The 72,089-nt window shown below is 45.6% G+C and overlaps 1 protein-coding gene across 1 annotated transcript; it reads right to left on the bottom strand.

The window, feature by feature from the left end:
- Window positions 1-25,292: 25,292 nt before the first annotated feature.
- On the bottom strand, window positions 25,293-63,327 carry WFIKKN1 (WAP, follistatin/kazal, immunoglobulin, kunitz and netrin domain containing 1). The gene is made up of 2 exons (XM_085632144.1): window positions 62,664-63,327; window positions 25,293-27,742 (listed from the first exon to the last, which is right to left on the bottom strand). The coding sequence occupies exons 1-2, from the start codon at window positions 62,844-62,846 to the stop codon at window positions 26,252-26,254; spliced, it is 1,674 nt and encodes a 557-aa protein (XP_085488270.1). The 5' UTR covers window positions 62,847-63,327; the 3' UTR covers window positions 25,293-26,251.
- Window positions 63,328-72,089: the final 8,762 nt, after the last annotated feature.

Here is a 72,089-nt window from a genome sequence, read left to right as displayed (position 1 = left end):
ATAGTATGATGTGGGGAGGGAACTGGCATTTCCTTTCAGACCTCTTTCTCAGATGATGAGTGTGTGTAGTAGGGTGTGGAGAGGAACTGGCCTGTCCACTCAGACCCCTCTCTTAGATGACACGTGTGTGTAGTAGGGTGCGGAGAGGGACTGGGCTCTCCTTACAGATGACCGATGTGCGTAGTAGGGTGTGTAGAGGGACTGGCCTGTCCGCTCAGACCCCTCTCTGTAATAATGGGTGTGCATAGTAGGGTGTGGGGAGAGACTGGGCACTCCTTTAACCCTCCTCTCTCAGATGATGGGTGTGAGTAGTAGGGAGCAGAGAGGAACTGGCCTGTCTGCTCAGACCTCTCTCTCGGATGGCAGGTGTGTGTAGTAGGGTGCTGAGAGGGGCTGAGCTCTCCTTTCAGGCCTCTCTCTCAAATAAGGGGTCTGCACAGCAGGGTGTGTAGAAGGGCTGCACTCTCTGTTGTGACCTCTCTCTGTAATGGTGGGTGTGCATAGTAGGTTTTGGGGAAAGACTGGGCTCTCCTTTCAGACCGCTCTCTCACAAGACAAGTGTGCGTAGTTTGGTGTGTGAAGGGGCTAGCCTCTGCTTTCAGAACCATATCTCAAATGATGGGTTACATACTAGGGTGTGTGGATGAGCCTTAACTATACTCACAACTCTTCCCAATCCAATGGGCATAAATAGTAGACTTTGATAAACACTGTCTCCGGTAAGACTCCTTCCTACAGTAACAAGTGGCATAGCAGAGTGTATTCAAACACCACTTCTTCCTACTTTTCATGATCCAGTGAGAGTCTGAATAGATTGTAATGTTTTGAAAATATGAATAAAGTATTTACTCATCAAAGTACTTATCTGTTACACACTTCGTCTCAAAAACAAGTACCACAATATGCATTCCTACTAATAGAGTGTATTGACAACTCATCTACTCTTTTTTACTATTCACAATCCAGCAAAAGTCATGCGGGATCATAAAAATTTGTTAAAAACAATATACAATTATTTTCTTCACAGTAGTTATCCCTCAGACATCTCCTCTCTAGACCTAGCTCGACATTATGCCTTTCTGTTGCCCATTTATATAGCTTGTTTACTTCATATCCACAACACCTCCAGATTTTCACAGTAAACAGTAATGGCGGCCATTTCATTTATAATATTCAGCCCATCAGACCGCTCGCTCTCCTGGGACTCGCGGGGATTTCTTTCTCCCACGAAAGCTTGAAGGCTCACTAGTGAAACAGGCCTCTCAACTGATCACAGAGCTCCATTTTTGGTTTTGCACTCTCGCAGGACTCTCGCGAGCCCACCTGCCAAAATATACAATTATATTTCTCCCTAAAATTCTCAAAAACTACTGAACGGACTTACACCAAATCACAAAAAGCACAATCTGCAGACCAAGAGCTAGGTTCCTGCCAAATTTGGTGTATCTCTCTTCAGCAGTTTTTGCTGTAGCTGTGCCTAAAGAAGTCTATGGAAAATGCATGAAGATTTTATATTTTGAGAGCCCCCTTTTTTTCTCGGACAGCCCTTGACAGATCACCCAGAAAGTTTCCAGGAAGGAGCTGAGGTGGATGAACTTCTTTTGGGAAAGTTTCAAGAAAATTCATCAAACTGAGCCAAAGTTTTTAGCAAACCAAAAAGACACTCCGTCCATGGAAAAGCAGACCTAACTATAACTTAGTGTTGACAGCCACTAGGTAATATACATATTCACAGAAAAAAACAAAGGTAATAGGGACATTATAGTTAGGCTCAGGTTTCACTCATACAAAACCAGTGAATTTCAGCAGTTATAGTTAGCTGAGCTAACTATAACTCGTGCCCCCGCAATGCACTGCTTATGACCTCACATATTACATCACTCGTGAAATGGTCAGTGACATCACTGATGACATCTCAAATTACATCACTGATGACATCATCCACAAAATCACTAATGCACCCACTCATACCCCGATAGAACCTTTCATACACCCACTCTCACACAGCAATTCACAAACCCATTTACAGACCCATACCAGTACTTACATACAACTCACTGATTCATAGATCTACACACACATCCACTCACTCACCCATATAACCACTCATACACCCACTCACTGGCATCCACTCATACAGCCATACAACCACTCACATACTGAGTCAGCCATCCATAGAGCTACTCACACACCTATTCACTCACCCATACAATCACACAGCCATTTGCTCACCCATACAGTTACACACACACACTTACTTACTTGATCATACAGATACTAACATCTACTCACTCACCTATACAGTCACTGACACAAGCGCACACTCACCCATACAGTCACTCTCACATTCACTCACTCACTCATACAGTCACTCATATACCCCATCACTAACAGATACTGCCTTTCATACACCCAGTTACTCACCTATATACCACTGACACATGCAATCACCCATACACATACTCATTCACACATACAGCTGCTCACACACATACACTCACTAACCCATACAGCCACTTACTCACCCACTCACTCATCCCATTAACCACCCACACAGACACCCATACAGGTACTCAGACAACCAATCAATCACTCATAAAGCCACTCACGTACCCACTCACACACCCATACAGCTACGTAGTCACTGACAGGCTGATACAAACATTCACACAACCAGTCACTCATACATACATTCACTGAGACACCTAGTCACTCACTTATACAATCAGTCACACACCCACTGACTCATCCATGCAGGCACTCATCCACCCACGGTTTCGCCAATACACCTCTGTATATATATTTAACACTCATAAACATTTTAAAATCACTCATAGTCACTGGATAATGTCATGAGTGATTTGACATGTCATCAATGATGTCATGAGTGATGTCACTGATCATGTCACGAATGATGAAATATGTGGGGTCGTAAGCAGTGCATTGCGGAGGTGCAAGTTATAGTTAGCTCAGTATATATATATATATATATATATATATATATATATATATATATATATATATATATATATATATATATATATTATCTACTGGCGGTCGCCAGTAGATAGTTATAGTTAGGACCGTGTTTCCATAGGAAATCTGCAACATTCTATTTGGAATAACTTTGGCGCCAGTTGACGAATCCTCACGAAATTTTCAAAATAGGTGAGGCGCTCCGCTCCACTCCTACCCTGAAAGTTTCGGGGGGATTCGTCAAGCGGGGGCTGAGAAAAAAGGGGGGTCCCCAAACGCATTTTCCCCATGCAATTTTCCATAGGGACCTTTAGTCCAAGGTACAGCCCGAACGGCTGAACAGAATTACTTGAAATTTGGCAAAGAGGTAGTCCTCAGGTCAGGCATATGCCTTTTGCATATATGGTGTCAATCTGTTCAGTAGTTCCTGAGAAAATCAAAAGTAACATCATATACATATCTGGGCGGAGCCTAACCACACATCTCATCGTGAGATCTGATTGGCTGTTAGTACTTCATCCAAGAAGTGTTGGCAGCCATCTTGGGACCAATATACATGATAGCACCTCATTAAAAAGCATTGCAGTTAATAGAAGGTTTTAAGACTTTAGTTACATTATAAATCATTTGTTGATGGTACCATACTCATTTTAGGAATTGTGGTGTGTTCTAAGGTGATTTTACCATGTGAAAATGCCTTCTGCTGTGATATCACGAACCATGTTTGAGAGAAAACTATTTTCTCATACTTTTCCCACAGAGGCAGGGGTGGGGGAATCATATCGCCCTACGCCCGAACCATGTTGTTTATATTGACGGGCAAGAAGATTTATTGTCTATTTATGTCTGAAGGACATGTAGACATTAATCACGTTTTAATCACGTTAAAACAACAGGCTGTGGGCACTCTGGGGCTCACAGCCAATCCGAAGCTTGCAGAGAGCCTTTGGCGGCATCTGATTGGCTAGCAGCCCATGACTGGGCTCTAGCCAGTGATTGGCTGGGGCAGTGAAACATCACTCAGCCTCTGCAAGCAGTAGTCCGTGGCCGCCACGAGGCTTGCAATAAGCATTCAGGTAAAATAAGTCGTTTTGCCCGCTTGAATTGTGTGATATTGTGATGGAGGTGCTGCGATTTTCTTTTATTTATATTTTTAGCAACCGTGCGTGGGTAGATTAATTAGTACAAAAGCCTAGGCCTGGCCCGCCTCGGCGCCTCAGATGAGGACGTCAAAAAAGCGTATTGCAAGCAGGCGCGCTGCGCTACCACCGCTTCATGGGGGAAACACCCATTACAACGAATTCAGATTCACGCGCTGCCATCGCAACGCGGGTTTAACATCTCGGGTCCGGAGCCTTCATACCGCAGATGGAAACAGATCTGCAGATTAATGCTTTCAAAAGAGACATCCGTTGGTGACTTGCAATTTATAACTTAAAGTCCTAATATATAATAGTGAACTATTAACTTTCAGCCCAGAACTGCATAAACACACCGACAAATATACATTACAAAATTGATTAATGTTGCAAAGAGGGTACATTTGGCGAAAAAAAACGATTCTTATTATTAAAGGAAGCTCCCAACTTTGCTGTTTCTGTCTCGACTCTGCGTTTGTGCTTCTCCACACCAAGCACTCTTAAACTACTGCCTACCAGTATGGGTGACATGTGACTCCTACACTTTCACTCCTTTGGCTTATGGGCAAAAAAACATTGTCGCACACGGCACAGCCAGCACTAAAAGCTTTCGAAGCACCTGCTGCAGCGTTTCTTTCCGCCGGCAATTACCAGGCCTCACAGAAATGTGTAGAAAACTCGTGTAATGAATTACCATCCTGGAAAGAGATCCGTGTTTTGTATAGTTGAGGTTGTGACCTCTGTGAAGTTAGTGCAGAGGGTTAATATGCCTGCTGCAAAGAACATGTACGAAGTCGATTACAGAGTGCATAGGATGGAAACAGATCTGCAGATTAATGCTTTCAAAAGAGACATCCGTTGGTGACTTGCAATTTATAACTTAAAGTCCTAATATAGAATAGTGAGCTATTAACTTTCAGCCCGGAACTGCGTAAACACACCGACAAATATACATTACAAAATTGATTAATGTTGCAAAGAGGGTACATTTGGAGAAAAAACGATTCTTATTATTAAAGGAAGCTCCCAACTTTGCTGTTTCTTTTTTTCTTTTTCGACTCTGCGTTTGTGCTTCTCCACACCAAGCACTCTTAAACTACTGCCTACCAGTATGGGTGACATGTGACTCCTACACTTTCACTCCTTTGGCTTATGGGCAAAAAAACATTGTCGCACACGGCGCAGCCAGCACTAAAAGCTTTCGAAGCACCTGCTGCAGTGTTTCTTTCCGCCGGCAATTACCAGGCCTCACAGAAATGTGTAGGAAACTTGTGTGATGAATTACCATCCTGGAAAGAGATCCGTGTTTTGTATAGTTGAGGTTGTGACCTCGGTGAAGTTAGTGCAGAGGGTTAATATGCCTGCTGCAAAGAACATGTACGAAGTCGATTACAGAGTGCATAGGATGGAAACAGATCTGCAGATTAATGCTTTCAAAAGAGACATCTGTTGGTGACTTGCAATTTATAACTTAAAGTCCTAATATAGAATAGTGAGCTATTAACTTTCAGCCCAGAACTGCATAAACACACCGACAAATATACATTACAAAATTGATTAATGTTGCAAAGAGGGTACATTTGGCGAAAAGATCCGTGTTTTGTATAGTTGAGGTTGTGACCTCGGTGAACTTAGTGCAGAGGGTTAATATACCTGCTGCAAAGAACATGTACGAAGTCGATTACAGAGTGCATAGGATGGGAACAGATCTGCAGATTAATGCTTTCAAAAGAGACATCCGTTGGTGACTTGCAATTTATAACAAAGTCCTAATATAGAATAGTGAGCTATTAACTTTCAGCCCATAACTGCGTAAACACACCGACAAATATACATTACACAATTGATTAATGTTGCAAAGAGGGTACATTTGGCGAAAAAACAATTCTTATTATTAAAGGAAGCTCCCAACTTTGCTGTTTCTTTTTCGATACAACTTACCGATTCGCAAGGAACGTAGGGCTCACGTCTGGCCAGCTGCAAAAGTGAGGGGGAAATGGCAGGAGGCACGCTGGCTGACACCTTTTATATCCCACCCATACGTTTTTTACAAGGGTGACGGTAAATTAGTACATTACGTATGGTTTGAAATGTACGTATTTTGTGGGAATAAATACACAGCCAAGGGTGACGGTAAATTAGTACATTACGTAGGATTTGAAATGTACGTATTTTGTGGGAATAAATACGCAGCCAAAAAAAATGGAAAAAAAGGGGAATAGAAATAAAAGAATTGCCGTCAGGGTTAAGGGGAGTTGGCGCAGGGGGGCAGGGACGCAATAATATCGCTTGACAAGTTTTCCTTTAGCATTATTATTGCACAGCATTCAATGGTTTACTGATTTTAATGAAGCAAAAATATATTAATGTTTCTCTGTCAGCCGGAGCCCTTAGGTTAAATGTAAAAAATATAAATTTGATACTTGTATAGCGTCTTAAGGCGCTTGTACGAATACCGCTGTGGAACCCATCCTGGCTTTCCCTGTGAGGCATCCACTCCTGGGCACCCTCAAGGTGGAGGCCAGGCATCCTTAGCGTTGTGGGGGCCGTTGTGGAGATTAAGCATGCTATTGCCCAGAGTTGCAGAGTGGGACTCCATGATTGGAATAGGCACCGAGGCGAGAATTATCAGGTCCGTGGAATTTTTTGAGCCCAAGACCCGCTGAGGCGGGGAATTGAACCCTGGTCCCGGGCTAGACCTCTGCCTCAGGGTCTGCCGCTCTAATCATTGAGCCACACTTCTTCTCAGGTTTGATGTGGAATGGGGGTAGGTGGGACAAGTGGATTTTACAGGACATGTAGATCTCAGTGGCATTTTGTCCCTTGGACAACTAGTTTATTTGGAAAATTCCACACCCCTGCAGAGGTTTGGAAGGTGATCTATAAGCTAAACTGAGAGCATATTTTCTGTAAATTCACATTATCTTTCTCAGTCATGTAAGAATGAAGTCTGACATTCTCAGTAAAACATGTACATCCAACAAGGGCAGAGACTGTCAGTTGATTCCTTTTGTTCTACTGCAGCTTCCCAGAGTGCTCTAAAGAACAACTAGAGCGCTAACAGTCTTACTTATGACAAAAGTATGGCACACCTGAAGCCATCTTGATTGGAATAAAGTGGTAACACTTAAAACATTTAATTTACAAAGGAACAAAGTGAGGGGGTTCATTTTGCCATATAAATTATGATTAGTGCTGCAGAAAGAAAAACTAGGGCACATTTTGACTTCTGAAATCCTCTTTTATTTCATAAAAACATTCTGACATGCAGACTGAAACATGCACTTTGAATACCAGCAGCAGACTTGCCTGGTGAGCAGTAGCTTTACTACAGTGATCTAATGAGCAACTAGAGTGCTAACATTCAGAATTTATGGAAAATGTGTGACACATCTGAATGCCTTCTTGATGGAATCAAAGTAAAAAACTGAAAGTATTTCCTACTGAGAAGACTGCAGTAAATGAGGAAATTAGGAAACTTCATAACAAATAAATCTCCCAAGATGGCCACCAGAGACAAAAGAGCCCAAATGTAGCCCAAATATCAGCCAGATGTAGCCCAAGTATAGCCCAATGACAGAATGTCCCAGAGTGTTCTTAAGAACAACTAGAGCGCTTACTGTCTTACTTATGACAAAAGTATGGCACACCTGAAGCCATCTTGATTGGTATAAACTGGTAACACTTAAAACATTTAATTTAAAAAGGAACACAATGAGGGGGTTCATTTTGCCATAGAAATTATGATTAGTGCTGAAGAAAGAAAAATTAGGGCACATTTTGAGTGACTTCTCAAATCCTCTTCTATTTCATTAAAAAATTCTGATATGCAGACTGAAACATGCACTTCTAATACTAGCAGCAGACTTCCGTGGTGAGCAGTAGCTTTACTACAGTGATCTAATGAGCAACTAGAGTGCTAACATTCAGAATTTATGGCAAATGTGTGACATATCTGAATACCTTCTTGATGGAATCAAAGTAAAACACTGAAAGCATTTTCTACTGAGGAGACTGCAGTAAATGAGGAAATTAGGAAACTTCATAACAAATAAATCTCCTAAAATGACCACCAGAGACAAAAGAGCCCAAATGTAGCCCAAATATCACCCAGATGTAGCCCAAATGTAGCCCAATGACAGAAGTGTGCAAAACACTTATTTTTTGTGTATTTGCAGTTTTATATAGTGCAGACTTGTCAGGTATTGGAGTGCTTTACATGAACATTGGTTACATCACACAAGATCAAATTCATTTTGGTTATAGACATGGGGAGATTAAGTGATTTGACCAGAATCACAGAATGTTGAGCTGAAGCAGAAACTCCAACCTGGTTCCCCAGTTGCAAAGTCTGCAGCTCTGGAAGTAACACCACACCCTCTCCCCTTGGATGCAACATTTAATCAAGTGGTCAACTGGATAAAAAAACTAAGATTACAAATAATTTAAAAGTTCTTTGTCGCTATTTGAAAACTCAGAAAATATGTCCTCATTTTAGTTTTTTAGAGCACTAACCATAATTTTGATGCAAATAAGACCCTCTCATATATGTAATTTCTAAAGGAAATGCTCTAGGCATTACAGTTTTGATTACATAAAGATGACGTCAGGCATTCCACACTTTTGTAATAAATATAGAATGTTAGCAATCTAGTTGTTCATTGGGATACTGTTGAGAGGCAAAGGCCAGGGGCACGGACTCTGAAAATTGAAGGCAGGTAGGAGAGTGCAGAGGCAACAATTTGACCACACTAGGCAGGCAGGAAGGGCAGTGGCAGCACAACAGACTATGGAGGGCAGTGGAAAGGGGGGCAGGGGCAACAAACCAACAATACAGGACTGGCAAGAGAGGCTGTGGCAGTATAATAGACCATTGTGGGCAGAAGGAAGAGGCAGTGGTCATACAACCATACATGCCAACAGACCCATTTCAGCCTGGAAACGTCCAACGTTTTTAAGCTCAAATGGGCTTTACTTGATCTGTTTCCTGTCTACAATCTTCTCTTTTTCAATGTAACTCAAAGGGGAAAATCAATACCTCAGTTTTATTTCAAAATCTCCCTCTTACCAAGTTCAAAATGTTCGCAAGTATGGTACATTGGATCATGGTAGGCAGGAGGAATTGGGGTAGGGACATGGACTCGGATAACAGAGGACAGAAGGGACATTGAGAGGTGCACCAAACTGACCCTACAGGGCAGGCATCAGGGTTTGCAGCAGCACAATACACCAAACAGGGCATGCGGGACGGGAGTGCAGCACAACAATCCATAGAAAGCAACAGGGAGGGGACAGGACCATGCACATGGACAACAGACAACAGAGGGGAAAGAGGCAATGGTAGCTAGCTGACCATAATGGACAGACAGGAGAGAAAGCTGCAGCATAACAGACCATAAAGGGCAGGAGGGACGGATCAGGGGCATTACAATGGAACCGACAAGCCAGGAGGGAGGGAATAGGGGTCTGCACATGGAAACAGAGGGCTGGGGGCAAGGGGGCAGGGCAGGAGCAGCAAGATGACCATGGAGGTCAGGCAGGATGGGCACTAGAAACAAGACACACCATGGAGAGCAACAGTGAGACTATGATGGCATACACACAGACCATGGAGGGAAGGTGGAAGGGGGTCAGGAGCAGCTAGCTGACCACACAGGGAAGGTGGGAGGGGCCATGGCAGCACAGAAGACCATGCATGGCAAGCGGGAGGGTTAGTGGCAGCACAATGGCTATGATGGGCAAGAAGGAGGGTGCAGGGGCATGCACAAAGGACCATGGAGGATAGAAGGGAGGGTCAGGACCTGGGCACAGACAAGAGAGTTCAGGGGAAGGGGCCTCACAACAGACCGCGCGGGGCAGGCAGGAGGAGCAATTGCTGCACAACAGACCAGGGAGGGCAGAAGGGTGTGGCAGTAAAATGGACCATGGAGGACAGGAGGAAGGGGATAGGGGCATGGCATGTGGACAGGCAGGGTGGAGGTGGCAGGGACAGGTTACTGTCATCTGACAATGCTAGGCAGGTGGTAGGGGATTGGCAGCTCAACAGAACACTCAGAGTAGATAGGAGTGGCAGGTCCATGGAACATGGTGGTCAAAAAGGATGGAGCAGGGGCATGCACAAAGACATCGGAGGGCAGGGGGAAGGAGAATAGGGGCAGCAAGCACAGATCAGAGGCTAAGCAGGAGGTCAATGATGGGCCATAGAATTGGGCAATGGAGGGCAGGAAGAGTGGACTGCTACATCATGCCAAATGCAGAGCAGTGGCAGCACATCAGACCATGCATGGCAGGAGGGAGGAGGCTAGTCCATGGATTCAGACAACAGAGGATAGGGAGGAGGTGGATGGGGCAGCAAGCTAACTGTTCATAGAAGGTGGGTATTAGGAACTTTATTGTTTTTAAAATGTGTGTCTGTGCGAACTACTTAAAATATGAACAAGTATGCAGCATAATCTCACTTTTATTCAGGAAGAAGAGGACGTTTGGGACTGTGACTCTGGGCTCACTTGGCAGAAACATCCCCTGACCCTCCACCCCCATCGCAAAATGTAATGCCCGTGAAAAGGGTAGGTGGACGCAGTGTTATATAGAACATAGTCCTGAGAGCACGATTGAAAATGAAAACTAGATATAGTATATGGTATAAACTATGCACCAAAAAGTGTGATATAAGATGAACCGGGGCGTGAAATATAATATGCAATACATTGTGCGCAATGACAGATTAATTGGAGAGCGCAATATAGCACAGGCACTAGCGCTTGCTATGTGATATGCGCCGTGGAGTGTAATATGCACAGGGCAGTGTTGTGTAACCTAAGTAGTCTCTAAAGTTGTAATATAAAATATGTGCTGGGTAGTGTAACATTGCATATGCACTGTGACAAAGATATGGATCCCAGATTGTAATATGTATGGCATAGCGCTGTGCTTTATAACATAGGCATCGAGGAAGGCACGTTAGATGGGGCAATATAACCCGTGCGAAGGCAAGTGTGGCATGACATATTCACGGGGTGGTGTTACAGTGCACATGGGCTAAAGAGTGTCATAGCATACGCACTAGCTGGTGGAATACAACACAGAGGTGTGTGGCACTCGGCGGGCACTGGTGGGTGTAACACAGCATTGGGCTCAGCCAGGAGCACGCTGTGACTCTCAAGTGAGGTTTGTCTCCTTTCCAGAGAGTAAAATAAAAAGTATTACACATCCGGCGGTGGATGTGTGTTTTATTAACCGTGAGGGGGTTTCTTGCATAGTTTGGTCGAATTTTTGTCGAATCCCCTTTGAATGGCTTGGTGTGCATGTGTATTAAATGTGCCCGTCAATAGCTACCCATGTTTGTATAAATAAACGACAAGGGTGTCTACTTGGAGAGTACCCACCAGCGGGGGCGCCGGGATTAGGCACGGTAGGAAGTCAGACATGTCAGAGCTTCACTAGCGGTGTGAATACATTCTACGTGGATTCATTGTATGCATAGTCGCCTTTTAATGAATATCACGCAAATCGTCATGGTGATAGGTACATACGGTTTGTCCAGCATGTCCTAGGTGTTTCTATAAATATATTTTTAAAAAAACAAAAAAAATAAACAAAGGCCGGCCCCGGGGGATGGGGTCCCCGGGGCCATAAGTGGCCTAAGGAGGGGGGCAACACAGCCCCCATCCTAAAGAATAAAAAAATTTAAAAAAAGGCTATGACCTGGGGGTTGGGGTCCCCGGGGCCGATTAAGGCCTTGGGAGGGCCAAATTAATTTTTTTCAACAAAAAGAATTAGGGTGCAGGCCCTGGGGGATGGGGTCCCCAGGGCTAATAAATTAGAAAAAGAAAGGGGGCCACACAGCCCTCCTTCTTAAAAATAAATAAATAAAAGACCGGCATCGCGCCGGAGGCCATGCCCCCTCCTTGCAGCACTCTGCAAACGCGCCCCCTGGCCAGTTGTAAGTTGAGGAATTAATTTCCCTTCAATACTGAGGGTCCCTGAGGGCCAACTAGCCCAACAGGTATCTCCAGTATGCGCCAGGGAGCTGCGTTGCAGACAGGTGTTCTGTGGCCAAGCCCCTTTTTACACCTCCATGCAACGCAGCTCTGTGGCACTTACTGGAGGTACCTAGTGGGCTAGTTTGACCCTAGGGACCCTTAGGATTCAAGGGGACTTAATCTCTCAACTCAGAACGCCCACAGGCCCTGTGGCGCGTTTTTAAGTTGGGGAAATAATTCCCTTTCAATCCTGAGGGACCCTGGGGTTCAACTAGCCCACCAGGTGCTTCCAGTAAGCACCACTGCTCTGCGTTGCAGAGAGGTGGTGCAGGCCGTGCCACTTTTTACACCTCTCTGCAACGCAGCTCTGTGGCGCTTACTGGAGGTACCTAGTGGTCTAGTTGGACCCTAGGGATCCTCAGGATTCAAGGGGACTTAATCTCCCAACTTAAAACGGCTACAGGGCGTGTTTACACAGTGGGGAAGGGAGGGGACGGGGCATAAGGTGACGTGTTCAAACACGCCCTGTGGTGCGTTTTAAGAGGTAGCTTTAATCCCCTGCCCTATTATATACTAGGGGCTTACAGAGGAGGTCATGCTAATCACAGGGGGACCCCAACACATAGTGTGCCCTAGTGTATGTAGGTGTTTTCACTGTATTCTGAGTGTCTTTTAACATAGCACTGGCTCTAGGACTGGTTAGTCAGACTCAGTTACCACCAGTATCCGTCTGAAAAAGTTGAGGGTACAGGATGATTTTGCAACAAGGCTTGTTTCTGCTCTTCTGTTTGTTCTTTCTGCACGCTATACTTCTTCCTGCACTTTTCTTCGTCTTTGAGGACTTCTGTTGCTTCTTTCTGCATTTCTTTTTTTTCTTTCTGTGCGTTTTTCCTTCTTTCTTCACATGTCCTATCTCTGTAGGCATAGCTAGAAATTTGTATTTAAAAAACCTTTGAAATTCACTGAAAAAAACATAGGTTTCAGGCACGTTATAGCTAGGAATTAGCATTTAAAAAACCTTAGATATTCACTGAAAAAACCATAGGTTTCAGGGGCGTTATAGTTAGCTGGACTTTTCACTCGTACAAAACCATAGAAATTCCCCCGTTATAGTTAGTTCAGCTAACTATAACTCGCGCGCCCGCAATGCACTGTTGATGACGTCACATATTACATCACTCATGACATGGTCAGTGGCATCACTCATGACATGGTCAGTGACATCACTCATGACATCATCCTTGTGATAGAGTGGCAGACCTCCTCTCCCCCTAATATAACCTTTGATACACACATTCAAAAATAGAAATTAAAATTTTCAAAACAATGGACATACCAATACCAGTTACAACAACCTATTCAGTAATTGTAAGATCCACATCCACTCATTCACCAACAGTCCTATACAGTCACTCATACATGTACTCACTCATCATATGTACTCATACACCTATACATCCTGTTACACAACGCCACTCATCCATAAAGTTACTCACACACATAGTCACTCATGCTAATAAAGAATCAAACATCCGTTTACCTGCATATACAGTTATACACACACCACCACACTTACTTCTACAGAAACTTACACATACTTAGTCTTTTAAACAATCACTTATAGAAACACATACTTATTCATACAGGAACTCTTTCAATCTCTCACTCTCACATATACTCACTTATATACACCAATAGTCACATATAATAGTTTAAAACATATGTAGTTACTCATAGAGACACTATTGAGACAGTCATTCACTCACTAACACACCCATGCACACACTCATCCACCCATACAGTCCTGCACACATGCTGTCTTCAACACATACAAACAGTGAGTCACTCATTCATGCACCTATGCACTACGTAATACCCCCCACCGAACTATACAGACATCAGACACTTATACTGATACTCAAAAAAACAACTAATAACCTATATAGACACTCATGTAGCTACTCACCAACCCATGCAGCCACTTATATACAAAGTGAGAGACCGATACAGATATTTACATATTTAAACATTACTCACTAAGCCATGTATTCACTAAAATACACTTAATCAGTCAGTTATACAATCATTTTTTCAAAAACAAATCATCCATTTAGATACTTATATGCCCATTTATTCTTCCATCGACCTTGAGATATACATATATAAAACATATGTAATTTTCAGAAAAACACACATTCACTGGATGATGTCATCAGTGATGTCATCAGTGATGTCATTTGAGATGTCATCAGTGATGTCATGAGTGATGTCACTGACCATGTCATGAGTGATGTAATATGTGACGTCATCAGCAGTGCATTGCTGGCGCTCGAGTTATAGTTAGCTGAACTAACTATAACAGGGGAATTTCTATGGTTTTGTACGAGTGAAAAGTCCAGCTAACTATAACGCCCCTGAAACCTATGGTTTTTTCAGTGAATATATATATATATAATCTACTGGCGGTCGCCAGTAGATAGTTATAGTTAGGACCGTGTTTCCATAGGAAATCTCAAAATTCTATTTTGAATAACTTTGGCGCCGGTTGACGAATCTTCGCAAAATTTTCAAAACTAATGGGGCGCTCCGCTCAGCTCCTACCCTGAAAGTCTCGGGGGGATTCGTCAAGCGGGGGCCGAGAAAAAAGGGGGGTCCCAAAACGCGTTTTCCCCATGCATTTTCCCATAGGACCTTTAGTCGAAGGTACAGCCCGAATGGCTGAAGAGAATTACTTGAAATTTGGCAGAGAGGTAGTCCTCGGGTCAGGGAAGTGCCTTTTGCATATATGGAGTCAATCTGTTCAGTATTTCCAGAGAAAATTGCATTTAAAAGCACATACATATCTATAGCCGCGCAACGTGCGCGCACCGTGCGCGCATCCTAACGTGCGCAAGCGTAATTCTGATTGGTTGTTACATGTTAGTCAACGTTTGAATCGGTCGAAATCAGGAAGTGTAGGCCGCCATTTTATTTATTTTCAGTGCGAGAGTGGAAAAGGAAGGTGGCGAACGTGAAAAGGGGGCAGGGTAGAGAGTTCCTGACCCCCTAGCCTTTGTAAGGGGGTCCCTGAAGGACCCCAAAGGCAGAAAAAAACATTTAAATTGGTTTTTTTTTTTAAATCGCGGGGGTGCGCGCACGGTGAAAAACCATAAAAAAATATATATATTTTTAATACGTAGTTTATTGAAAAATAAATATATAAAAAAAATAAAAATACATACAAAACTTAGCATTTAAAAAACCATACAAATTCACTGAAAAAACCATAGGTTTTACACACGTTATAGTTAGGAATTAGCATTTAAAAAACCTTGCAAATTCACTTAAAAAACCATAGGTTTCACACATGTTATAGTTAGGTGGATATTTCACTCGTAAAATACCAATGAAACTCCCCCATTATAGTTACTTCAGATAACTATAACTCGCTCAACCACCACTCTATCACAAGGTTGATGTCATCAGTGATGTCAAGAGTGATGCCACTGACCATGTTATGAGTGATGTAATATGTGACGTCATGAGCAGAGGATTGCGGGCGCGCGAGTTATAGTTATCTGAAGTAACTATAACGGTGGTATTTCATTGGTTTTTTACGAGTGAAATATCCACCTAACTATAACATGTGTGAAACCTATGGTTTTTTAAGTGAATATATATATATATATATTATCTACTGGCGGTCGCCAGTAGATAGTCATAGTTAGGACCGTGTTTCCATAGGAAATCCGCAACATTCTATTTGGAATAACTTTGGCGCCGGTTGACGAATCCTCGCGAAATGTTCAAAATAGGTGGGGCGCTCCGCTCCGCTCCTACCCTGAAAGTCTCGGGGGGATTCGTCAAGCGGGGGCTGAGAAAAAAGGGGGGTCCCAAAACGCGTTTTCCCCATGCAATTTTCCATAGGGACCTTTAGTCCAAGGTACAGCCCGAACGGCTGAACAGAATTACTTGAAATTTGGCAGAGAGGTAGTCCTCAGGTCAGGGATGTGCCTTTTGCAGGTCTGGTGTCAATCTGCTCAGTAGTTCCTGAGAAAATCAAAAGTAAAATCATATATATATGTGGGCGGAGCCTAACCACACATCTCATCCTGAGATCTGATTGGCTGTCAGCACTTCATCCAAGAAGTGTTGGCAGCCATCTTGGGACCAATATACATGATAGCACCTCATTAAAAAGCATTGCAGTTAATAGAAGGTTTTAAGACTTTAGTTACATTATAAATCATTTGTTGATGGTAGGAATTGTGGTATGTTCTAAGGTGATTTCACCATGTGAAAAAGCCTTCTGCTGGGATATCATGATTGAGAGAAAAATATCTTCTCATGCTTTTCCAACAGAGGTTTGGAAGGTGATCTATAAGCTAAACTGAGAGCTTATTTTCTGTAAATTCACATTATCTTTCTCAGTCAAGTGAGAATGAAGTCTGACATTTTCAGTAAAACATGTACATCCAACAAGGGCAGAGACTGTCAGTTGATTCCTTTGTGTTCTACAGCAGCTTCCCAGAGTGTTCCAAAGAACAACTAGAGCGCTAACAGTCCTACTTATGATAAACGTATGGCACACCTGAAGCCATCTTGCTTGGATTAAAGTGGTAACTCTTAAAACATTTAATTTAAAAAGGAACAAAATGAGGGGGTTCATTTTTCCATAAAAAAGTATGAATAGTGCTGCAGAAAGAAAAATTAGGGCACATTTTGAGTGACTTCTCAAATCCTCTTCTATTTCATTAAAAAATTCTGACATGCAGACTGAAACATGCACTTCCAATACCAGCAGCAGTTTTCCCTGGTGAGCAGTAGCTTTACTACAGTGATCTAATGAACAAAAAGAGTGCTAACATTCTGAATTTATGGCAAATGTGTGACACATCTGAATGCCTTTGGAATCAAAGTAAAAAACTGAAAGTGTTTCCTACTGAGGAGACTGCAGTAAATGAGGAAATTAGGAAACTTCATAACAAATAAGTCTGCCAAGATGGCCACCAGAGACAAAAGAGCCCAAATGTAGCCCAAATATCACCCAGATGTAGCCCAAGTATAGCCCAATGACAGAATGTCCCAGAGTGTTCTTAAAAACAACTAGAGCGCTTACTGTCTTCATTATGACAAAAGTATGGCACACCTGAAGCCATCTTGATTGGAATAAACTGGTAACACTTAAAACATTTAATTTAAAAAGGAACACAATGAGGGGGTTCATGTTGCCATAGAAATTATGATTAATGCTGAAGAAAGAAAATGAGGGCACATTTTGAGTGACTTCTCAAATCCTCTTCTTCCATGGTGAACAGTAGTTTTACTACAGTGATCTAATGAGCAACTAGAGTGCTAACATTCAGAATTTATGGCAAATGTGTGACATATCTGAATACCTTCATGATGGAATCAAAGTAAAAAACTGAAAGCATTTCCTACTGAGGAGACTGCAGTACATGAGGAAATTAGGAAACTTCATAACAAATAAATCTCCCAAGATGGCCACCGGAGACAAAAGAGCCCAAATGTAGCCCAAAATCACCCAGATGTAGCCCAATGACAGTAGTGTGCAAAACACTTATTATTTTGTGTTTTTGCAGTGTTATATAGTGCAGACTTGTCAGGTATTGGAGTGCTTTATATGAGCATTGGTTACATCACACAAGAACAAATTCATTTTGGTTGTAGACATGGGGAGACTAAGTGATTTGACCAGAATCACAGAATGTCGAGCTGAAGCAGAAACTCCAAGCTGGTTCCCCAGTTGTAAAGTCTGCAGTTCTGGATGTAACACCACATCCTCTCCCCTAAGTGCAACATTTAATCAAGTGGTCAACTGGATAAAAAAACATAAAGGTAACAAATAATTTAAAAGTGCTTTCTCGCTATTTGAAAACTCAGAAAATATGTCCTTATTTTAGTCTTTTAGAGCACTAACCATAATTTTGATGCCAATAAGACCCTCTCATATATGTAATTTCTAAAGGAAATGCTCTAAGTATTACAGTTTTGATTACATCAAGATGACGTCAGGCGTTCCACACTTTTGTAATAAATATAGAATGTTAGCAATCTAGTTGTTCATTAGGATACTGTTGAGAGGCAGAGGCCAGGGGCACGGACTCTGAAAATTGTAGGCAGGTAGGAGGGTGCAAAGGCAACAATTTAACCACACTGAGCAGGCAGGAAGGGCCGTGGCAGCACAACAGACTATGGAGGGCAGTGGAAAGGGGGGCAGGGGCAACAAACCAACAATACAGGACTTGCAAGAGAGGCTGTGGCAATGTAATAGACCATTGTGGGCAGAAGGAAGAGGCAATGATAGTACAACCATACATGCCAATAGACCCGATTCAGCCAGGAAACCTCCAATGTTTTTAAGCTCAAATGGGCTTTATTTTATCTGTCTCCTGTCTACAATCTCCTCTTTTTCAATGTAACTCAAAGGGGAAAATCAATACCCCAGTTTTTTTTCAAAATCTCCCTCTTACCAAGTTCAAAATGTTCGCAAGTATGGTACATTGGATCATGGAAGGAAATGGGGTAGGGACATGGACTTGGATAACAGAGGACAGGAGGGACATGGAGAGGTGCACCAAACTGACCCTGCAGGGCAGGCATCAGGGTTTGCAGCAGCACAATACACCACACAAAGCATGCGGGACGGGAGTGCAGCACAACAATCCAGAGAAAGCAAGAGGGAGGGGACAGGACCATGCACATGGACAACAGAGAACAGATGGGCAAGAGGCAGGACCATAATGGACAGACAGGAGAGAAAGCTGCAGCATAACAGACCATAAAGGGCAGGAGGGATGGATCAGGGGCATTATAATGGAACAGACAAGCCAGGAGGGAGGGAGTAGGGGTCTGCACATGTAAACAGAGGGCTGGGGGAAAGGGGGCAGGGCAGGAGCAGCAAGATAGCCATGGAGGTCAGGCAGGATGGGCACTAGAAGCAAGACACACCATGAAGAGCAACAGTGAGACTGTGATGGCATACACACAGACCATGGAGGGAAGGTGGGAGGGGTTCAGGGACAGCTAACTGACCACACAGGGAAGGTGGGAGGGGCCATGGCAGCACAGAAGACTATGCATGGCAAGTGGGAGGGTTAGTGGTAGCACAATGGCTATGATGGGCAAGAAGGAGGGTGCAGGGGCATGCACAAAGGACGATGGAGGATAGAAGGGAGGGTCAGGACCTGTGCACAGACAAGAAAGTTCAGGGGAAGGCACCTCACAACAGACCGCACGGGGCAGGCAGGAGGAGCAGTTGCAGCACAACAGACCAGGGAGGGCAGAAGGGTGTGGCAGTACAATGGACCATGTAGGACAGGAGGAAGAGGATAGGGGCATGGCATGTGGACAGGCAGGGTGGAGGTGGCAGGGACAGGTTACAGTCATCTGACAATGCTAGGCAGGTGGGAGGGGAGTGGCAGCTCAACAGAACACTCAGAGTAGATAGGAGTGGCAGGTCCATGGAACATGGTGGGCAAAAAGGATGGAGCAGGGGCATGCACAAAGACATCGGAGGGCAGGGGGAAGGAGAATAGGGGCAGCAAGCTAAGCACAGAGTTTAAGCAGGAGGTCAATGATGGGGCATAGAATTGGGCAATGGAGGGCAGGAGGAGTGGACTGGTACATCATACTAAATTGAGGGCAGTGTCAGCACATCAGACCATGCATGGCAGGAGGGGGGAGGCTAGTCCATGGATTCACACAACAGAGGATAGGGAGGAGGGGGATGGGGCAGCAAGCTAACTGTTCAGAGAAGGCGGGTATTAGGAACTTTATTGTTTTTAAAACGTGTGTCTGTGCGAACTACTTAAAATATGAACAAGTATGCAGCATAATCTCACTTTTATTCAGGAAGAAGAGGACGTTTGTGACTGTGACTCGGGGCTCACTTGGCAGAAACACCCCCTGACCCTCCACCCCCTATCGCAAAATGTAATGCCCGTGAAAAGGGTAGGTGAACACAGTGTTATATAGAACATAGTCCTGAGAGCACGATTGAAAATGAAAACTAGATATAGTGTATGGTATAAACTATGCACCAAAAAGTGTGATATAAGATGAACCGGGAGTGAAATATAATATGCAATACATTGTGCGCAATGACAGATTCATTGGAGAGCGCGAGATAGCACAGGCACTAGCGCGTGCTATGCGATATGCGCCTTGGAGTGTAATATGCACAGGGCATTGTTGTGTAACCCAACTAGTCTCTAAAGTTGTAATATAAAATATGTGCTGGGCAGTGTAATGTTGCATATGCACTGTGACAAAGATATGGATCCCAGATTGTAATATGTATGGCATAGCACTGTGCGTTATAAAATAGGCATCGAGGAAGGCACGTTAGATGAGGCAATATAACCCGTGCGAAGACAAGTGTGGCATGACATATTCACGGGGTGGTGTTACAGTGCACATGGGCTAGAGAGTGTCATAGCATATGCACTAGCTAGTGGAATACAACACAGAGGTGTGTGGCACTCAGCAGGCAATGGTGGGTGTAACACAGCATTGGGCTCTGCCAGGAGCGCGCTGTGACTCTCAAGTGATGTTCGTCCCCTTTCCAGAGAGTAAAATAAAAAGTATTACACATCCGGCAGTGGATGTGTGTTTTATTAACCGTGAGGGGGGTTTTTTGCATAGTTTTGGTCGAATTTTTGTCAACTCCCCTTTGAATGGCTTGGTGTGCATGTGTATTAAAAATGCCCGTCAATAGCTACCCATGTTTGTATAAATAAACGACAAGGGTGTCTACCGGGATTAGGCACGGTAGGGCATCAGACATGTCAGAGCTTCACTAGTGGTGTAAATACATTCCACGTGGATTTATTGTATGCATAGTCGCCTTTTAATGAATATCACGCAAATCGTCATGGTGATAGGTACGTACGGTTTGTCCAGCATATCCTAGGTGTGTCTATAAATATATATATTTTTAAAATAATAAAAAACAGTGTCCGGCCCTGGGGATTGGGGTAAAAAAAATATAATTAGGAGACAGGCCCTGGGGGATGGGGTCATCAGGGCCAATAAATTAGAATAAGAAGGGGAACCACACAGCCCCCCTTCTTAAAAAATTAAAATAAATAAAAGACTGGCATCGTGCCGGAGGCCCCGCCCCCTCCTTGCAGCACTCTGCAAACGCGCCCCCTGGCGAGTTGTAAGTTGGGGAATTAATTCCTCTTCAATACTGAGGGTCCCTGAGGGCCAACTAGCCCAACAGGCATCTCCAGTATGCACCAGGGAGCTGCACTGCAGACAGGTGTTCTGAGGCCAAGCCCCTTTTTACACCTCTCTGCAACGCAGCTCTGTGGCGCTTACTGGAGGTACCTAGTGGTCTAGTTTGACCCTAGGGACCCTTAGGATTCAAGGGGACCTAATCTCTCAACTTAGAACAGCCACAGGGCGCGTTTACACAGTGGTGAAGGGAGGGGACGGGGCCTGAGGTGACGTGTGCAAACACGCACTGTGGCACGTTTTAAATTGGGGATATAATTTCCCTTCAATACTGAGGGCCCCTGGGGGCTAACTAGCCCACCAAGTGCTTCCAGTAAGCGCCACTGAGCTGCATTGCAGAGAGGTGGTCCAGGCCGTGCCACTTTTTACACCTCTCTGCAACGCAGCTCTGTGGCACTTACTGGAGGTACCTAGTGGGCTAGTTGGACCCTAGGGACCCTCAGGATTCAAATGAACTTAATCTCCCAACTAAAAACGGACACAGGGCGTGTTTACACAGTGGTGAAGGGAGGGGACGGGGCCTGAGTTAACGTGTGCAAAAACGCCCTGTGGCCTGTTTTAAGAGGCAGTTTTAATCCCCCTGCCCTATTATATACTAGGGGCTTACAGAAGAGGTCATGCTAATCACAGGGGGACCGCAACGCATAATGTTCCCTAGTGTATGTAGGTGTTTTCACTGTATTCTAAGTGTCTTTTAACATAGCACTGGCTCTAGGACTGGTTAGTCAGACTCAGTTACCACCAGTATCCGTCTGAAAAAGTTGAGGGTACAGGATGATTTTGCAACAAGGCTTCTTTCTGCTCTTCTTTTTGTTCTTTCTGCACGTTATCCTTATTCCTGCACTTTTCTTCGTCTTTGAGGACTTCTGTTGCTTCTTTCTGCACTTCTTTTTTTTCTTTCTGTGCATTTTTTCTTCTTTCTTCACATGTCCTATCTCTGTAGGCATAGTTAGAAATTAGCATTTAAAAAACCTTTGAAATTCACAGAAAAAAACATAGGTTTCAGGCACGTTATAGTTAGGAATTAGCATTTAAAAAACCTCAGAAATTCACTGAAAAAACCATAGGTTTCAGGGGTGTTATAGTTAGCTGGACTTTTCACTTCTACAAAACGATTGAAATTCCCCCGTTATAGTTAGTTCAGCTAACTATAACTCGCGCGCCCGCAATGCACTGCTGATGACGTTACATATTACATCACTCATGACATGGTCAGTGACATCACTCATGACATCACTGATGACATCTCTGATGACATCTCAAATGACATCATCCTTGTGATAGAGTGGCAGACCTCCTCTCACCCTAATATAACCTTTGATATACACATTCAAAAATAGAGACTAAACTTTTCAAAACAATGGACATACCAATACTAGTTACAACAACCTCTTCAGTAATTCTAAGGTCCAAATACACATCCACTCATTCACCTATAGTCACTCATACATGTATTCACTCATCATATGTACTCATACACCTATACATCCTGTTACACAATGCCACTCATCCATAGAGTTACTCACACACATAGTCACTCATGCTAATAAAGAATCAAACATACATTTATTTGCATATACAGTTATACACACACCACCACACTTACTTCTACGGAAACTTACACATACTTAGTCTTTTAAACAATCACTTATAGAAACACATATTTATTCATACAGGAACTCTTTCAATCTCTCACTCTCACATATACTCACTTATATACACCAATATTCACATATACTAGTTTAAAACATATGTAGTTACTCATAACGACACTATTGAGACAGTCATTCACTCACTAACACACCCATACACACACTCATCCACCCATACAGTCCTGCACACATGCTGTCTTCAACACATACAAAGAGTGAGTCACTCATTCATGCACCTATGCACTACGTAATACCCCCCACCGAACCATGCAGACACTCAGACTGATACTCAAAAAACCAACTAATAACCTATATAGACACCCATGTAGCTACTCACCAACCCATGCAGCCACTTATACACAAAGTGAGAGACTGATACAGATATTTACATATTTAAACATTACTCACTAAGCCATGTATTCACTATGATACAATTAATCAGTCAGTTACACAATCAATTTTTCAAAAACAAATCATCCATTTAGACACTTATATACCCATTTATTCTTCCATCGACCTTGAGATATACATATATAAAACATATTTACTTTTCAGAAAAACACACATTCACTGGATGATGTCATCAGTGATGTCATTTGAGATGTCATCAGTGATGTCATGAGTGATGTCACTGACCATGTCATTAGTGATGTAATATGTGACGTCATCAGCAGTGCATTGCGGGCGCGCGAGTTATAGTTAGCTGAACTAACTATAACGGTGGTATTTCATTGGTTTTTTACGAGTGAAATATCCACCTAACTATAACACCCCTGAAACCTATGGTTTTTTCAGTGAATTTCTGAGGTTTTTTAAATGCTAATTCCTAACTATAACGTGCCTGAAACCTATGTTTTTTTCTGTGAATATATATATATATACACACAGACTGAAACATGTACTTTCAACACCAGCAGCAGACTGACAGTTAACTCCCTGGTGATCAGCAGCTTTACTACAATGTTCTAATGAGCAACTACTACAGTCCTAACATTCTGAATTTATGGCAAAAGTGTGGCACATCTGAACGCCATTTTGATGGAATCAAAGTGGAAAACTGAAACCAAGTTCTACTATGGATACTGAAGTAAATGAGGACATTTGGGAGCTTTATAACAAATAGGTCTCCCAAGATGACCACTAGAGAATAAAGATCCTAAATGTTACATAAATATCATCTAAATGTTGCCCAAGTATAGCCCAATGATGGAAGTGTGCAAAACACCTAATAATTTTTTGGGTTTGTAGTTTTATATAGTGCAGACTTGAACCAAAGGTATTGGAGTGCTTTACATGATCATCACTTACATTACACAAGGATACATTCGTTTTGGTTTTAGGCATGGGGAGATTAAGTGATGACAGGATGTCGAGCTGACACTGAAATTCAAACCTGGTTCCCTAGTTGCAAAGTCTGCAGCTCTGGCCTTAACACCACAACCTCTCACCTAAGTATAGCATATAATCAGGTGATCAACTGGATTAAAAAACATAAAGATAGCAAGTAATTTAAAAAGTGCTTTGTCTCTATTTGAGAACTCAGAAAATATGTCCTCATTTTAGTTTTTTAGAGCACTAACCATAATTGCTGTGGAATTAAGACCCTCATTTGTATAATTTCTAAAGGAAATGCTTTAGATATTAGAATTTTGATGACATTAAGATGACGTCAGGCGTGCCACACTCACTTTTGTAATAAATATAGAATGTTAGCAATTTATTTGTTCATTAGAATACTGTTTGCAGGCAGAGGTCAGGGGCATGAACTCGGATAATTGAGGGTAGGGAGGAGGGTGCAGAGGCAACAAGTTGACCATGCTGAGCAGGTGGGAGGGGCAGTAGAAGCACAATGTACCATGGAGGGCAGGGGAAGGGGGGCAGGGGCAACAAACCAACCATGCAGGAAAAGCAAGAGAGGCTGTGGCAATATCACAAATCACAGAGGGCCGAAGGACGTGGCAGTGGCAGCACAACCATACAGACCAGTTTCATGCAGGCGATTCCCAATGTTTTTAAGCCCAAAAGGGCTTCATTTTATCTGTCTACTGTTTAAAATCTCCTCTTTTTAAAATCTCCCTCATTATATATGTTTAAAACTCATAAACATTTAGAAAACACTCACAATTACTAGATGATGTCATCAGTGATGTCATCAGTGATGTCACTGACCATATCCTGAGTGATGTAATATGTGAGGTCATTAGCAGTGCATTGAGGCGGCATACATTATAGTTAGATCAGGTAACAATAAATGCTGAATTTCACTGGTTTTGTATGAGTGCAATCTGAGCCTAACTATAACATCCCTGTAACCTTTCTTTTTTTCAGTAAATTTCTATGATTTTTTAATTCTATTTCCTAACTATAACATCCCTGTAACCTTGAATGTTTTCAGTGAATATATATGTATATAAACTCAAGGAATGTAGATGTGGAGTTAAGAATAGTACATCTGGTCTTACCTGTATGCATTGATGTTTTTGATATTTTGGTCCTCTACATTTTGAACACAATGTTTCTGTTGGCAATATTTTAAAATACAACACCTTAAGAGTGAAATGAAGGAGGTGGTCCCAAGGTTTATTAAAGGGATTAAATGAGCACTAATGCAGTCTACTGACATCTTTGGGAGTCACTAAAACTGCTGCATCGAAGACTCAACTCAAGGCTATAGGAGATATTCAGGCTGCAACAAATGTGACTTCACCGTGGTTCATCATGGCCACTGACTACATTTAATGATATTAGACTGATGTCTGTGGTGGGGGGGGGGGGTTACTGATGATACAGTAAGTGATAGTCCACTTAAGTCTGTGGTAACAACTGAAACTGTTCAATCAGGGGGATAGAGCGAGGTCCAAGAGAGAGGTTCACAGAAGTTCACATTGCCCCCCCCAGCTTGTTACAAGGGAGAGAAAACTGAAGTCTTTGGAGGCCATTTTGATTGGCTATGAGAGAGACCTAACTTATGTCAATAGATGACATTACGACTTGCCATGATGGTAAACAACTAAAATCTGTTGTGGAGCTCTTCATAGAAAGAAACAACATTGTTATCCATCTATTGGACTTTGCCATGCAGGAGAGTACACAGAAGTCAATGGGACTGTTATGATGGACAATAGTCTAGAATGACTGAGTTGTATCAGTCAATTTTTAAGTTCAGTGGCAGAGACACTGATTTCCAGTGCACGAGGCACTGTACAAGTAAGCTAGAGGTAATGAGTCCCATCTGTCATCAAAGAGGGACAATTGTGTCTATCTAGTCTTGGAACCTGTTGAGCAGCTCACAGGTTTTCTTCTCCACCAGTTCCCGGATTTTTTTGAGGCGTTTCTCGTTGGCTGTCCGTACATAACTGGTGGGATCTAGAACAGCCATGCCCTCAAGGACCTCCCCCATGATGATCAGCGGGCCATCCTCAGGTGTCATGTTGGGGCATGGGCAGTTCCAGTCCATGTCCGTCAGAGTCACTTCCAGGTATTTGATATTGAAGAACTCGAGTCCCATGTTATCATCCTTTAGCACATCTTCTAAAGCAAAGCGGGCAATGCCTGTATCCTGGTCCTCAATTATTTCCATTAGTCTCCCAACAATGGCAAAGTCGCTGCGGCAGAAACTGAGGGCCATTTTGCTCCGGAGCTTGCAAACTTTACATTGTAGTGACCGGGGGAAAGGGCACATGTCCTCACATGCCTCTCGGCTTTCAAAACTGTTATCGTTGCCCTCGCACCCCCCATAGATAAAGGAGTGACACTGCCTCATTAAGTGGTTGTATGTCCAGCGTGGCTCCCAGTTCTTACATGGACCCTGCACCACTGGAAGTGCACAGATATTGATAGCGTCGTTCATGCAAGACATTCGGCACTCTTCATAGGTCTCAAAGTGGTTCCTATTCCCATTGCAGCCACCGTACCTGAAAGTGGAACATGTCCCTTTCTGAGAGTCGAAGAACCAGCGAACATGCTGGTTTTGGCAGTCACGTCGGTCGGGATCCTTCTGGCACTCGGCTATCGGGAACTGACTGGTTCTTAGTGACTGGCTCTCCCTTAAATGTTCTCGTTTGATAACCGACAGAGGAAAGTCAGCCCGCAGGAGCCCGGCTGAGTTTCTGGCCGTACAGGTGTAGATCCCAGCATCTTCCTGCTGCGCATTGTAGATGACCAGCTGACCGATGTTGGTCACTACTACATTGCCGTACAGCTGGTCTGGCCTCATGATGAAGTTTTCTTGATGGTCACTTTGCTTCTCCCAAGTTATGTCTGGCCGGGGACGGCCACTCACATCACACTGAAAACTTACTGTGCCCCCTGTGTAAACAGACTGGTGCTGTGGATTGTGGTAGAGGGCTGGTGGGACTGGCACCTCCCGGGGTAACAAAGGTGTTGGCTGCATTGTGGTGTCCAGGGGCCCCGGGCTTGTACTGGGCCAGGAAAAGATAAATTTGCAGGCCACCACACTCAGGCTGATACCCCGTATGCAGGCTTCCGCGTCCATGTAGCATTTGTTATAGTAGGTGAGGCCATCAGAGGCACACGTGAAGCTCGGCTCCTTCTCGCAGCGGTCCCGGCACTTGCAGATGGGCTGGCCATCCCACATGTCACAGTCCGACCCTTGCTGGGTGCATACAAAGCTCTCACAGGAGGCCCCTCGTGATGGGTCCAAGGAAGAGAAGCTACCATCAGTGTAGCGAGCTGCAACACAGCTCTGCAGTCCACAGACGTTGGTGCAACACTTCTCAAAACCTTCACAATCCTAGGGAAAGAGAAAAGAAGAGTCAATTTGAGTATTGCTTATAAGAGTTCTGGTGATTTCACAGGTGCCAAATGCCACTAAATGTACTAAATGTATGGTTTGTTTTCAAATAGCACAATTTTCACTGACTTTGTGATCCAACAAGCACATTTTGTGTGAGTTCTTTAAGGTTTAATGGTGGTTGTAAAAGATAAGGTAAAAGACGACTTGATGAAAAAATGGAGTCAAGCTATCCTGACGAAAGCAGTACTACACAAAACATGGATCAACAGTGAAATCATAGTGATGGTAACAATCACAATCGATCAGTAAATGCAAGCCAATGCTTGTGGCACGTCTTCACTTCTGGCATTCTATTGTATTTGTAAGAGAAATGCTTGAAGCTCCAGAGACATGGCAACCTTAGCAGATGCAGGTCCAGGCACATGGACCAAGATCATTACTTGTCTGCTTCTAGCTGTTCATGCCAGGTTAAAATAAAGTACCCCTGACGTTCTGGCAAGTCTTTCTGGTACGTCGATGGTGAAAGATTTCTTCTGAATTCATGTGTTATGCTTCTTTTTTAGGGTCGAATTTGCGTGAGCTTTTGCTTGCTAGACACCATTGTTCACAAAAACGGCTTGAAGCCAGTGCATTACTTACCATTCATTGGCATGAATATAAATTTGCTTAACTGCCATCTAATTCGGCAGCTCGAACCAGGCACCAATTCCCGCATCATTGCCATTCTTTGTGTGGCGCATGGATGAAGTACAAATTGATTTCTCTTAATTAGTGTCCGCCCACTGCTTGTGCTGTGATTGGTCCTTTTCTTCTTTTTTTTTTTAAAGTTGTATATAGCAGGAACTCGACCGGACGTTATTGGAGCACGTTACATGAGCACAAATTAGATTACACAAGGCCACACTGATATTTGTTAGCGTGCGCTTTTGTTGGAAGAGTTTAGGGAGCTTTGTACTGTACAGCAACTGTGCGAGAACGACTTCTTGTGTGTGCATTTTGTTAGATTTGAAATTTCATTGCTGAGTTGTTTAGGCTTGAAATGTTTTACCCTTGCACATGTAAACCGTATACTTTCTTATGTTAGCATTGATGGTGCCATTTTTATTCGTGCCATTATCTGTCAGAACTGAAGATCGAGCTTTCTGTCTCATGGTGCTTTCCTCAGCGGAGCCGCTCTTCCTGCCCCCTCCCTCTCTGCATGCAAACTCAAGGCTGAAATCCTGCTGCTCTAATCAAATGTATTATCTGTTTTGCATACCTTTACTGTTGGATATGTTCGTTCCCACATCTTAGAATGCTAGGCCCCGGCTGAGTGTCCTTGGGGTCAAGATAGCCCGTACCCGACACTGTAATATGACTCATCCTTGTGTGCCTCCTTTGTTCATCCTGGCCTGAACTGGAAATTTCCAGCCTGGGTGGACCCTTGAAGGTATGAATTTAGTATAATTGTTAGCCCTTAGTTCTGGGGAGTCAGTTCCTCTGCTGTCCTCCCAGGAGACAGGTCAGACTGGGCTCCGTTGCAGCGCTATTACCAGGGCTTTAAGTGGGATGAAAAAACTGGGGGTTCTCTCAAAGTGGTCAATGTAATTAGGGGCGTGGTTTAAAAACACGTAAGCTAAAAATCTGTGTTTAGCACAGTGTGCCGCCCGATCTGTATTTTGCTGTTCCTGTCATTGCGTCCAGATATATGATACAATAGGTCACATCATACCTGCAAGTCAGGACTATTGGCTTTGTCAATGGTTGCTAGTTGCATACGATAAATAAGCAGCAACTATGGCTTGTATATAATTTTGAAAAAAACTTACACTTAAGGCCCTGGTGACACCACGACAATGTTGCTGCTCCTGAGTTTCAAAAAGAGAAGGGAAATCCAAAGAGAAAATGACTCTCTTTAAAGGATTTCCCTTCCTCTACAACGCTCACCACGCGCACATCGATGTGTCTGCTGTCACTGCAGTCCGGGGGAAAAAAACGGACTGCCAGGGCACAAAACAGAGCCCGATAGATACCCGTTTCGAGACCCCCTTAAAAAAACTGCCAGTGCTCAGACCCAGTGAGACCCAGCCCACTTAAAGGCCTGGCTATTACTAATAAATGTATGGTTTGTATTCTCCTCTCTCTGACCGACTCTTCATTCTTGGGAAGGCATAGCGGAGGTCCCGAGTGACCCGCAATTTGTTTTGCCCTTTTCTTCGTGCCACTCCACTCTACTCCACTCCAATTCACTCCGGTCAACTCCACTCCCCTCTAATCCACTCCATTCCACGGTAATCCACTGTAATCTACTCCACTATACTCCACTCCAATTCACTTTAATGCATTCCGATCCACTCCACTCCAATCCCCTCCAATCCACTCAAGTTTAATCCATTCCACTCTAATCCATCACAATGCACTCTAATCCACTCCGATTCACTCCATTCTATTCCACTCTACTCTAATCCACTTCAATCTAATCTACTCCAATCTATTCCACTCTAATCCACTCCCCTCTAACCCAATTCAATCCACTGCACTCTAATCCACTCTGCTCCACTCCTTTCCATTCCACTCCACTCTAATCGACTCCACTGTAATCCACTATGCTTTAATCCATTCTACTTTAATCCACTCCAATCTAACCCACTCCTATCTAATCCACTCCAGCCCCCTCCACTCAAATCCACTCCAGTTCACACTACTCTAATCCATTCCAATCCACTCTAATCCACTATACTCCATTTTACTTTTATCCACTCTACTCATCTCCAATCCACTCAACTCTAGCCCACTCAATGCACCATAATTTACTCCAATCCACTCTAATCTATTTCAATCCACTCCACTCTAGTCAACTCCACTCTAATCCAACTCAATTCCCTTCAATCCACTCCACTCTAATCACCTCAAATCTACTCCACTGTAATTCTCTCCACTCTAGTCCACCCCAATCCACTCTAATTCACTCCAGTCCCCTCCACTCTAATCCACTTCAATTAATCCTTTCCAATCCACTCTAATTTAATCCATTTCAACCCACCGCATTCTAATCCACTCCAATCCACTTCACTCTAATTCACTCACTCCAATCCACTCCACTGTAATACAACTGTATTCCGCTCCGCTCCATTCCGCTCTAATACACTCCTCTCTAATCAACTCTACTCTAATCCACTCCATTCTCATCCACTGTAATCCACTTCATCTAATCCACGCCACTCAAATCCACTCTATAACATTCCACTCTAATCATCTCCACTCCAATCTACTCCACCCCAATCCACTCTAGTCCACTCCACTCTAACCTACTGCATCCTACTCCACTCTATTATAATCCACTCCAATCGACTTCACTCTAATGCACTCCACTCCAATCCACTCCAATGGAATCCACTCCACTCTAATCTACTCCGCTTTAATCCTCTCTAATCCACTTCACTCTAATCCATGCCATTCTAATCCACTCCAATCCTCTCTATAAACAACTCCATTCCAATTCACTCAAGTCCACTCTACTCTAATCCACTCAACTCTAATCCACTCCAAACTACTCCACTCCACTCGAATCAACTCCATTCTAATCTATTCCACTTTAATTCCCTCTAATCCACTTTATTCCACTTGACTCTAATCCACTTGACTCTAATCCACTCCAATCCACACCACTCAACTCTAATCCACTCCAATCTACTCCACTCTAACCCACTCCACTCTAATCAACGCCATTCTAATCTACTCCACTTTAATTCACTCTAATCCACTTTATTCCACTTGACTCTAATCCACTCCAATACACACCACTCCAATCCACTACTCTCCGATCCTATATACTCCAATCCACTACATTCCAATAAAACACACTGTCAAATGCAATAGCTCTTGCATAGGCTTTGCCAATGCTTGTTTCACATAGCAGTTCTTTCTTTTGAAAATTCCTTGAGATTCGTCACCCCTCCCCCACCATTTACCCCTCAAGAGCATGCCCTGACCTTCCCTATCCTCCAGAATGATTGTCATCACAAGTATACTAAAAGATTAGTGGTGTTTGAAGTTTTTTCACTTGCAAAATGTAGCTGTTCAAAGTTTCACACCTCACAGAGTCTACAGATGTTCCTGTCTTAAATCAGATTTTCTTATAGCCTGCTGCCGAGGGCTATGCCAGTTGTTAAAGGCCCTGAACCAGAGTTATTGGCCCAAGGTGCAGATGAAAGCCTATAACGAGGGAGAGGGCCTTTAACTTAACAACCTGTATAGCCCAAGGCAGAAGGGCTATAAGGCTATTAGAACATTCCGCGTAGAAATTAAAAAGTGATAAACATAAAGACAAACATGGGAATATTGGCACATAAGGTTTACACTAGCCATCATAAGCGCAGAGACATTCATTGTCTTCAATGGAGATCTCAACATTCCAATATTCTAATTAATAATATTTACTTAGTGCAACATAATTGTTACGCTGACGGAAATCAGCCAAGCTAAAACGTATATATTATTTTTCCAAGCAAATTTACCTTTTGGAGTAAATTTGTATATAGAGTGGCAGACGCATGAATAACTTCTCAGAGCATGTTTGCTTCTTTTTCTGACTTCTACACACAGTGGAATTGAACAGGCGAACATGAATGTTTTCTGGGACAAATGTCTCATTCATAAAGATTAAGGACACAGGCTGCATAATGTGTACAAAAAGTTACGATTTTCAGACGTATGTGGCAAATCAAACAATTTTACAAGTTACAAAGTTTCCATGGCCATCTCCAAAGATTGCAAAACAACTTTATGCCATCACACATTAGTGCACAGAAGATTTCAAAGGCTTTTGGTGAAACCAAGAGCGCTTACTAGTGGTGTAAAGCTATAGGGAAAATGTAAGGGGCATATCATCAACAACCGGCGATAATTATCGCTAAGCGCACTTAGCGCTAGGATAATTATCGCCGGGGCTATCGCTTGTTTTTTTCACGGAGATAGCGCGCTATCAGCGACGCTTATCTCCAGAGCGATAAAAATAACCGAGTTAGCTGCCAAATGTGCAATTATCGCTGGGATTCCAGCGATAATCGCACAACATTTGGTGCTACGTTGTTGATAGGGCAGGGCAGACTCAGCCATCCTATCCACCTTCCATTGGATATCATGGCTAAGCCAAACTAAAAGCAGGCGTAAGTAGAGTAGCGATAACCGCGGTTAGCGCTACTTTTCTTATCGCTATGCTTGTTAGCGTGCCCATTGATAATTGGAAAAATGTCGGTCAGCGACATTTCTCCAGTTATTTTGGGAAGGAACGCCCACTTTGCATCTCATTAGCGATGCAAAGGGAGGCGTAGTGAAAAAGGGTGCTAACATGCGATTATGCATGTTCGCACCCTCTTGTTAATAGGGCGAAAACATTATCTCCGCTTTTCTGGCTTTTAAAGCCAAAAAAGCAGAGATAAGGCCCTTGATGATATGCCCCTAAGTGCTGATCTATAGAGAACAAATGAAGCCAATGGAAGGTCTACATGGAAAAGTGAGATCTGATCCATGGAGCAAATGACAATATATGGGTAAAGGTTTTGGTGAAACCTGCGCAAAGAAAAGCATCAATCTACCATAATAAAAAAGTTGTTGTGGGCGATGTTGCATGATTTTTTTAATACGCAATAAATACAAAAATAGCAAAAAAAAGTGCACATGCTATACGACTTACCCTGAGGTAGCCATTGACGTAAAAACATTATTGAATAGTCTTTGTACTGTGGCATCCTACAAGCATGGCCTTATTAGCATCTGCACAGATTACGACATTAATTCGCGAAACTTTGTATATATAACTCTGCACAATTTTTTTCTGTGAGTTAATCTACAAATCTACCTGAAAATTGTGAGAGCACAAAATGGAGTATTGCAGTGACTGATCCCTGGGGTAAAGTGAAGGCACTGCGACTAGTTATCTATGAGTTGGGTGAGGACTCATGGCTCTCAACTCATGGCTTGAGATCACCTAGACCAGGCTTCTCCAAGGAGGAAGGAGCTTGTGAGCTACTTGTAGCTCTCCAGCTACCTGCAAGTAGCTATCCTGTGTGCAGCACAACCTACTTAATTAGAAGACTCTGCTTAGTTGAATTAATATATGCAGGGGCGTAGGAAGGGGGGTGCAGTGGGTGTGGACCGCCCTGGGTGTCATCACTGAGGGGAGTGATAACATGGCACAAATATGTGTTTTAAACACATATTTTTGCCATTTTGTCAAGCCGGGGGTGACAAGACATTTTCCGCCCGGGTACCACCTGACCTTGCTACGTCACTGAATATATGTACACGAAAATTCAAGACACAAACAAGTGTATTTTCAGATGTCAATAGCTCATGATTGTAGAAAAATGGCTGTCTTCAAAATCTATTTATAGCTGACATTTCAGTGATAAATCAGGAGGCACTGGGAAGACTTATTACTAATATTATTACCTTTGTGCTGGGGGCAATGCAGCATTGGCTGTTATGTATAGAGGAATTTAACATTAACAAAGCCATTTTGCCTTACTGCTGGCAAGCATGCTTAATGAACTGAGGTGATCACTGTTTGCAGTCTTGCACATGGTGGCCACTAATGTAATCTTGTCTGAGGCTGTCACTGTTACAACACTAAGAATATTCACCCTTATGCATCAAGCCAAAATCCAGTCGGTAAAATACCGATTCCTTATTAGCTCCCGGTATTAAGTAAAAAATACCCAATCCCAATGCATCAACCCAAAAGCAGAAATCGGTATTTAAGGAATCCTTAAATAGCGATTCTTTAAATAGGGATTCCTTAAATACCGATTCCTTAAATAGCGATTGCATTTAAGGAATCCCAAAGTGAGATTCCTTAAATGCAATGCATCAAAGTTAAAAAATTAGCGATTTCGCTAATAAGGGGAGCAAATTACCATGAAGATGAACTGCATGGTAATTTGCAAAAACTTTGAAAAATGCACTTTTGTGCATTTTTCAAAGTTTCATGTTGCGCACACACATGCCCTTAGAGCATGTGTGTGTGCAACATATGTGCACATATCATTTTCAGGGGTGCAACAGGGTGTCCTTTTGACACCCTGGCACCCTTGAAAGTGCTCCAGCTATTAGCGATTCGGTAATACCGAATCGCTAATACAGAATGGCTTTACATTCATTCCTATGGGCCTCCAAGCCCATAGGAATGAATGGGTAGGTATTCCTTATTACCGATTCGGTATTACCGATTCGGTAATAAGGAATGTTAAGGAATCGCTATTTGAATAGCGATTCCTACATGCATAGCCTTTTGCTATTCCTTATTAGCGATTCCTTATTTTTCGCTAATAAGGAATCGCAAATGCTAATGTTGATGCATATGCCCCATTGTTAGCTCGGGATAATTTTCATTGATAATAAATGGCTCTTGATACCGAAAAGGTTGGAGACCCCTGCCCTAGAAACTACGGTTGATTGGATGCTAACACTGTCGCCAACACAAAATATTAAAAGCCTTTCAATTACGATGCTACGGAACCACCTTAACCATTGCTCCAATACTTTCCATACTCACTTAATTTTAATTCCCACTCTGCTACACGCTCTTTTCAATATTATACATGTTTATACACTATTCACATATAATGCCATGTTACCTAAAGTGCTGTATCTATTCAAATTTATGATCGCGACTCATAGAGTGAAAGGAAATGGTCTGTGAAAAACATGTATTGTAAATTGATACTTGTATAGCGCACTACTCACCCGCAAGGGTCTCAAGGCGCTTGTACGAATACCACTGTGGAACCCATCCTGGCTTTCCCTGTGAGGCGTCCACTCCTGGGCACCCCCAAGGTGGAGGCCAGGCATCCTTAGCGTTGTGAGGGCCGTTGTGGAGATTAAGCAAGCTATTGCCCAGAGTTGCAGAGTGGGACTCCATGATTGGAATAGGCACCAAGGCGAGAATTATCAGGTCCGTGGAATTTTTGAGCCCAAGACCCGCCGAGGCAGGGAATTGAACCCTGGTCCCGGGCTAGACCTCTGCATCAGGGTCTGCCACTCTAATCATTGAGCCACACTTCTCCACTCATTGAGCCACACTTCTCCACGAAGAGATACCACCCTCCAAAAACTAAACTATTGTAATAAAGTGGCATACAGGGACTCAATCAGATACAAGCTACCAATATATGACCACAACAAGAAAGAAAACTAGGCCCTCACTGGCATGTGCTTTTGCTAAAGAACGATACCTTATAAAAACAAACATAGTCTGCAATTCATAAATGTGTAGCACTCCGAGACCATATAATATATAATAGCGCACACTACTATAAACATATATTGGCAAAGCTAACCGATCTAGCCTACATGGGAGCTATTGGCTTTGTCAATGTTTTTTCAGTCTTGTTATACAGCAGCACCAATGCGCTTTTTTAGGTCTCGGCTAGCGAAGGCTGCGCTTGCGCAGTCTCGCACGCAAGATTTAATGACTTTGAGAAGTGGGGCTTCAACCCGCCCCTCTTCTCTCCTCTTCTCCATTGGCTGGCCTCTTAAATGCTGGTCAGCCATTGGCGAATAGCTTTGTCTCTCCAAACAAGCCCCGTCTCTTTCGGATTCGTGGGCGTGTTTTTTCGATTCTTTCTCTTTTTTTTCACACGCCCATAAGACAGCGAGTCTACGGCATGTCTTGCTCACGCTGCCTACACGCGCCAGTCGGCTCTCTGATTGGTTGGCAACTACCAAATAAGCACTGTGATTGGTGGACCTTGTCAACCAATCAGAGAGCCTACTGGCGCATGCAGGCAGCATGAGCAAGACACTCCCGGCTCTGATAAGCCCTGGGCTTCCTTCCCGCCAGGACCGGCCTTCAGGTACCTCCTTCTGCTTCTTCCTCTGTGTTCTGCTGCTCTGCCGGCTGTATTCCCCTCTGCGTGTCCAGACGTGCCTCAACCGGGGCGCCTCCTGGGCTCTGAGCGATCCCGACCTTCAGTCCTGTTAGGGCTGGCTGCTTCTCTAGCCGTTGCAGTCCCGGCGTATGCGAGCCGGCCAGCCGCTCTCACCACGTGGCCAGGGGTCCCACGTATGAGGCCTGCAGTGGACCAGACTCGCCCGTGGGCTCCAAGGAGGTGGGGGGGCGGGCCCGGGGTGCCTCTCGGGTCCACCTGCTGCTTCCCCCCTGGTCCCCGCACGCCATCTCCACCTCCGTGCATCTTGGTGGGGTCTTCATCGGACGGTCCTCTGGGCCCGGATCCGTCCCAACTGCCAAGCTGCTTTCAGGCCGGAGTCAGTCGCAGCTCTCTGTACGCCTCGTCACTTTGGAGCCTTGGAGTGCTTCATCCCCCGCACCCCACCACAGCCTCCCCCGCACTCGCATAAAACCAGCGCCGCAGCTGGTCCGCGTTCTCCACACACCCACCGCCGCCTCGGCGCTCTCTCAGGAGTGAGTCACCCTCGTCCCAGCCTCGCATTTATACAGCACTTCTCCACAGCACTCACACTTCAGAGAGCGATGAAAAATGCCGTCAGAGGAGCAGGGGGACTGCCAAGCAGCCCCCTCCCGGTCTGCGGTCGGGACTGCGGTGCCCTTGGGAGAGGTGAGGGGTAATTGCCGTGAAATGCGAACGCCCCTTGGTACTTTCTCGCAGCGGTGGCTTCGCAGCTCTCTTGCCTCCAAAAGGCAAAAAAACGCCTTGGATGTGAACATTCCTCGCGTACAGAAAACAATTCACGACGTGTGACCTTCTAAGCGAGGAACCACCTGCCAATTATTGCAGACGCGATTTTTGGGATAAATGACACACCGGCTGCGAGGCTTCTGAAACCTGGTATGGTAGCTCAGTGAGCTAATACGCTTGCTGCGGAGACCTACATTTAAATGCAGGCCTGCGAGATTGGATCTCTGTTTGGTGACTAAGCCCTTCACCCTTTTGGATATAAAAAGCACCAGTGCGCTTGGTAACATTAGCACCTGTAGATACAAGATTTGGACACCTCAGTGCTGGAGTGCAACAAAAAAACTCGGGGCAGACAAGACCCTTGCGCCTCTTTTGCGTCACTTTTAATATGGGAAAAGTGACGCAAAAGTTGCGCAAGGGGCTTGTAAATCTGTCCCCATGTATTCAATTTTGTGGGAGGCTTGTTCGTTAAAGAAAATCTCAGTGCTCCAGTATGTGGGTGATACCCATTTAAATCTTTAGGTCTTAAGAATGTGGAATATCCGAATGTTCTAATTCTCCCTAGAGCAGTGCCTAATTTGAGCCAGTGGTTTCTGGTGTTCGGCACAAGGTTGCACTGACTGGCTTATATAGACATGAACACAACAACAGTCATTTATTAATGCAATATACATTAAGAATTACTATGACCTGCCACCTAAGCCATTCTTATAGCTTCGGGGGCCTGAAATAGTCCGAATTGTCTCATTTGTAGGAGTGTGATGGTTAGTAGTTGTGTTGTTACGATCTTTAGCAGCATGTCAGGGACAATGTGTGGTGCAAGTTGCAATGGCCTTCTTTCAAGAGCCCTGGCACTTTTTTTTTATACAAATTAAGCACTGCCCTAGAGTGCACTGGCTGGCTGTGTGGGTGGCTCTGTGGGTGGGTGGCTCTATGGGTGGCTCTGTGGGTGGGTGGCTCTGTGGGTGGGTGACTCTGTGTGTGTGTGTGGGTGGGTGGCTCTGTGTGGGTGCAAATGCAATAGGTCTCACATTTGAGTGATTAAGCTATTGACATTGTAAATAACAATGCTGTTTCTTTAAATGTTTTAAGGAAAAAAACATAAACAAAAATAATGTCATGAGCCATGCCAATAGCTCTAACTTTAACAATGCCGACACCATTGCATTGTAAATGCTTGTTTCTTAATCTCAGCAGTGCTGTACAGCAGCCACGTGGATATTTTTCCCAGTCCGGTGCTCAGTGCATTTTGTATAGCCCCAAATAAATAGCAATTAACACTCAAAATGCCCTCCCTTGAGGGAAAAGGCAGGGAACAAATCCTAAATAAACAGATGTGGTGATTAGATTGCATAATTAAGGTGCCGCAATGTCATTGTGCCACCCAAGAGGTAGTGTCATAACTCTATCATGTCCTTCACTGTAACAGGAAGTGGCAAGCAGAGCTTCCCTGTTAATTCAAAGCATTTAAAATCAGAGCAGTCGAATTCAATCTAGAATGTTCGTCTAGTCGAAGAGAATATGGTTCATATGGAACTTTACTGGATAGCATGGAATATGGCTAACCGAAATAAAGTCTACAATATGACTTAGTCATTGTTTCTACTGATGTTGGGTAATCTATTCTAGGTATAAAAAGAAACGTGTTTCAAAAAGCCCAAACTAAGCCTAGTTGCAGGCTAAAACGTTGAAATAGTTAAAACCTTGCAAGGTACTGACTGGTGGTGCAAATTGTTAACCCACTGACAGGGTCTGAAAAAAAAGAAATCCCACTAGTGCCCTTACACCCAACGCCAAAGCTCTCAGTCGTTGTCCGTTTTAAAGAGTATTTATGACGGTCCACGATTGAGAGCTCTAGAGTTAAAGTTGAAGGCACTGCGAGTTTCTCACAGTGTCTGTCAATGAGTTAAATCTACATAAAATAAAAACAATATATATTTACCTACCTACTGCCTCAGGCTCTGTGGTCCTCTTCTACTTCTCAGCAGTTGGTGGCAAAAGCACAGGCTCCCCTGAGCCTCATCCAACTTCTCCGCTACCAATCCTGGCACTACTCTCATGCTGCTCAGGCAGCAGGTATCCAGCACCAGGATTGGTCGGAGCGCACTGGTTCGATGCTCCTTCAAGCACTGGGGCATGTGCTTGCTCTCCACCCAGCTATCCAAGACAGCTCGTGTTGGAGTGTTTAAAGTGCGCATGTGCGATAGCCAGTCAAATTGACACACAGTGGCAGCTCCTCCACTTAGGCGGACGTGTGTCGCCCCACTGAAAAAAAGGAAAAATAAAATGATTACTATTGTTATTATCATTTCATTTTTCCTATATACTTCAGTGGCTGTCGGGCGGGGCTGGCGGGTGAGGAGTGATTTTCACTCCTGAAGTGCGCAGGAGTGCTTGGTCGGCCCTCTCGGGCTGCCCCAAGCAGTCCGGCGCACTTTGCTTGTCCCCCACCAGACGGCATTACACAGCCTGGTGAGGAACAGCAAACCCTCCCAGTTTCCATCTGAGCACCAATCCAATCCACGGCGCTCGGACCAAGCACAACGCTGCATCACAGCGTTGTGATTGGCTATGGGGAGGCTGGTAGAGCGGGTGCTTTCTGCTGCTGGCCAGGAGTGCAGGAAGATGTTGGAGGGACAGAAGACAAAGGAGAGGCGGCAGTCGTTTCAGGTAAAGTTTTTTTTTGTTTGTTTAGTTTTCCTTTTTTGCCCACCACCAGGTCCGGTAGAAGCCGCTACTGGTGACATACACACTTTAAACTGAAGTGCACACTGTTCCTCCCTGTTGCCCGCCCTCAGACTCGGCTGGTGCCAGCATGAAAAATAAAATGGTAATAAATGTTTATCGCTATTTTATTTTTCATGTTTCGTTCAGTCTCAGCGGAGTCGCAACGCTCCTCCCCCCTCATGGAGGCGCTGCCTCTGCTGTGCCCGAAGAATTGCAATAACTTTATGGGTTGTTTACTATGCTTTTGCACGGGCACTCTTCTGACACAATACAACGCAAAGCATTGCATCGATTTACTTCCCATTATATCAGCTTGCGGACACAACACAAAATTGTGCTTCACCACACACGCGCCACTGCAAACCTTAGTAAATCTCAGCCTTTGTTTTCCACATTTATTGTTATTACATCTTATTGTACCATATAGGTGCAAAATAGGGAGACATCTTGCAGAATCTGAAGCCTGGATGCCGCAAGTTTAGTAGTTCAGGAGTGTCTACCCGAGTTTATATCATCTGCATCGATGTCTCTTAATGAATCTTTGATCAGTATTGGAATATAGTGGGGAGTAACATTTGTGGATTCTTGGGGATTAAGCATGGATTTCTTGACTTTGCAATTAAGAGATTATCAAAGGCAGATTCAGTCTATCAAATTCTGTTAGCTATTAGTCTAATTCATTGTAATTATGTGTTTAGCAACTTTGAAAACTGCCTTCATGGCTATTACTTATCATTAACTGAATTCTGATAAATGTACCATGCTGAGGAACTTGTCTTTTAGCATTTTTATTGAATGATCGTGGTTTGAGGAGCAATTGTTTGAATAGTTGCAACTATTCTGTCCTGCTAATTATGAATGGGTTTTAATGCTTTTGTTGCTTCCAGTTTTCATTTTTTTCAAATTTTTACAGATAAATACAGAAAACAATGGGGCATATTCACAAGGATCTATCGCTGAGTTAACGGCACTTTATCGCAGCCAAAGTTGCGATAAATTTATCGCCCCAATCACAAGCTGGTGTTAACAGCCCACAGTACCAGTATACCCGCGATAGCAGCCGTAAAAATCATCGCCACAGATGACCTCCGCAACTATCGCTAATGAAATGCAGAGTAGGCGTTCCAGTGCGAAAAGCCGCGACAACACCACACCTCAACATTCTCAACGACCAGCCAGATCGGCGATTAGAAAACAAAACAGGTGATAAGGCGCGTTAGCAGCCGTAAACTAATACCTGCTCAGCCATGGTGCAAAGTCGGACGACAGCCTGCACCACAAAAAGGGAGCCCAGCCCAGAGCTACATCGGAAGGGCAACAGATGCCATGGAGCCACTGATCATGCGGCCCGGACACCCAAGAGGGCCACAACACCCACCGCCACCACCCCAGGACCACAACCCCCACCCAGAACCCCCCCACGGACCACCACAGAGGCAACACAGACAAAGGCAGCGGACCCCCAGGAAACGCACCAGCCTCACAGACCCAACACCTGACAATGTCATTGACCACTACAGGATCAAAAGGACAACCATCCTACGCATCCTGACCATCATCGCCCAACAGGCCGACGGCACCAACACGCGGACAACCAACATCCCACCCCACACAAAGCTGCTGGCTGTGCTGCACCTGTTGGCCCCTGGTACCCCCCAACCAACACCAGCGAGAGTTAGAGGAGTCTCACAGCCAGCCACATTCGAGGCCCTCACACCTGTCCTGGATATCACCATCAGCCTGGTACCCTAGTCCCTATATGTCCACCACAATGCGCAGGATCCGCTGGAGTCCAAGCAAGGACCATACACCACAGCTGGATGCACGCATGGGTTGGGGGCAATCCACAGCACACATGTCCTACCTGTGCCCCCTTGTGACACAGCACACAATCACCACAACAGAAAGCACATGTCTCTCATCAATATGCAGGCAACATCTGAACACCGTGGAACCTCCACCAATGTTGCCTCCAAATATCCAGCCTGTGTGCATGAATCCTTCATCCTCCGACAGACCATCATCAACCAGCGTTCCCAGGATGGCACCAAGGGAAATGCACAGCCCCTTGGCAAGTTCCAAATGAACACCCCACTCACCTCAACTCCACAACCATGCAACTCACAACTCTGGCAATGCACACATCACAAAATCACAACCAACATGCAAAACCACATGCCCACCCACCAGACACGACAGAACAACTTACAATGGTAGCCTGGGCAAGCCATGAACATGAGCTATCAACGTCATGGCACCTCAGCCACACAATAGCCGAATGTGGAGAGAGGTGGCAACCAGGCATGTGTGAAGGATGAAGGAGAACCATGATTTGGAAAGTACAGAATGCCAAGAGTGGCGGAGATGTACTGGACAGATCGCAGTATGCAGAACACACCCATATCCATGACGATATACACCTCTGGTGTATAGAGTGTAGTGGACAGTGGACACAACCATGTCACCCCAGCCAGTGGGGAAGTTCGCGGAAATGTTGCCTGTTACGTCCCCCCCATAAGCGTGAGCGGAGTGGGATGGCACGGCGTATGCCAGGCCAGCATAGGGGTGTGAATAAAAATCACGTAGCCCTGGGCGAGGTCCTCTTCCGGAAAGCCTGACGTCTCTGCCAGGGCAGCGCCTCCCACCCCGCCACGAGGCTGATGCCATCCTCGTGAGCGGAGTTGCCTGCGATCCTGTGTGCCTGCCGTACCCCGGCCCGCTGGACCGCGAACCCGTCAGGCTCACCCCTGCCCAGCCAGGCCACACTGATCACCTGCCAATACCAGCATGTGTCGAGGAGGGCCCACCACGTGCCAGCGCAAGCTCCAAGCCAGAGCCCCGTGACCTTTGCAGTCTCCACAGACCATCACGGCCTCCACAACACAGGCCCGCTTTAGTCCTTTCTCGTTGACGTACTCTACTGCCGCCTCCGGCCTACACCACAGTCAAGTAGGTCACACATTTGGAACTGAGTCTTGATTACACAATGGCAGAGTACATATGTTCATTGCAGATTTATTGTCAGTGTACTCCCTTCGATGTGGTGCCACCAACTCTGTGCATGGCATTCTTACAACATGTGTCTGTTGTCCCCTGCTGACCACTGCCTTCGGCCTACACTACGGATAAGTAGGTCACACATTTGGAACTGAGTCTTGATCATACATTGTCCGTGTAAGCACAATAATGAAGATTCTACTTCACTGTACTCCCTTCGATCAGGTTGCAGCAACCATGTGCATAGCATCCCAATGACACGTGGCTGTGGGCCCACACGGACTACTGTTCCTGGCCTACGCTGTGCTCGAGTAGGCCACAGAATTGGAACTGAACATCGATGTTTCAAAGGCAGAGTAAGAATCATTGCATGCAAGGAGAGGCGTAAGAGGAAGACGCAGTTCAGGCAGGAGGAAAAAAAGGATCATCGTTACGGAGGTGATCGAACACTACCGACAACTGCCCTGGTGTCACTAACTCTGTGCATCGCAAGACAACGACTCGTGGCTGTGCGCCCCTGCTGACCGCTGCCCCCGGCCTACACTGCAGTCGAATAGGTCACACACAAGTTTGAATTCAGCCTTGCTTTATTTATGGCTGACTTGATGTCATTGTACAGGCCTCAATGCAGACTGCATCCCCTTTCAGCCCCGGTGCCACTATGTCTATTCCCCGAGACCCATGGAAACGTTCTGGTTGGACTTTGGTGGCGAATGAGTCCATGGACTTGGGGTTGTCGTCGCCATCATGTCGATGATACTGACTTTGTGGCAAAAACGATGCTGTGGCATTCCACTCCTTCATTTGCTGCTTCCGGACAGCTTCCACCCTCTGCATCATGCCCTGGAGACACCTTCCACTGTCCCCCACAACACTCTGCAAAATACACCTTGGACATTGATGAGGACCCGCTCAGGTCGCATGGCCCATCTGACTGCACCGCAAGTCACCGTCCCGTGGCTGGGTGCCTGTGCCGGCTGCAGTGCATCCGGAGCCACTAACTCTGTGCTGGTCAGGTCCGGGACACATTCTTCTGAGATATTGGATGGCCTCTGAAGCGATGGCCTTGGGGTCATCAACGCCATGTGTCTGTGGCCCTGCGCTGTCCGCAGCCTCTGGCCTCAACTGTGGCCCACAAGGACTCACACATCAAATCGAGTCCTGACCGGCCTGGACGTCGCATCACCGCAGGAGGCACACGCCACCACAGCCAGGACCGACTCCAACCGCAAAATGCCTGTGTCGAAAGGGTCGCACTGCCAGACTGACGGAGTTGCTTCCACATGTCGTGGATGCCATCTTCTGCCTGATCCCCTGCTCAGCACTCCAGGTGCCAATGACTCAGTGCACCATGAATCATCGTCCATTACTGTCTTGGTTATGTACTGTGGTGAGTTCACTCAGCAATGTCACCTCAGGCGGTCTGGGAGACCTGGGACGACGATGTGGAAGATGGTGCAGGTGCGACACCCCCCCACTGCAGCTGCATCATGTAGGTCCTGAAGGGACAGAATCCTAGACATTCTCTTCACATGAGCGCGCTCAGCTCTGGTGCCCCAGACTCAGCGCACTGCAACTCATGGACACTTCTGTTTGCTCATTGTGTGCCCTCGGGACTTGCTCAGGCTACCTCTGCACTGATAGAGCATGATACATAGACAGTGTAAGTATAGTGTATATGAGGTTAAAATAGATTTTTGAAAATTAAACTTATTGTAGTACACCATACAATACTTCTTCAGTGAGTGTTTGGTCATGTATGCTCGATCTTTCCTTCCCATGTAAACTTCTGTGAAAAGGCCCTCTCAACATTAGGACTTGGGATGGGCAATGCCAAAACAGCCAGTACACAATTTGTTAACTCTGGCCACTGACATAGCTTTCCATGCCAATACTGGTTCACTTGAAGATTGCGATTCTCGGGGCAGGTTCTGCAACATTTGCGCTGATCTGGGCGCTTATGCCCTCAGAGTTATCGAAGCGGTACCACAGTGAGGTTTCATTGACTTCAAATGCCATTGGTGGTGAAGAGACATTTCAATGCATCATTGCAAGTAATTTCTCATACATTGTAAAATAAAAGTTACTGAATTGCTCTTCACTATTGCTTTGCTTACCAAGTAGCAAGCACTCTAACATGAAACATGTTGCAGTGCAAAGTCACTAAAGGTGTTGCCCAGCCTACTCTCAAGGAGATGTTTCACATCTACACCAATTATGCTGTATACTTGGGTGTTTTCCGACTCTAATTTTTTTAATTATGTTCACTACAGCAGTTATGTTTTCCTGTAAAAATCTAAGAATGCAGTATAGTGTACTTTTTCACATCACTATCAATATGTGACCAAAGATCCTCACATTTCTTGCCTTTGGCATCCTCACTCAGCAAAAAAATCTGAAAACAGTTGCCACATGGATAATATAGCATTCATAGCCCCTTGGACCGAGAACCATCAGCTAAGGGACACACTTGGGATGACTCTTTATTTGATGCCACACAAAGCACAAAATGATAAATATTTACATTTTGGTTCTTGTGCATAAGAAAATAGTGCACCAGAATGGACTAAAAAGTCAATAGCATTACTCATTAACTCTGAGGATTGTAAGGATGCTTTCAGCATACCATCTAACAAGTGGCAAGGACCTCTTACAGGGAGGAACTTCAGCTCAGGTATCAATTTTGACAGGTCATCACAAAACTTTTTCATATACGTAGCTGAATCACTGCAAATACAAACAATATCACTTCAATCTTTGTTGAACTTGGAAAGAACCTTTTTTGCAGAGCATTCCAAGTGACACTGTGTTCCATGTTTTCTAGAAGTCTGGTGTCATGTTTTAACCACTATCCCAGATGCTTGGTGATAGCACTCTTTTAACATATACTTATCACTATACCTTGCATTGAATGTTTAAAGACTGAGGTGTTGGCAATTCGCCTACTGTCAATACTGACTCACTAGAAAGTAGGAGCTGAAGTATTAAGGGTTTTTACCCATTCATTTTGGGTAAATGTGATGACACATATTAGGAGAGATTCTTGTGAAACTAGCTATTTTACCTATCAGTGAAAGAGCCAAACGCAGGCAAAATATCAAATATGATTTAGATATTTCCTGATTCTCTACAGTTAATAAAATAATTAATCAAGACCTAAAACATGCTTCTAAAACCTGCATCTTTAGACCAAAGACCACAAAACTGCCAAAAAAATAAAAGAAAGAAGAAACAATATTTTAGTGGCATCCCTAATCAACAAAACTCAAGCAGACTAATGCTAGCCCAGACTTTCTTACTGCTAGCTTGTATAACAAAGTTACATTGTATTGGCCCCTTCAGGAAGAAATAAAATGACTCTTTCACTCTCTTTTTCCCTTCTTTGAATTGAATTTAGTTTGTGGTTGTCCAGGTGTTTTTTCAGTATTTATATGTTTTCACTGGTGAGAGCTATTTCTCTTTCAGTGGGGTTTGATCAGTTACTATAGGTTTAAACCTAAAACCGGACAGCCTACGTACAATGTTGTATTAGATATGCAAATAAATGCATTGATACAATGGAGCCGAATCACAGAGACATGTAAGAGTATATAAAAGAATGCCCCTATATTGAAAGATTGCTTTAAGAACACCTGCATTCTTATGTTATTATATTGCATATGTATAATTAATCAAGTTGATATCAGAGAAGACATATTACATCGAATGCACTTATTTGAAATACATTACTGAAAGTGTGCCATGTGAAACAAGCACAATTTCCATCCTGGAAACTTCAAGTCGTGTCATAATGTTATATTTTTATTAGTTAAAAAAATCTATAAAATTCTGGGGGTGGCTGAGCGCCAAGCAACATGGCAGCGTTCTTGTGGGGCTAACACATCGCTTACAATATTCCCTAAAATCCTGTTAAACATCCACCAATCCGATACCATCACAGAAAGAAATTATGCCATTGATGCACTTGTGACCGTGGAAGAGGATGAAATAACTACCAGTAGTGGGTTAACAGAGCGGATGAGCCCGGCACACAGCTTTCCTGCAGCGGCAGCCGCAACATGATGAAGGCAACCTGTACAGCTGACCCTGGGTGCTGAATCCTGCATTGTGAGCCTGAGGAAGGAAAGGAGTGTGTGGTATGCCTTGGCACCCCCCGGTGAGTCCTAGACAGGGTGTGGTCTGAGGACAGGGCAAGACGCTTTGTGGAGGACCTTTCCGCTAGCTCATAGACTACAGTAGAGGGATCCAGTGTATGGACGGCGGTGAGTGCAGCCCCGGAGGACGAGCATGACACTGCCTGAATATTCCACTCTGATGTCCCCCGGGGACACGGACACTGCTAGAGAGGCCCATGTCCCACAGAATGGCCAATGAGAATTGAGGATTGGGGAGGAACAGCTAAGAGAGAGAACCTGTGGCCTATGCATTATAGGAACCTGGGAGTGCAGCGCATGACCCCTGATTGTGAGATAGGAGCCATGGGGCAGCTGGAGCCCTGTGCAGCACTGATTCCCTCACTTGGATGAAGAACATACTAACCACTGTAGTGTGGGCAGGGTTGCAGAAGAGGGGCTTCTACCTGACTGCAGGAACAATATGACCCTTCTCCCTTCCCGCCACTCACCATCCTCGAGATTTTCCCTGCTTCCACCTCTAGAAGCAGGGAGTGTGGAGGCTGGTCTTATTGAAAGGGAGCTTTGTGGAGGGCCCTGTGGGGGATGGAGGGGAGTGAATTGTGCTGTGCCCCACCATCTGATGCTAGCAGTGCAGTCCCCAGCTTGGCGCCTCCATCATAGGCAGCGACAAACCAGGCAAAAGGGGTCAACACAATAAAATGGATAAATATGCTTTCTTTAACCCCCCCTCACCAGGTTTGGAGAAGATATGTGTACAAGAGGCCCAGCAGACGACAACTATGGAGCCGCAGGTGGATCGAGGAGAGCCCACTTTAATGGATTTGATGTCTGCGGTCAAAGACACAAAATTCACTTTAGAAACTAAAATTGATAATGTGCCTGTTGAGATGTCCTTTATGCGTACATATCTCCGATAACTGACTGACAGGGTGAGGCCAGTAGAACTGACTGTTGTCATGCTTTATGCTGAAGTAACAAGTCTAAAATCAACGGTATTCTTGTTTTAAAAGGACACAGCTGTCCTACAGGCCCTTGTTAAGGATATAGAGGGATGCTCACGTTGAAAAAACCTATGCCTAACGGGGGTGCCTGAGGGTGTGGAGTGCTCCCGTGTCGACCTATTTGCGGAGGAGCTTATTATGAAACATCTTACATCAGGGGGCATCTCTAGGTTCTTTTCAGTGGAGCATGTACATAGAGCTACGGTCCCCGCCCCAGCCGCTTCAACCACCTCGGACGATAATAACCATGATATTCAATTAATGTGATCGAGATGACATACTACAGACATACCGATGATAGGGGAACTTGAAATTTGAAAACACCGCAATTCCCATCTTCCCAGACCTTACCATGGCCATAAAAAAGCAACAGTGCTCCTTGGATAAGGTTAAGCGTTGCTTACGAGAGCACGAGATTAAATACATGATGATATTCTCATCCAAATTATGTGTTATCGCTGAGGGGAAAACATGGAACTTCCTGACCCTGGACTATCTGGATGGGGGGGGGACTTGTGGGGCTTTGGTCACAGTGGTGCCCTATTGATGAAAATCAGCAGCAGCAACCATGGAAAACTGGACCCGACAAGGTAGATCCTACCTTGGATTATGAGACACAACTGTTGACTGACGACACTTGCTCACAGGACTCAGACGCTCCTCAGGAATACATGGACATTGAAGAGTCTTGCACAGAAGAGTCTGGGGCTAAGTGACAACTGCGATTCATGGTGGGGGTCTGTTTAACCTAATGTTCACTAGCCAAACACCCGTAGATGGGGACATTGGTACTGTGAGTACAATTTATATGTACTGATGGATATCAACAGCAACTGATAATGTTCATAGGGGGTGCTGATTTACAACAAATACTATCTCACTTTGCTTACTTTCTATTTTTCAGATAACTAGCTGTATTATGTTTATGGCGAGAGGCTCCCAGTGGATTGGTGTGACAGGTAGTTTGACCTGCCGTGCCGAGAGGTGGAAAGAGAACGTTGTTGGGGGGACCGTTGGGGATTTGACAACCAATATCCTGTGCAGTGTGGCTGAATGCCGAAGATGCATTGTGTACAGACCTACCATGGTGCAGCTTAATTCTGGTAAAGTTATACCAGGCAAATGGTATCCCGGGCGAAGGGCATATATCGCTGCTCTCCTGGAATGTCAATGGCATATGATGTAAAAAATTCAAAAAGTGTAATCTACCAATATCTCAGGGGACATGCTCCAGATATAGTGTTAGTCCAGAAAAGCCAACTGAGAGGAAACAACTGTACAATGCTGACAAGGGAACCTATCGCCTGCTGACAGATGTGGGGCACTCCTCTGGAGCTCTTGAAGTTGTGTGTTGCTGAAAAGAACCTTTCCTTTAGAGATGATGAAAGATATAGGAGATGACCAGAGGGGCTTTGCATTAGTGATTGGTAGGTGGAATGGAATGGAACTGATAATGGGCTAGAGCCACTTACCCCCACGCCTTCAGGTACCAGAACCAGCAGACTTGTGGACCCACGTTCTGTAACTTTCTGAGGGACAATTAATCCTAGGTCACGACTTTAACCTGGTTATGGATGACATTGTGGATAGGCTCCAACAAGGGGACAATGAGGGAAGCATGCAACTTGCACTATTCATCCAAACGTGGGACTTGTTGGACGTCTGGAGGCAGTATAACCTCTCTGTGCGACAGTACTCATACATACACATATTCATGCCTGGACTATATATCCACACAAGGGTCATACATGCCTGCATCATACAGGCACGATTCTTAGCTATCGGGATATCAGACCACTCACTGCTTACTGCAGAGCTGAGTATATGTAAATGAGAGGACTTCAAAGGATGGGAACTAGACCCCTGGTTGCTGAAGCAGGAGAAAGTAGTGGACCACTTGTATCACACAACTGACAACCGTTTTAGGGAAAATGAGCACTTGCTGCTGCCACATATGGTGTTGTTGGAGGCATATAAAACAGTACTAAGAGGGCAGGTGATAGCCTTAGCAGAAGCCAAATGCAGGGAGAGGTGGGGAGTAATGCAACACACTGTGGACCATCTTCTCCAACTGGAAAGACTGAACTGAAAGTGTTGCATCCCACCGATGACTTACGACACGGGCTAGAACTTGCACATCGGGAATGCCATGACTTGGCTACTAACAATGGCAGCAGCCATCATATAGCCAGTTAGCCAAGTCTTTACGAAGTTAACAACAAAGCGATAAACTATTGGCCTGACTGAGTAAAAAGGAGGAAGAGGAGAGCTGGGTGGAAGGGATACAACCGGAGACAGATGGGATACTAAGAGGTAATGCCCTCTTTCCAGTGAGTACGCCCATCATTACTCGCACTTATACGCATCGGCACAGACCAGCACCACAGAGGAGATATAGGACTTTCTCCGAGACATTCCACTCCCTTGGCTCTCCAATGCTGACAATGCAGCACTAGACGCTTCTCTGACACCAGTAGAGATTGAGGAGGTCATAAGAGCCATACAGTCTGGCAAGGTCCCAGGTCCTAGAAGACTCCAGATCGAGGTGTTCAAATGTATGGCAAGCAAAGTATCTAGCCACCTCCTCCAAATGCATGAAGCTGTGCTCATAGAAGGTAGTCTGACTATAGAAACTCACTTGGCAGCAATAGTGGTTGTCCACAGGGCAGGCAAACCAACAAACCAATGTTCTTCCAACTGGCCCATCTCTCTCCTGTATGCTGAGATTGAAATACTGGCCAAAGTATTAGCAAATCAGTTGGTGTGCATAATGATGACCCTCGTACATTTTGACCAGTCTGGCCTCATACTGGGTGGGAGGGGAGCCTTTATACAGACATTATGGGTTTGCCCTGCGGTCGTACTGTCAGAGTGTGATATAAACTTTGGCCCGGGTTATGGGCTACCCCTGACCCTGGAGGGAATTGCTGTGTCCAAGGAGTGTGGGGTGATCAGGAGTTTACCATCTACCATCGCCTTTCCTGGAATGTAGAACTTGCAGTAACCTGGCGCAACATTGCACAATTGCGGAGTTCTCCGATACTGCCTCACTTGGAAGGATGGACTATGAACAAGGACTGGTGCATGAAAGCTTAGAAATTTATATATGAAGGGAGGGGTTGTCCGACCAATTTCCGAAAGATCTGGGGTACAAGGCCGAGGTATTGTGGCGGTTTATAGTCATATGGATGTACACAGTTTACCTTGCAATGCCTTTGAAGTACAACAACTGGTGTCTACCGTACTGCACCATTTGCATGGTTACTACAGAAAGTCAATGATCCAAAATGACTGATGTTCCATTTGTGCCCTGGGTCACGCTTTGCAGGGTGTATTGATTGCCTTTTTTTGTTATGTCAATGAAAAGAATCTTTAAAAAAATCTATAAAATGTATATCGTAACACTGAAAAATGTGAAAAGTACATGTAAAAATAATTTCCTATCAAATTCTTTCCACATTACAAATTAAAGAACCATATAAATAATTAAAGGTTAAAGCATTTTAAAAGTAAGGGGAGATGGGTTTAGTTGTCTATATAAGTGGGTAGTTTTCAAGGAGTAAATACAATATTCTCATTGTATTACCCTGAATTGACAGTGTCAACACTCTGATGCAGGTGAGTCACGGCTTTCAATAGCAGCCGTTACAATATATTTTGTGTAGCAAGTAGCTTTGCTAGGCACTATAGTCCAATTTTACAAGCACTTTGGGCCTTGTTTGCATTCCCTTTTTAATGCAAAGCTGACGCAAAGTGTGTTTGAAGGGATTTACAACCCAAGGCAAATAGCCATTTACTTTGGATTGTATCCCAATGTAAAGCTGCTCAACCCACTGCATTGCATTACTTTCTGTCAGGAGGGTCTTCCATGAGTGGTGATCGGCGTCCCCATGCAACCTCACATTGGTTTGGATGTAAACCCTGTCTACAAAGAACTGTATACAGGGATTTGCGCCTCCCTGAAGCAGGCATAATGAGGAGAAATGTTTTAATTTCTCCTTGTTTTTTCCACTTTGTATTTGTGCTGCATTGTACAGCCCACCTGAAAAGTGGGGAATGCCTTAGAGCATATTTTTGTAATTTAGGAGAACCCTCTGGTACAAAACCTATGGTTCCCACAGCGCAGATAACCTTGCATTGTGGCATAAGGGTGTAGGCAATAAATATGGCGCTATTCTGCTCTTTCCCTTTCACACAACGCAGTGCAGCAACTTTACTTTCTGCACAGCGTTATGCGGCTTCTATATCAACCTGGACCTAGATTGAAAACCTTTACAGTCCTGTTCAGTTCCCAGGATGCTTGTTTCCGGTCCAGGGAAGACATGGCTTGGCAGTTCGGGCTGGGCTGTTCCCATGAGGCACAGGGTCAGACTGATTTGCATATGGCCATGTCTGAACTGGGGTGGCGGTGTGAGCTAAAGAATGATGATGGATTAAACCCAGATCAGTTGACTGGGGGTGAGTGTTTGATTTGCTCAAACGTTCCGTCCATCATTCCCTTTGGTATCTATGTAAACCTGGGCCTAGATTGAAAACCCTGTTCAGTTCTGCGAGACCTGAACACAAATATTAGTGTGCCTTGGGCCCCATGGGACCTACATGTGGCATGTGAGGCCTAGTGTTGAACTGTTCTTATTATAAGGAAGTTCTCTCCTGACAGCTTGTGTAAGAAAATAAATGACGGAGTTGCTTTGAGAGATCACAGTATCCCATATGTTATTAGCATCAGAGTACTGGGCAGATATGTTAAAGGCACACCCTCAAGATCATGGGCATGTCAATCACGGGGAGACAGGAAAGATAGGTTGAGGGGCACGTAATGGTCGGATAACTCCGGTGTCCCTGGTGATAATGGCCCCACTGAGGGAAAATATCCTAAGGAAGGGCAAGGCCTGGGAGAAACTGTGGCATGTTGGTGAAAGGGCCCCTTGGCAGCCATTACCGGGGTCTCTGCCGCTCTGGTGCAACCAGAGGAGCCGCTGCATGGTGGGACGTGGCTGGCACAGGTAACTCAGAGGGTTAACGGCGTTGCTCTAAGTTTAAGCTTTAAAAAGACCCCTGCTATGTTCGACCCCATCAGTGGTAGCAAGTTCTACATCTACCCCTTGTGAGAAAGTGCCCTCTTTCTTGCATGGTATGCCCCCACTTTTTGCTAAATTGCTGAATGTACTTTGACTGAGTGTACCCTGGACTCCTGCCAATCAGGTGCCCAGGGCCTATGTTCCTTCCTTAAAACACACAAACTCCAAATTGGCAAACCCTGGCCACATGTCAGCCCCTAGTAAATGGTACCCTAGGTACCCAGGGCCTTGTGACCAGGGAAGACCCCTAAGGGCTGCAGCACTCATTGTGCCACCCTTAGGGGCCCTGTACCCTTACACACACACACTGCCTTTGCAGGCTGAGTGTCTGGGTGCCATGCCCAACACCCACACTGCCAAGGCATATGTCAGTCACCTCTCTGGCTGGGTGCCTTATGCCCATGGTGTGGGCACAGGAGCAGGAGCCCTGTGCCCCTACAGTACCCAGGTCCATTCCCGGGCACTGTAAGTGCAGTGCTGCCATTTAAGAGTACATGGTGCTGAGAGCTCGTCAAACACGAGCTCCACAGCACCATAATGGCAACACTAAAGACTGGGAAGTTTGGTATCAAACTTCTCAGCACATTAAACCCACACTGATGCCAGTGTGAGATTTAATGTACCAAGCACCCCAGAGGGCATCTTAGAGATGCCCTCCTACAACTAACCTACAATCCACGTCTGCTCTGAGGCTGCCCAGGCTGCCACACAGCAGACACGTTGCTGGACCCCTGGGTGGGAGAGCCCCTGCTCTCCCGGGCCTGCAACAATGCACATCCTGGGTGAGGTGATAGATCTCCTCCCCCAGGATGAGCAAAGGGAAGCTTCAAAGGCCTGCCGCCTCTAGGAGTTTCCCCAGGCCACTGCAACCCCCCACTCTGGCGGGAAGCTTGGCCGGAAACCCCATACAAGGACAGGGGATGTGCCAGCCTGCCCACCCCACCCCTCAGGTGGGGGAGGCGAGGTGAAGCACATCTCCGGGCTCTCGCCATCTTGAAGATGGGAGGCCCTACCCTATAAGGATTAGGCTACTGCCCCCCTCCCACAGGAGAGGGGCAGGATAGGGGGTGTACCCACCCCAGAACAAGGACCCATTCGTCCATGGCCTTCACCTACCTGTAACGCCCCTAAATCTAGTATTTAGGGGCACCCTGAACCTTCCTTCCCCAGATTCCAGATTCCGAAACTACAAGAAGAGCGAGAAGAAAAGAAGACCTGCCCTGCAGCTGCAAAGGAGAGGGAGACACCAACTGCTTTGGCCCCAGCCCTACCGGCCTGTCGACCTCGGACTTGCTCCTGCTCCAAACCCGGCATCTCTTGTGGCCAGCAACTTCAGAAACCCCGGAGGACCTGGCTACCTTTGAACTCTGATCCCCTGGGACTCCCATGAGTAGAGGCTCTACTCAGAACCTACCTTTCACCCCTGGCAGCAGCCCGGAACCGCGATCCCAGCCCACTCTGCACCCGCCAAGCCTGGCCGGTGCCGGAGTGAACTAAACCCACGAGGACGACCCCACGGCGACTGTGAACCCGAGTCCGGCACCCAAGGACCCCCCTTGACTATCCTGAAGAAGCTTGCAGCCTCAGAACAGAGTGCCACCCCAACCGCGATCAACAAGAGGGTAAGATTTCTGACATCAAAAGGCACCCCTGCACCCGGCGCCCCACGGCCCTCTGTGCCCAATCCCGGCGTACCTACCTATCCACCAACTACCCAACTTACCCCTCGAAGTGGTGGTGGCACCTGAAGAGTCCTCGTCTTGGAGCCTGCAGTCTTTTTCCAAACCGGAGATTTCCCATAGAAATCAATTGAGCGCCCGACGGCTCAAAAGCACCCTGCACCCAGCCGCCCGAGTGGCCCTGGCAGTGAAAACTCTACTCCAACCTTCTTCCCCACTTGCCCTGAGTAAGTGACCAGGAGCCCAGCTCCCACAGCCGCGTGGCTTGCCCGACAGCAGCCACCAACCCAGGCCCCCCCTATCCCTCATAGGATAACATTGGGCCTAACTCTCTCTGCACCCGGCCGTCCTGAAACCGCTGAGGGTGAACTGACTGTACCTACCTGACATTGGGGGACCCCTGAGTCTATGCCCAGAACTTCAACTCTGCCAGTCGAGTACTTACCCTTAAACCGCTAACTTCATTTTCCTCATAGGGTAACATTGACTGGCTTTTTCTTGGAAATTCTTCTAAGCGTGAACTTTTCAAAACTCAAAATATTCACCAAAAATCAGCCGAGTACCAAAAACGAATTTACTCGCCTGCTCTTAGGTGAGCTCCCAGTGCTGGATCTTGGTGCCCAGCACTGACTCTGAAAAGTACCCACAACAATACTTACCTTTAACTCCTTTTTCTTCCATAGGAAACCATTGACTGCTTTTCTGTGAAATTTCTTTTAAGTGTTGATTTCTGCAATTTCTAAATATTCCTCAAAAATCGTATAACATCTGAAAACGTAATTACTTACCTGTTTTGGATAAATGTCCCAGTACTGAGTCTAGACACCCAGTGCTGGATTACAAAAGTAACGATAACCTACTGTACCTGTAACCTACATTTCCTTCCATAGGGAATCATTGATTGTTTGCTCTGAAATATTTTCTAAGTGCTCACTTTTGAAATAGCTAAATATCAGTTAAAAATCATCACAGTACCAAAGTCGACTTTCAACAGCTGATTCTGAGAACTGACCCAGGACTGGATCTAGGATCCAAGCCTGGAATTACAAAAGTAATCTAAAAAGTAATCTGTTGCATATAATTTGAATTTATCATTTAGCTCAATGTATTGTGTTTAGAAATAGAGTTGTCTACTGCAACTATTTGTAACTGTATACTAAAAAGTCTATTGCATATACAAAAGTATTTTTATGAAACATCTCCTGTCGAGAAAGTATATTTTAATTCCAAGTGTTGGTTCTAAAATAAAACAAGCATATATTTTTTTTTTATACAAACCATTGGCCTAGAGTTCAGTTATTGAGTGTGTGGAACTATTTGCTGACTGAGTGTGTACAACAAATGCTTTACACGTCCTCTGATACTGCCTTACTGCTCGACCAGGCTACCACTTTGGAGAGTAAGGTTATATCTAACTTTAACCTCTGTTAAACCCTTGGGGTCTGTGGACTCTGTACACCCTGTACCTATTAAGGAACAGTATATACAGAGCCACTTTCTCACACCCCTCCACTATCCTTCTCAATGCAAATAACGGACTGACATATCCACCACTCAAATTACTTTCATATTTTCTTTATACTAATTCACCACTAATCCTTTATGGGTTCCGGAGTAGCGTGCTACTCGCCGAAAAGGCGCTTCGATGCCTCGTCAGTAAGCGCTATAAAATTACGATTACAATACAATACAATACTTACAGCTTAGAGTTGTGCAGACATAGGTCCACACGGTGCCGCGCCTGCCTGTCGCCCGCTCGCCCACAGCTCTTTCACAAGCGCGCGCCCTCTGAGAGCCCTGTCCGAGTCCCGCGCCCGCCACACACAATGTGTGCTCCATGGCTCAGTGTCTGACCCTTCCACCCTGAGGTCACCAGGTCACATCTAGCTTTTAGTACATGGAGACCCATTTGACAGCTGTTCAGTGGTTGGACATTGTAGCTCAGTGGGTTCATCGCCAGCGGCTGAAAATATGGATCAAAGAACTGAGTCAGCCTTACTTAATCTTGAAATCGATTAAACAGGTAGCGGCGCTGGATAGTGCAATTAAATGTATTATTTATAGCACAAACGGACCTTTAATAATTTGGGTGTGGACTCGGAGTATGGAAATGACCAGATTTCAGTGAGTCAGTTTCCCTAAATATCAATGACAACTGGCAAGAACGGTGGCATTTTTATTAGCCTCATCAAGGGGGGGGGGGGGGGGATGCGTGGGATGGGCGGTCACACTAAATAGGGTTCTCCCGACTAATCGTGATATGTGCAGTAATTCATGCTACCGCACATATTGCAGTTACCATTTGAGTGATTTGCACCGCACCCCCAGAATTTTGCCCCCCGGATATTTTGGCAGATAGAACTTGCTGAAATTTACTGGTTTAAAAATGTCATGTAGATAAGATGACGTGCATGTTATGCCCCATTTTTCCCGCAACAATACCAATAGCTATTTATCGTACCCAATAAATTCAGATCGTCCCGATATTTGACTATATGGGGTGCAAAAAATATCTCATCCATTTCCAGGCCTACCGTAAACGGTGCCGGGCATAATGAGGGCGAATAGTGGATTCCCTTCTCACTCTGTTATTGAGATTCCCAACTAGCGAGGCCAAGATTAGAATGTTCACTGACACCAACATTCTCTGTAAACATGAAGGGGCTCAAGCACAAAGAAGCCAAGAACGAGTTGTGCGCCGAGACTTACCTCTCCTCTCATACAGTATGGCGATGTCTGCACATCAGGATAGACGTACGTCGTGCAGTGTTGTGCCTACCATGTGACCGTGGCATGTGTGTGTGTTGGGAAAAGGTGTGCTGCATCACTTGTATGCACAAGCAGACCTTCTGTTGTGTGCAATGTATCTAGCTTGCACTATTCTTCTTAATGCCACACCTGCTGGTGCTGGACGTAATCTAAATATGAAAGAAGCTTGGACAGCTCCTGTCTGCGCTGGGCGTTATCTATATATAAAAGAAGCTTGTACTGCTGCTGCCTGCATTGCACCTGTTCTGTGCGTGAATGACATTTGCACAGCAGCTGTCGGTATTTCCCCCGTTCTGTGCCTGAATGAAGTTTGCACAGCAGCTGTTTGCACAGCACCTGTTCTGTGCGTGAAGGAAGTTTGCACAACAGCTGTCTGCATTGCACCTGTTCTGTGCGTGAAGGAAGTTTGCACAACAGCTGTCTGCATTGCACCTGTTCTGTGCGTGAAGGAAGTTTGCACAACAGCTGTCTGCATTGCACATGTTCTGTGCGTGAAGGACGTTTGCACAGCAGCTGTCGGTATTTCCCCCGTTCTGTGCCTGAATGAAGTTTGCACAGCAGCTGTCTGCACAGCACCTGTTCTGTGCGTGAAGGAAGTTTGCACAACAGCTGTCTGCATTGCACCTGTTCTGTGCGTGAAGGAAGTTTGCACAACAGCTGTCTGCATTGCACCTGTTCTGTGCGTGAAGGAAGTTTGCACAACAGCTGTCTGCATTGCACATGTTCTGTGCGTGAAGGACGTTTGCACAACAGCTGTCTGCATTGCACATGTTCTGTGCCTGAATGAAGTTTGCACAACAGCTGTCTGCATTGTACATGGTCTGTGCCAGAATGAAATTTGCACAGCAGCTGTCTGCATTGCACATGTTCTGTGCGTGAAGGACATTTGCACAACAGCTGTCTGCATTGCACATGTTCTGTGCGTGAAGGAAGTTTGCACAGCTGCTGTCTGCATTGCACATGTTCTGTGCGTGAAGGACGTTTGCACAACAGCTGTCTGCATTGCACATGTTCTGTGCCTGAATGAAGTTTGCACAACAGCTGTCTGCATTGTACATGGTCTGTGCCAGAATGAAATTTGCACAGCAGCTGTCTGCATTGCACATGTTCTGTGCGTGAAGGACATTTGCACAACAGCTGTCTGCATTGCACATGTTCTGTGTGTGAATGAAGTTTGCACAGCAGCTGTCGGTATTTCCCCCGTTCTGTGCCTGAATGAAGTTTGCACAACAGCTGTCTGCATTGCACCTGTTCTGTGCGTGAAAGACGTTTGCACAACAGCTGTCTGCATAGCACATGTTCCGTGTGTGAATGAAGTTTGCACAGCAGCTGTCTACACAGCACATGTTCCGTGTGTAAATGAAGCTTGCACAGCAGCTGTCAGCTTAGCACATGTTCCGTGTGTAAATGAAGCTTGCACAGCAGCTGTCAGCCTAGCACATGTTCCGTGTGTAAGTGAAGTTTGCACAGCAGCTGTCTGCACAGCACATGTTCCGTGTGTAAATGAAGTTTGCACAGCAGCTGTCTTCACAGCACATGTTCCGTGTGTAAATGAAGTTTGCACAGCAGCTGTCTGCACAGCACATGTTCCGTGTGTAAATGAAGTTTGCACAGCAGCTGTCTGCATATCACATGTTCCGTGTGTAAATGAAGTTTGCACAGCAGCTGTTTGTATTTCACCTGTTATGTGCATGAAGGTGGTTTGCACAGCAGCTGTCAGTGTGGTATTGGTTCTGTGTCTGAAGGGAGCTTGTACTGCTGCTTTCTAAATGTACTCTGCTCCTGCCTGTGCTGTACCCACTGCTGTAATGGGTGAGGACCAAGGTTTCACTGCTGCTGCCAGTGCTGTCTGCCATGAGGACACAGGTCAAGGGTTAACTTCTGATATCCATGCTGTGTTTGAGGGAAGTCTATGCAGCCGTTGTCTATGTTCCAGCCATTCCGAGTGTCACAGAAGAACCCTCCTATTCTGTCCATGTGTGACGTCGTATTTATCAGGGGCGTAACACAGGCCCTGCAGCCCCCGCGGTGCGGGGGGCCCCAAGCTCCAGGGGGCCCCCTCAGCACTGCACTCTTGCCGGAGAGCTCTTGATTGAGCTCGGAGGGGGCCCCTTCATGTTCCTTGTAGGGAAGCCCCCTAATTTTTTCCTTGCAGGGAGGCTCCCTCAATTTTCGTTACGCCAGTGATTTCTTCATAACTGTTATAAAGCGCTGGCATGTCACCTAGGTTGCGTCAGGGTGCTGAAATGAAACTGCGGTTGCATGTGCTGTACCGTACTTTGAGTGGCAAAAGCTTTCACTGCTAATACATCTGCTACAGCTGTTCTGTGTGAGGGAAGCTTGACATAGTGTTCATTGCGCACGCTCTTCTGTGTATGTGGGAGGGTGCCCCACTCTCCCTTAAATGGTGTGTGGGAATGAAGCATGCACAGCTGGCTTCTTCACATACATCTCTGTGTGATTGAAGGTAGCACTGCTGCAGGCCATGTTGCAAGGGTGCACTGTAACTGTGCACATTCAATCAATGAGTCTAGCGCCGTGGTTAAGAGAGAAAATCCATCCTTTGTACCAAACACCATACCCTTCAACCCAGCCATTCATCCACCTAGCTGTCATTCTAACAATTATACACCCACCTATACACGTATCTATCCATCCACCCACTGTTTGTCTGAAACACCACCCATGGCCTCATCCATCCACCTGTGCACCCAGCTGTCCACCCATTCATTAATCCACCCATCCATTGTCCCCGAAAAGCAACCTCATCCATCCACCGCCAGCCTCCCAAACTAAGCCACTTATCCATCCATTGTTCAAACACCCAACCACCTAAACATGTATCTACTCATCCATCCCACATGTCTTTCCACCCATGAATCGTCCATGGTCTCCCACCCTCTTTCCTTCCCTCCCGGAGTCCAGAAAAGCAAAGGTGCTCATGAAATAAATGGAACCAGTAGATCCCCTGCTTTACCTCAACTTCCCTCGCACTTTCGCTTATGCTCTTGTTTAGCCACAGCTATTGGCAACTTGAATTATGCGATTTCGTAGCCGTGGCGCTTTTTTGCATAGCCATGTACTTGCTGCATTTGCCACATAATCCATCATCTGATGTATAATCTACAGATTTCAGCAAAAAAAAAAAATACTTCTATCTCAAACAGATATCAAATTACTAATAACGCAGTAATACTTGTTGCTGTGCAGTGGAAAGCCCTCCACAAAGGTTGACTGGTCCCCCTTCTGTTGTTTATTTCTGTATTTGGGTGTCAAGCTGGCGTTAATGAGGCTAACCCTTTACTCAGAACTCGTGCATGTATGTAAAAAAGTAAAAATAATGAAGCAATGCGAATATAAAATGTGGCAGTTACACCGCATAATTTGCCATTTCTCGCCGCATAATTTAGTCACCTTCCTCCATACTTTGGTTCTCCTTTGCCGCATAATTCCAGGTGCCCGGACTATAGGCAACACGGTCAAAGAATTGTCTACCATAAACGCACCAAAACATTTACCACCGAAGCCAAAAGGCTCTCATAATTCATCACACGCCAGCCCAATGTTTATGCCCTATTCCTCCGTCTTGTTCACTTCAAATATGTGCATAAACAAAATTATTATGAAAACACAACTGTAGTCCACACACATGGCATCATACACTCGCCATACATCCCAAGTGACAGGCACTCTTCCATCAACGCCCCTCGCACGATGTAGTGTGCTACGTGCTCGCAAAAGCGCCTATGCGCCTTGTGAGGAATAAGAAGCGCTATACAATGCAATAGCATTCTAAGAGCAGTGTTACTTTAAAAATGATTTATCACCCAGGAAACAGCAGCTCTCTACTAAATGTACCAATCGTTGTGGCCCCCATGGTACCAAAGGATGCTCGCGCGAGACTGACCCCGAGGAAGGACAGTCGGGAGGCACGAGGCAGCAGAAACACAATAGCAGCGGAGGTGGACCTGAGCTCTGAGCAGGAATGGAACTGTTGCCGGGATTCCCATCACTCTAGCATACATTTCCCTTGTGATCTTCTGTAATGGACTTTCCTGGAATGCGAGGGAGAGTTAAGTGCAAATCTAAGTAAATACAATGAAACGTGCATTAAAAAGTAAACATGTATGTGCAAGACCAGGGCAAGCATAATGCATATTTGTTCTATTGTGTGTTATTTTCTGTAGCAATAACACCAACTATGAGCGTCACAGCACATACAATTAACCGTGAGTGTGTGGTGGCATACACTCTGAGGTCCGTTACCTCTGAATTTATGAGCTTGTAAACGAAGCAGGGGCAGATTTACAAGTCCCTTGTAACACCTTTGCGCCGCCGTTGCGTCACTCTTGTGACACAGCTGCGGCGTAAAAAATACGGCCAATTTACAATGTGACGCATCTAGGGAAATGTGTCACGTTGTAAAGCCCTGCGTCACATTATACCTGTGGCAGGTATAATGTATGCAGGGTGGGCATTCCACGCAGGAAAACCTCGTAAAAGTGAAGCACTGAAGCCTACAAGATTTCACTGCGTCACTTCTAGGACGCCACTGCGTTAAAACTTTACAGGCGTAAGGAGTGACGCAGTGTAGTGGGAATAGACTGGAGTTGCGTTGTGCTTGCGACACGACTTCAGCAATGCGTGACTTTTGCCCCAACAGATGCGTCAGAATTTCGGAGGCATTTGTCAATCCTTGGGCCATGGTGCGCCGTATTGTAAATAAGACACATCCACGGTGGCACAAGGGTTTCTCAGAGTGGCGCAGGGAAAGTGACGCATCTCTACAGATGTGTCACTTTCTTGTAAATCTGCCCGGCAGAGTTGTATGCGGTTTGGGAACTGTATAGCGCCCACATGCTGCCTGAAGGTAGAAGCTGGGTCTCTCACCTGGTCGGTCTTGCACTCCCTTTCGCACGTGCTCTGGGCATCCACCCAGAGGTTGGGGTTCAGCTGGTTGGGGCACACTCCCAAGTGGCTCACTCTGACCGGCCGCAGGTTGGCCCCATCTGCCAGGACAATCAGCAATGCCAGTCCGCATGCTGCCCACATGTCTGCCCCACGTGAACCCATCGTCGAAAGTCACTGCTTTTCACACTGCTGTCTTCTCTTTGCCTTCAAATCTTGCGGGAGACACTAAAAACGTGAAAAATTACTTCCCGCCACCGACAGGTCGATCTGGTTCATGTTTTCCAATGTTAAAAAAAAGTAGTTCCTCGGAGGAGATTCAGGGCGCTAGGCAGAGTAGATTTGGTCCGGCTTTAGACATCCTCAGGGAGAACTGTCCGTCTTTCCACACAGTTGGTTGGGGCAAGTTGCTTCTGAGATGGCTGCCCTCGCTTTCACAAAATTTAGCGCGCTATCACCCCGCCATTCAAACACCCGAGGCCTGGCTCCACCTGGACACCGGAACGGCCTTTGTGCAATGGCGGGAGATAACAGCGCGTGCGGCCTACCAGTCGGCGTGGCTGCGCCCCTCACAGAGGACAGAGCGAAGAGGCACGACAACACCCCTCATGCTGCGGGAAACGGATATTCTCTGTGGGGAGGGGACGGGGGCTGTCAGCTCCCTGGATGGGAGGGAATTGAAGGGGTGGGGGCCGGGAGTGAGCTCGTCTACTAGGTCTGACCTCAGTCACTAACCCCTGTCTGAGTTAGGCTGACCGGGCAAACAGCGTGGGAAGATCAAAGCGGGCGGCTTTGGACCGTACGAGAAAAACACACCCACACAAAGAAACACTGGGGGATTCAGTTACTCCGGCAAGGAGGGGGCGTCTTATCCGCTTCCGCTGGAGGGACTGCTTACCTGCGAGGCCTGGCAGGGTGTCACGCCCTCACGAAGGGTCCAGGTATCACGTTCTGAATGCTTGTAAGCACTGCAGACTATTTTGACGCAGATAACAGAACACATTTTTCTACTTCACAAAACGTTGGCCACACCGGATAAGGCTTCTACGTGCTACAATTTTTGGCAGGTAATCAACGGGTAAGAACAGTGTTTTGTCGAAATCAGACGATGTATTGAACTGTGTAAACCCGGGTTAGAATTGGGAACAATTTAACTGTTTGAGCACGCGTTTGGACTCTGCTCCTAAGAAGCCAGGCCTGGCACCTTGACGTGTATCTTTGAAGGTGAGCGCGCGCTTTTCTTCCTCCAAATTCCGGTGCAAATTGAGGGTCATTGATGATTCTTTAGTTCCAACTGCCGCTAGACATCAAATTTCAATACATTTGAATAACGTGAAGCATTTTACATTCCACAAGGAAGAAAAAGAGTGGTTAAAGTTCATACCGCAAAGATTCATTAAAGGATTAGCAAAGTTACAAATTCAAATTGATCACATTTGTTATCGATCCATAATCAACACATGAACGCAGTAGTCAATGGTATAGTTCGATGTAATTCAAAGTCATGAAGTATAGGCACACTATTATAAAATTATCTCAAAGGAAAGATTACGATAAATCATGGCTTCTATAAAGAGAGTACCCTACTCTGCTAAATTGGGAAAGGTTCTGCTAATGAGTCACGAAAAATTGATTCTCGCTAAGAGTCAGGCAAAGAGGCTTCTCAGTTCTCGTCTTACAGCGCATTATTTTAAATCAAACAAATATAACCTGTAATACACCTGAAATGGACCAATCAGGTTAAATAAAGCACATGCTGATAATGTAAACTCACTAAGGGGCATATTAACAAGGAACAGGGAAAATTGACGCTAAGGGCGCTTAGCGGTACGTTTCTTAACGCCCGCTATCGCTGGATAATATTGCCTGGTTATCGCGTCATTAACAACGCTAACCGCCTAGGCTATAAAAATGGTTATATCCTTGTTGATAGCACATGGTGGACTTAGCCATGTAATCCACCTCCCATTGAATTACATGGCTAAGTCTGAAAATTATCAGACGTAAAAAAGCAGCGTTAACCGTGGTTAGCGCTGCTTTTTTTTGTCTCTAACAGGGTTAGGGTGAAGCTTGATAATAGGAGAAATGTCGCTTAGCGACATTTCTCCTATTATTTAGCTCTGGAACGCCCACTTTGCATCTCATTAGAGATGCAAAGGGAAGAGTAGTGAAAAAGGGTGCTAATATGCGATTTTGCATGTTAGCACCCTGTTGTTGATAGGCCGATATTTTTATCTCCGCTTCTTTAGTTTTTAAAGCCAAAAGAACAAGTTACTTACCTTCGGTAACGCTTTTTCTGATGGATACAGTATCTGCCTGTGGATTCCTCACCTTGTGAATATCCCCTGTGCCAGCATTCCACGGAACTTTTTTCCCCAGCTCTCTACGCCGACGTGGACGTCATAATGCTTCGGCTCCGCTCGCGACTCCGTATGACGTCACCGGAGCCATAAGAGAGCCACGTCGGCGTGATGACGTCAGTTCCACCCATTTTTTCCGTGCCTCCGAGGCGCACAGGTGGACTAACGACAGATTCAAAGTATACAATATACAATCAAATATACATATTACATAAACAAAAGGAAAGCTAAGAAAACAAGCATTTCCTACCAATGTACCAGAAAGAAAGAAGCTACAAAGCATACCAACATCTCAAGCAAGACATCTTTTAAGGTATACAAAGGTGGACAACGGGGAGGCGGGTGGGCCAGTGAGGAATCTACAGGCAGATACTGCATCCACCAGAAAAAGAGTTACCAAAGGTAAGTAACTTGTTCTTCTGATGGATACATCTGCCAGTGGATTCCTCACCTTGTGATTAGATTCCCACAGCAGTCCCACTCCCGGAGGAGGGTGTCCACCTTCCTATACCAAAAAATCTTGCAAGACAGAGCGCGCAAAGTGGCCCTCCCTCCTCATCTCAGAGTCTAAGCAATAATGCTTTGCGAAGGTATGGAGGGAGGCCCAAGTCGCGGCCTTACAAATGTCTGCCACAGGAACACCCCTGGCCAAAGCAGAGGTGGAAGACTTAGCCCTAGTTGAGTGAGCTCTAATACCCTCAGGAGGAACCTTACCAGCCAGGGCATAGCAGATCTTGATGGCAAGGGTGATCCATCTTGATAGAGTGTGCTTGTGCACAGCTTTTCCTTTAGAATGTCCAACATAGCCCACGAAGAGCTGATCGTCCAAACGAAAGTCTTTCGTTCTGTCCAAGTAAAAGCTCACAGCTCTTTTTGGGTCCAGACGATGAAGCCTTTCCTCCTCCTTGGAGGGATGAGAAGGTGGATAAAAAACAGGGAGAGTAATAGACTGCCCCAAATGAAACGGAGTAACCACTTTAGACAGGAAAACAGCCCTGGTCCTGAGTACCATCCTTTCAGCATGTAATGTTAAGAACGGGGGTTTAGAACTAAGAGCTTGAAGCTCACTCACCCTCCTTGCCGAGGTTATCGCTACAAGAAAGACCGTCTTAAAGGACAACAGCCTCAAAGGACAACTATGAAGAGGCTCAAACGGAGTCCCCATCAGAAAAGTTAAAACAAGATTAAGGCCCCACTGTGGCATTACAAAAGGAGTAGGTGGAAACCTGTTTGTACGTCCTTTGATAAACCTTAATACATTAGGAGATTTAAATAATGACGGTTGATCAGGAAGACATAGAAAAGCCGATAAGGCCGATAGATAGCCCTTGACCGTGGCCACAGCACAGCCCTGCTGAGCCAGGGAAAGAGCAAACTGAAGCACATCAGAAAGATGGGCTTTTAAAGGGTCAATGGATCTCTCTCCACACCATTTAACAAACTTAGACAACCTATATGAGTAAATGGACTTGGTGGAGTGTCGCCTGGCCGAAAAAATAACATCCACCACATCAGGTGGGAGAGAGAAGGAATTCAGGTTGCCCCGTTCAATCTCCAGGCATGAAGGTGTAAGCTCTGGAGTTGGGGGTGTAGAACCTGCCCCTCCGACTGCGAGAGGAGGTCTGCCCTCAGAGGGAGACAGAGCGGAGGGCACGAGGAGAGGTGGAGAAGATCTGTATACCACACCCTTCTTGGCCAATCCGGGGCGATCAATATGACTTGGGCCCGGTCTTGGCGAATCTTCCTCAGAACCCGAGGAATCAAGGGTATGGGAGGAAACGCGTAAAGGAGTTGTGAGCCCCAACTCAATTGAAACGCATCCCCCAACGCTCCCTGCATCGGATACTGGAGACTGCAAAATGACGGGCAGTGCGCGTTCTCGCGGGTGGCGAATAGGTCCACCCGAGGTGTCCCCCACGCCCAAAAGACGTGACGAACCACCTCTGAATGGAGCCTCCACTCGTGGTCGGCGGAGAACTGCCGACTGAGACTTTCCGCACGTACGTTCAGCACCCCAGCCAGATGATTTGCCATTAGACAAATCTGATGGTCCTGAGCCCAGGACCATAGACGCAGAGCCTCTCTGCAGAGACAATGCGACCCCACTCCTCCCTGCTTGTTGACATACCACATCGCGGTAGTGTTGTCCGTCAGAACTTGAACAGACTGACCGCAAAGGGAAGGGAGGAAGGCCTGGAGTGCCAAACTAATCGCCCGCAATTCCAGAAGGTTGATGTGAAGCAACCTTTCCTCTGAAGACCAAAGACCTTTGATCTCCAGATCTCCCAGATGCGCACCCCACCCTAGGGCGGAGGCATCCGTTATCACTGTGGCCACCGATGGAGGCAGATGGAAGAGCTTCCCTTGAGACAGATTGCCCTCCACGCTCCACCAAGATAGATCCGCAGCAGCTTCTCTGGAGATCCTGATCGACTCCCTGAGATCTCCGTTGTGCTGATACCATTGCCTGCGGAGGCACCACTGGAGCGCCCTCATGTGCCAGCGTGCATGGTTGACCAACAGAATGCAGGAAGCGAATAGACCGAGCAGACGAAGGACCTTCAGAACTGGAACAACCGCTCCATTGTGGAATAAAGGGATCAACTCCTGAATGTCAAGAATTCTTTGAGGAGGAGGAAATGCTCGACACACAGTAGTGTCCAGTACCGCCCCTATGAACAGGTTGCGTTGAGAGGGCACCAGGTGGGATTTGGGCACATTGATTGAAAAACCCAAGTCGAATAACAGCAGAGATGTTAACCTGCAGATGATGTTGCACCATCTCTAGGGACTCTGCCTTCAGAAGCCAATCGTCCAGGTAAGGGAAAACCGGAATCCCTGACCTCCTGAGATGAGCAGCCACCACCGCCATCACCTTCGTGAAGACTCGAGGTGCGGTAGTAAGACCAAACGGGAGGACCGCTAACTGGTAATGTTGCGACCCAACTGTAAAACGGAGATACTTCCTTTGCGACTTCAGGATTGGGACATGGAAGTACGCGTCCTGCAAGTCGATCGACACCATCCAGTTTCCTTGCTGCAACGCTTGAAGAACCTGCGCAAGGGTCAGCATCTTGAATTTCTCCTGTTTCAGGTAAAAGTTCAAGACTCTGAGGTCCAGGATCGGACGCAATCTGCTGTCCTTCTTGGGAATCAGGAAATACCGGGAGTAGCATCCCTGACCCCTTTCCTGCTCTGGAACCACCTCTATTGCACCCTTTTGAAGCAAAGCTAGAACCTCCTTCTGCAAAAGAAGCAGATGGTCTTCTGAGCAGTAACCCTGGCAAGGAGGGTAAGGGGGAGGAAACTCCTGAAAGGGAAGGGCGTACCCAGTCTCCACGAGGTTTAAAACCCAAAGGTCGGTTGTAACAGATTTCCAACCTCGCAGAAAGTGGGACACCCGACCCCCCACAGGTCTCACATGATCTAGGATGGGGGATCTAGGGCTGCTTCCCTGAAGCTTCATTGGGAGCAGAGGAGGCAGAAGATGAAGATGGGTTGCGGCCAGAACCTCTCCGTCCCCTTTGCCTTCCTCTATACGACCTATAGAGGGGATTCTGCTGTTGCTGCTGCTGTTGAGGCTGCCGGAAGGAACGAAATGAGGATCTCCCAAAGCCTCTGAATTTCCTAAGACCAAATCCCTTAGCAGGAGTCTGTAATCCTAAAGATTTCGCAGTTACCCTGCTCTCTTTAAATCTTTGCAAGGCGGAATCAGCCTTTTCGCCAAAAAGTTTTTCTCCGTCAAAAGGCAAATCTACCAAAGTGGCGTGAACATCAGTAGAGAAGCCAGAAGAACGAAGCCACGCTTGCCTCCTATTGACTATTGACGATCCCATTATCCTTGCCACAGAATCAGCCGTGTCAAGCCCCGACTGAATAACCTGCCTTGCAGCAGCCTGAGTGTCAGTGACCACCTCCATAAAAGAAGCTTTATCTCCTTCTGGCAGCTTAGGGGCTAATGATTTCATAGAGTCCATAAGAGCATGAACGTAGCGCCCTAGTAAGCAGGTGGCATTAGTGGATCTAAGCGCCATGCTCCCTGAAGAAAAGGTCTTTTTAGCTGCTTGATCAGTCTTTTTAGAGGGAAGGCACCTGAAGAATGCTTCGAACATGAAGCTTGCACCACCAGGCTTTCTGGAGAAGGGTGGGAAGATAGAAAACTTGGATCCCCAGGAGCCACCCTATATCTCCTTGCCACCTGTCTGGAGACTGCCGGCGAAGAGAGTGGCTTATGCCAGACGTCCATAACTGGCTCCAAGATAGCCTCATTAAAAGGCAACAAGGGTTCAATAGTTGAAGCTGGCGAATGCAGTACTTCAGTTAGAAGGTTTGGTTTATATTCAGCAGAGGGTAACTGCAAGTCCAGCAACTCTACGGCCTTCTTAATAACTAAATGATAGGGACCCAGTTCTTGCGGTGGCGAGGATCTAGTAGAAGAATGCTCCTACTCCGGAGTTGTATCAAGACCACTAGCATCTTGAATGCCTTCAAAGTCGTCAGAAGAAGTATCCACCTCACCTTCTTCCACTTCCTCCCTATAAAGCTCCTCTTCCAAGACTCTCTGGGCCTCTCTCCTTGAACGGATCCGAGGAACCGGCGCCGGTGGTGCCGTACGTGGAGTCGGTGGAACCGAACGTGGAGCCGGCGGTGTCGGAGTCGGCGGCGCCGGAGTCACCGGCGCTGGACGTGGAGCCGAGGGAGTCGGCAACGGCGTCGAGGAGGCCTCCGAAGAAGGCCGATCCAAACGAAGCCGAGATGGATCCCCAGACGGCACCGGAAACTGCCACGAAGGAGCCATCGGCAAAAAGGGCATAAATGGGGCCTGAGCATAATGCTGCGGCACTCCCAAGGTGTATGCCATAGGACCCAAGGGACCAGATGGTGCGCCGGATGGGAAGGCAGCCCATTGAAAAATCCCATACATCGCATTAAGAAAATGCGTCGAATCCGCACCCGGAGTCGGGAACTGCAGATAAGGGATTGATCCCGAATCCGGCTGAGGAGTACCTGGAACCGGAGCCGAAAAGTCCTCGACAGGAGCCACAGGATCAGCCGGCTCTGGAGAAAGCTCTTTTTCTTGTTCTTGCTCGACGTCAGAAGCAGAAGACTTCCCTGGCGCCGGAGACTGCGCCGGTGACTGCGCCGGAGACTGCGCCGGGGACCGCGCCGGAGTCCGCTTCGGAGAAGGTGACCTCTCTGGAGACTTCCTAGGAGATGGAGAAGGAGATACAACATCCTTACTTCGACGTCGAGGCGACGGCGATCTCGAAGCCTTGCTCTTCGAAGACCGGCGCCGAGAGCTATGCTTTCTTTTCTTGTGATGCTTCTTCGACTTCGAAGAGTGTGAAGTCGACGACTCCGGCCTCGAGCTCTCCTTCTTCCTACCCCTCTTTTCCTTCTTCGCCTTGGCCATGAAGAGCTTTGCCTCTCTCTCCTTCAAGGCCTTGGGGTTCACTCTTCTGCAGCTGGAACAGTCCTCCACGTCGTGGTCAAAAGAAAGGCACCACAAACAATCTACATGGGGGTCAGTCATTGACATGTGGCCCCCACATTCCCTACAAGGTTTGAAACCTGACTTCCTAGTCGAAGACATGGTGAATTCACAAACAGTAACCCACTACAAGACTACAAAGTGGCAGGAGAGTGCTGGAAAACCGTTACGCGTCGACGGCGCGGAAAAAAGGGAACTGACGTCATCACGCCGACGTGGCTCTCTTATGGCTCCGGTGACGTCATACGGAGTCGCGAGCGGAGCCGAAGCATTATGACGTCCACGTCGGTGTAGAGAGCTGGGGAAAAAAGTTCCGTGGAATGCTGGCAGATGTATCCATCAGAAAAGCGGTGATAAAGCCCTTGTTAATATGCCCCTATTTTCTCTGGCTACTACACAATGAGGCTACTCTAAACATCTTGCAAACTAATAGTTATCAGCAACATAATGAGATAAATTAGATCAACCCGAATTTGCAGGTGCATCGCTACAGCCCATTAACACATCCTATAAGGATTGTGTAAAAAACATTTGACATAGAGTGAGAAAACCAAGGGCCCATCGAAATAATACTTTCAGAGCTAGCTTGTCCTGGAATAAAAAGACACATTAGGAAAACAAGATGGCAACCAGACCTTAGTTATCTTTAAAACACAGGCCTGCATTAGCTACGGTTAATCTAAATGTGCAATTACACATTCAGTACATTTGCATGTGATATGTTAATGTCGACATGAATCTAAAACATTTAAATTTAAGAAAATCATTAAGTCTATCCATCCATATCATTAGGGGTGTCTCATGATGATTGACTTGCTGGGAGTCATGACAGCCAGGTTTACACAATTCTTGGTGGGCCCTGGGTCACAAATATTGAAAATAAATTAGAAATAATTTGCAGGTAGAGTGGGAGTGCAGCTGGCTTATCGACTTGTCAAATGAATTTTTTAAATCAATTTCATCACTAGATAATGCTGTTAACCTTTTTGCATAATCTCTGAACCAGCACACTCTGCATGCACACACACACACGCACACACACACACATACATACAAACAATGATCCTAGGCCTTCCTAATCCGGTTGGCTGAAACATGTAGACTAAGTTATTGCATCTCTGCAGTTATTTTGTTAAAGCTGCTTTTGCACTATTTTTAATTTGGATAACAAGAGATACCTAATAAATCCTTTTCTCTTGCTATCCAATTTTAATTGCACTTTCACTTTCATGCACTGCGCCCATCACTCATATATGAATAATTTTCTCACATCTGCTAGATCCTACAGAGCTCCCCATTCAGATTATATCTTTTTGAAAACATCCGTGAGCTCCCCTCTCTTAGTGAGTTGTAGCCCTTGGTTGCACTAGTGTGTAACTAGGAGGAGATCCCAGATGATGAAGCATGTCACCTTAGTGAGTGATGGCAATCCGTCCTTTTTTAAGGATTTTCCTTGTTAAGGATTTTCCTTCTTCTTTGTTCCTCTGATAACAGGATTACAGTTATTTAGGTCTAGTCGCTGAAGGGTCCTTTCTGACTCATTAGACCAGTGGATTT

Source organism: Triturus cristatus, chromosome 10, assembly GCF_964204655.1.
Source record: "Triturus cristatus chromosome 10, aTriCri1.1, whole genome shotgun sequence".
NCBI classification, from domain to species: domain Eukaryota; kingdom Metazoa; phylum Chordata; class Amphibia; order Caudata; family Salamandridae; genus Triturus; species Triturus cristatus.
The sequence above is the reverse complement of the archived record's forward strand: the minus strand, read 5'-3'. Positions and strand labels throughout refer to the sequence as shown.

Bases quoted from the DNA above. Each gene is read 5' to 3' on its own strand.
- WFIKKN1 (XM_085632144.1), bottom strand. From the start codon at position 62,846: ATGGGTTCACGTGGGGCAGACATGTGGGCAGCATGCGGACTGGCATTG. The intron at 27,743-62,663 runs GTGAGAGACCCA...CTCTTTCCCTAG, and splicing joins GGGAGTGCAAGACCGACCAG to GATTGTGAAGGTTTTGAGAA.